Here is a 65609-nt window from a genome sequence, read left to right on the forward strand (position 1 = left end):
TGGCAGGTCGAGAACATGCTCCACGTTTGAAAGTTCTGCCCAGCGTACACCGGAATCTCAACCTTTAGTATGTCTTCTTGGACGGAATATTAATACCGAAGTTTTCCTTCAAATCCTTTCAGTGGAAGGTCCAAAACAGGCTAACAGGGACACTGTTCTGCCTGATGAACACTAACAGGAATCCAACCCCCTACTGGGAACCAATATTACTACTCTGAAGTATTTGTTTTAATCCCTCCAGTAGAAGCTCGGGCCCAGCGGACCATAGTTTTGACTAGGACACTAACTAGCATGAATCAGGTCCGGGATCCAATAGAACCACCTTGTGTTGGGTTCAACCCAATCAGTGCAGGGGTGTCAAAATGCGTAACCAGACAGGCAAACAATTCTGCATTTTACAGTACAGCACAGATACAAAACAGATAAACCGTGTCTAATTAGACTGTCACGGAGTTGTGTTTTTCGCCTTCATCCACTAGGTGGCACTGGAGTTAGTGGGAATAGAGGGCGACCACTAGGAGCATGGGCACTTTAAGACATTTACAAGTGTGGCTGACTCCTCCCCTCTACTTCCCCATCCCAGGCAGTCTTAGAATGTGAATGGAGCTGGGTGCTGTGTTTTCTCTCTCAGGGGTAATCCGTACACTCCGGATCTGGGTTGCCGGCAATGCTTCCATCAGTAACTGATGCTCTGCTTTGTGTGACTCGGCAAAGCCGGGCTGGTGTCTTCAGACTGTGGTCAGCTGGATTCCTCTTTCTCTCCAGCAAGCTTATTTAACTTTTTTCACGGCCTCCACCTTCTTTTTGAGCATTTCATGTGCAATATGGGACCTTATTGGGCAGCTGCCTGTGGATTCTCCATTCAGCTACCTCTGTAGGGCTTTTACTTGGCTGGATCCTTCGGCCCTTGGTGGAAGTCTTTGCGGCTCCAGCAGCTCCGTCTGGCCGCTTTGCTTTAAAGTTTTCTCAGCGTTGTCCTGCACGTGTTGGGAGCTTTGGGATATCCCCACTGCAACTCCAGTGCCACCTAGTGGATGAAGGAGAAAATGGTATTTTGTACTTACCGTTAAATCCTTTTCTCCGATTCCAAAGGTCGCATGCATCTTATGTGTTTCTGCACCACAAGATGCTTGCGATTAATGCGACTACAGTGATTTTTTTCATCCTACCCATTTTTATCGCATCAGTCGTACAATGTATGCAATGGACGCGGTTTACGCAATTTAATACATTTGGCGCTCAGTGTTGTAAATGTTAATAATTGTAATGAAACTTTGAATGTTTAACTTTGGTTGCAATGTGCAATAACAGATAGCAACATATGTCACATATGTTGTTATGCGCTATTGTTCATAGCAACCACGATGTTAAATGCAGCCCCACGCCAACCCCCCACTATAAACGTGAACCCGAAGCGTGGCGAGCGCAGCGGTACGCGTCCTCCGACCTTTTCATACCCCCACTATCCACGTTGGCGTGGCGTTGAGAATAGAAAGCGTGGCGAGGGGACGCGGATACCTGTGAAGCTCGCGAGGGGACGCGGATACCTGTGAAGGTATCCGCGGGGCTCGGAGGCTCGCTGCGCTCACCACACTTTCTATTCTCTACAACACGCCGACTTGGATAGTGGGGGTATGAAAAGGTCGGAGGACGCGTACCGCCGCCCCCCTCACGGGGCTCGCTGCGCTCGCCATGCTTCGGGTTCACGTTTATAGTGGGGGTTTGGTGTGGGGCTGCATCGAACATCGTAAGCAACCATTTGGGTGCTTAACAGCATCCGGGGGGTTGGTGTGGGTCTGCAGTTAACATCGTAAGCAGCCATTTGGGTGCTTAAAAAAGCACCCTTTAGGGTGATTACACAATTTATACGTATAGGGGGCATACATACACCATAGTATATCGCACCCATCGCATTCATTGTACATCTACAACTACATACAATCCATACAATTGACTCGATGATTGTGATGCATGCGATTTAAACGCATACATCGCAGTCATCGCATCGTAGCTAACTGTAGTACTGTTTTTCATACGATACCTGCGATTTAAAAACCAAAATTTCAGGCATCGCACAGATTGTATGCCATATAAAAATGTACACGATTACTGTGATGGGCGCCGTGCTAGGAAAGCTGTACCAAAAAAAAAAAAATACTTGCCCTTATGAATTCAAACAAACCTTATACCAATCATCTAATATTAATAATTTTCAGCATTAAAAATTAGCCAGTAAAAGTAACCAGTTCCTAAACCGCACATACGTTTGTCATTTGGCGGGATCCATTTGCATAATTAAAATTTGGCCCAGCAGTCAATCTAATTTGTTAGTGATGTTGAAAAGTATTTCTCCAACTCAGAAAAGTTCTCTATCAATATGAGCCAATACTTCTAGTGAATCCTTTCCAATGTAATCAGTAAAAAGGCTAATGTAGACTTGGCATACGCTAATATAGAGATTTTAAATTTCACTAGAGATGGCAATCCCAGGCATTTTTTGCAATCCTGGGATTGGCCTCCCTAGTAAAAAAAAATTTAAATAAAATGCCCCTGTCCCGTACATTTACTGACCTGGGCAGATGGTATGGGCATCGGGCTGCAACGCATGACCTCTGACCACTTCATGCTGAGCAGAGCCTCACAGCCAGAGACAGGTGCCCATACGCTGCCTGGCATTAGACTGTGCATGTGTAGTCTATTCCCAAAATTGGAAAGGCCAATCATGGCAGTTTTAGGGCCAAATCCCAGGATCCTGCCGATCCCTGGGATTAGCCACCCTGTAAACCGTTTGCATGCTGATGACAACATGCGTTTGACCTACTTTTTTTTTTCTTCTGTAGACCTAAATATATAAAATGTTTGAACTATGAAAGGATAAAAGGCAATTTGTTATTATAGGGTGATGGGAATCTTCTGAATTTGGCTTATGTTGGCCTTTGGTATACATCTGTACCATGGGTCAGATAGGTGGGAGGGAATGGAGATTTGGGCAGGTTACATAATTCTTTATAAAAATCCTTAATTTGTTTCTTATACCTTTTTTAAATAAATTGTAAATGGCACACCACACCGCTTATTCGTACTAATAAATGTATAATGGTATTGAATAAGTGTACTTGTTAGTATAGTATTGCTATCTACTTTATTGTACATATATAATGAGGGTGGATCAGTAAGTACCTGTGTTTAAGAATGAAGATGTACATTTTTCACACAATTTATTTTTCAACATAATCTCCTTTTACTCACCCTTCCCAACGTCCATGCTATTTCTTTAAACCCTCTAAAAAATATGATTTGTCAAATATCACGTAGGCTTCTGACTCGATGATGACCACCTCGTTTGAGCTGAATTTTTTCCTTGTGAACCATATTTTTCAGGATAGGGAACAGAAAAAAATCAGTAACATTCGTAGTGCAATTAATGCAATTTGGCCGTAACCATTCCAGATGAGGGAGCTGGTGCATTGTCGTGGTGGAAAAAAAACCTAACCTATGAATCAATCTGAAATGTGGTATGGCGTTGTTTGAAAGATGGTATTAATACCAACTTTCCTCAGCAACGCTTACCGGTCTTCAAACACCGGTACTTATATATACGCCACCACACACGTAGAGATGTTTGTTTGGGCTATCTGTGCTAATTCATGTGATTGGACTAGTTCTTACCTACATGTAGTCAAGATTTAGTCAGGAGAGACTGTGCATTGCCATTGTTCAGGGGCATACACACTGAGATCTGTGCTTAATTTCTAAGCAATGTAGACAGATTGCTTAGAAATACAGTAGGGCTAAAACCGCCCCTGTGCATATGCCCTATAACTTTGTAAAGTTCACTGTAATTACGTATCTTCCAGTAACAGTATTGATGTAAGGAAAGCATTTGTCTACTATGTATATGTGTACATATAGCGGTGTACTGTATTTGTGTTTGAGCCTTTGTTTATCCTGAAACAGGTTGTCTTTGAATAGACTGGTAGATATTGAGAATATGAATTTAATTAAGAATGGATATGTCAATCTACTACTTTTTTTTACACCAACAACTGCAGGATTTTGCTCAATAGGGTAGAAGCGCTTTTGAGCAGAAAGGGGTGCAAGTTTAGGCTGGGTGAATGGTGTAAATTGGTTTGCCATTGCTACTTTAAATTAGTGGTAATCTAAATAATCCCCCCTCTTTCTCCTTCATCCACGAGGTGTCACTGGAATTACACTAGGGAATAGAAGGCAACCACAGCGAGCATGGGCATTTTAAATATAAAATTAGTGTGGCCATCTCCTCCCCTTCTACTTTCCCTCTCAGGCAGTCTTAGATTGTGCCCGCAAGGGAGCAGGTCACACTTGTGCTCACTCCTGGGCATTTTTAATAATTGAGCAAAGCAGCAAGATTATTTTTCATTAAGTTCAGGCATATAGTTGCTGCTACTATCTGCCTGCTGCATGGGAAGCCTCCCGGAGGGAGACGGCTGCTGCTGCTGCGGTTTGCGCCCGGCTCCCTGGCTGCAGAGTCCACCGTCTTTGGAGAGGAAACTGGCGCCGCTCACCGAGGTGCGCACCGCAATCCTCCCCCAGCCTAACCACCGACGGCAGGCTGCAGCTCCTGTGGGTATATCCTGCCTCGCTGCTAACAGTTGAGGTCAGGGCACAAACAAGGCGGCAATAGCAGAGGATTTATTTGAAATCTGGCACCACGGGGAAGAAGCTGCCAGGCAGGGGGTGGAGTTACCGCGAGGTGCTCCCAGCAGCCCCGGCTATCCCCAGTTTTACAGGGTGCAGGTGGCAGCCATTTTCTTTGTACTTGGCGCCGCTGGAGGCTCTCTTGTTACGCTTGCACACTCTTCCAAGGCTGCATGTTACAACAGCCCTGCTCTCCTGTTGACCGTCCTGCTACAGCTCTACCCGGTCTGTGATTTACAGTGGGGGTTTAGAGCAAGGTTAAGACAGTTGGGCTGTGTTAAACATTAGGGCTATAGTGCTCCCTGTGTGTATGTATGTGTGTGTATGTATATATATGTATATATATATATATGTATATATATATATATATATATATATATATGTCGTGGGCTAGGCACTCCTGGAAATGGGTAGTAGCTTGCGGCCGGTGCCTTCACAAGATAGTTATAGGTAGTGGAAGGGTGCGGCACTCAGTCGGCTTGTAATACATACGAAATAATCACACAACACACTGGTTGCTCAACAACGTTTCAAATGTATTACATCCTGATGACAAATGTAATACATTTGAAACGTTGTTGAGCAACCAGTGTGTTGTGTGATTATTTCGTATGGATTACAAGCCGACTGAGTGCCGCACCCTTCCACTACATACATGAGACACAAGCCCCAGTGGACCCCCCCTTTCTGGGCTACACGGCTTACAGATGTCATGTCACGCTTATCTTCTGAACTCTCAGTCTCAGAAAGATAGGGAGACCTCTAGAAGCCAGCAGAGTGAATTAGCCTCTGCAGTACAGAGCCTCACTAGAGCCTTCGCTCCAGGGCAATCTGAGACTCTCCCCCCCCCCCCTTTTGCAAAGGAAGAGGGCCTCTCCAATACACGTTGACTTCCCTGATTCTGATGACATGCCAGAATTGGACCCTGCACAACCCTCTCAGGGGATTGAGGACTTTATTGGCATGGTCAAAGTCGCTTGTAATGGGACGGACGGAGTGAATACTCCTACCCGACCCTCCCTTTTTGGTAAAAAGCAAAAACTGTCATCCAACTTCCCCACTGCGGAAGAATTAGATGGCCATGTTTTCAAACCCCTCGCAGGTTTTTACAAAATTATCCCTTACTGCCTGAAGGCAGAAAGTGGGTAGAGATACCCCCTTCGGTGGATTCCTGTGTCCCAGCTGTCAAAAAGTTCCCAGTTCCTGGGGCCACCACCCTTAAGGACGTCTCTGACCGCAAGTTGGAGTTAACCCTGAAAAATATTTTTTCAGCTGCTGGGGTGTTACAAAGTCCGGCACAAGTCGGATGCTGGGTTAATAAGGCCATAGGTATGTGGGCCTCACAGATCTCATCACTGTCATACAACTGTCTGAACAGACCACGAATCCAAACGAGCTGTGGAGTCCTTGGCCTTCAATGGGTCCTGTTCGGCCCTGAGCTGAATAAATGGATATCCCAGACAGGAGTTAATTCTCGTTTCCTCCCTTCTGCAGCTCTGACTCCTTCTCGCAGGACCACCCAGGTTCTATCCTTTTGGTCCTTTTGTCCCTCAAACAGGTCGATCCAGAGGTTGTGGCAGAGGTGCCTCCACTACCACACTGGACCCAGAGACCACCAAGCCTACAGCATGACTGTCTTCCGTCCCATCTGGGGGACCCCAGGGTGGGAGCTCGACTGCGGAACTTCAGTCTCGTTTTGCTCCAGTCCTGTCAGGACGCTTGGGTAAGGGATCTTGTGGTCCTAGGCTACAAGATTTGTTTCAGTCTGTCTCCCCCAAACAGGTTTTTCAAGACAGGGCTGCCAGTACCTCCGGAGAAAGCGCAACAGTTATTGTCAGCCATTGCCAAATTAAGAGACACAGGAGTGGTGGTTCTGGTTTCTATAGAACAGCATAGCCAGGGCTACTACTCCAGTCTTTTTTTCTCGTGCCAAAGCCAGATGGCTCGGTACGTCTCATTCTCAATTTAAAGGATTTGAACCCATTCTTGCAGGTGGTTAAATTCAAGATGGAATCCCTGCAGTTAGTGATACAAAGTAATACAGGGGTTGGAACAGGGAGAGTTCCTGGTTTCTATTGATATCAAGGATGTGTACTTACACATCATCATCTGGCCCCTTTACCAAGCATTCCTTCGGTTTGCGGTGCAGGATAAAAACTGGCAGTTCCAGGCACTACCATTTGGCCTCTCGTCAGCACCTTGGATTTTCACCAAGGTGATGGTGGTGATGGAGGTTTTCCGCACTCAGGGTGTGACAATCATTCCCTATCTAGACGACCTTCTGCTGAAGAGTCTTTCCCTGAAAACCCTGCTATAGAACATTCTTCTCACACAGAAGACCCTCATATCTCATGGGTGGATTCTCAACTTCGAAAAGTCGCAGCTTCATCCAGCTTAGTGTCTTTTGTTTGATCCTGGACACAGTCCAGATTAACGTATTTTTTTCATCCGACAAGATCCAGTCCTTACAGACCTTGGTCAGGCTTGTCCTGCGTCGCAGACAAGTGTCCGTACACCTTTGCACCAGGCTCCTGGGGAAGATGGTATCCACTTTTGAGGCGATACAGTACAGACGGTTCCACTCTCGCCCGTTTCAGCTGTTGCTTCTACACCAGTGGTCTGGATCTCACCTACACTTACAGCAGATGATGTCCCTATCCCCTCGAGCTCGCCTGTCCTTGCTTTGGTGGCTCAACACCTGAAACCTCCAGCAAGGAAAGAGATTTGGGATTGGACCCTCCTCACCAGGGACGACAGCCTCCGGGGTTGGGGAGCAGTCACTTTGGAGCACCAGGAGAGTCTCCTCTCTATCAACGTTCTGGAGCTAAGAGCAGTCTTACGCTCTTCTCCAGACGAAACGCCTCCTGGAAGGCCATCCGCGTCCAGTCCAACAACTCCACGGCCGTGGCTTCTATCAACAAGCAGGGAGGCACCTGCAGTTGCTCAGCCATGAAGGAAGTCATCAGCATTCTGCTCTGGGTGCACGCTCTAGCCCTGTCAGCCATTTTCATACCTTGAGTAGAAAACTGGGAAGTTGATTTTCTCAGTCGGCAGGATGTACATCAGGGGGAGCGGTGCTTACACCCTCAGATATTTCAGAGGTTGATCCATCGGTGGGGCTGTCCTCAGGTGGACTTGATGGCGTCCCGACTCAACAGGCCGTCAAATTGAGACGAGCTAGGTCCTGATGTAGGAAGGGCCCTTGCTTGAGTAGGTCTGGTCGAAGAGGAATACGCCACGATGCTGTCGACAACCTCAGTATGTCTGAATTACCAACACCTCCTGAGCCAATCCATAGCAATCAAGATGATCCTCGACCCCTGGGTCCTCCTTGAGCAATCATGTGAAACGGAGGGAAGACACATGCGAGGCTGAAACAAACCGGAACTGTCATGGCATCCACTCCTTATGCTGTGTCGGATCTCTGGTTCGTGAACAGAACTTGGTTACCTGACAATTGTGTCTGGACGCCATCAAATCCACCTCTCGGAGACCTCCCCCAAACCCCCTAAAAGATCTCCGTATGCAATGCCCATTCTCCCTGCAGCAGTTCTGCTGAGGAAGTCTGCTTCCACATTCCGTATCCCTGGAATGAACACAGCCGACCGAGCTATAATATTTAATTCTGCCCACTGAAAGATCCGAGAGACTTCTTGCATCGCCATACTGCTGCAGGTGCCTCCCTGATGGTTGTGATATGCCACTGCCGTGGCATTGTCCGACTTGATATGAATGGGAGACCCCTTCAGGAACTCCACCTTTTGAAGCGTCTTCCAAACTGCCATAAGTTCAAGTTTATTGATCAGCAGATTTGATTCCAAGCTGGACCACAGACCCTGTAACCTGAGATGCAGGGCCACTGCTCCCAGCCCTGGAGTCTGGCGTCTGTCGTAACAACAATCCAATCCCACGACCGAAGGGAGCGACCCATTTGAAGAGATTCCAGATCCGTCCACCACATTGAGTTCCTTGTCTCTTGAGACAGGAGAAGTGTTTCCTGGACTTCTGATTTCCTGACCAACTGGAAAGAATGTTCCATTGAAAAGGCCTCAAGTGAAACCTTGCATACTGCAGGGTCTTGAAGGTTGCCACCATCTTGCCCAGTAGTTTCAAACGCTGCCATATCGAATAATTTGGCAACTGGAGAATTGCCAGCACCAACCAACGGATGTCCATGGCCTTTGATTCTGGAAGGAAAACAAGATGTAGATGTGTATCCAGAATCACACACAAAAACAAGTTTCTGGGTAGGTGTCAAATGAGACTTCAGAAGATTTAACATCCACCCATGGTCTAGAAGGAATTGTGTTGCAACTGTTAGATGTTCCTGCAACTTATCTGCTGAGTCTGCCTTGAACGAGATCGTCCAAGTATGGAATAAATACAAACCCTTTTAACCTGCGAGCCGCTGCCATGACAGCCATCACTTTTGTAAACCCTCTCGGTGCTGTGGCTAGCCCGAAGTGTACGGAATGAAACAGCAAATAAGTTTCGCCTATTGTGAAATGCAGCATAGACTGATGTTCCGCGCAAATAGGCACGTGTAGATCCTGAATGTCCATTGATGCTAGAAATTCTTCATGTTTCATGCTTAAGAGAACTGCACATAGAGATTCCATCCTGAAGTGATCCACCCACAGATGAAATGTTTAATAACTTCAAGTTTAGGATAGTCTGAACGAACCGTCTGGCTTGAGGACTAAGCAAAGAAAGAAATAAAATTCCTTCTTCCTTGCCTCCTGGGGCACCATGTGAACCCAAGGATCCGGAGTGGAGAGTCAGGAGGTGACCACCCACTCTGTTCCCGCCTTGTCATGCGTAGGACTTATCCTCACTCTAGGTAGATTGTTTCCCGAAAGGACGAACGGAAGGCTCCAAACCTAGAAGCTCCGTACGTAGTAGCTGTAGTGCGAAGGAAAGAACTTTTCCCCTCCCCCTCTCCCCCGTGGCTTGTTTGATAAGGGATTTAAGTTCTCCCTTAAAGGGCAGCGCTTCTAGAGACTCTATAGACTTGCTATCAGCCTCCCAAGCTTTAAGCCAGAGAGCTCTCCTAGCTGTCACAGAAATGACTGACCCCTTCGATGCCATTTTTATCGCCTTCTTCACCAGCCTTATAAACATATTCAGCCGCACACTTTAACTTTTCTGCTAAAGCAAAGGCTTCCATATCAGACTGACGCTGAGCACACAAGGTATCAGCCCAAATCATCATGGCCTTGGAGACCCAAACTGAAGCAATAATCGGGCACAAAGTAAATCCAACCCCTTCAAACACAGCTTTTAGACAGCTCTCAATCTTTTAATCCACGGTGCTTTGAACACAGCACCCCCTTGCACAGGTAAAGCAGTGGTCTTAGACAACCTAGCAACAGGTGCATCCACCAGACGAATCATTTCCCACAATTTCACCTGCTCCTCCGGCATGGGATACATGTTGGCAAATCTCGTAGGCATAAGGAGCCTTTTATCAGGCCTCTTCAACGCTTCCCCAAGTAGGGCTTTCATGCCCTCAGCCGAGGGGAAAGTAACCATGTTCCTCCGTTGTTTCTTAAACACACCCTGTTGCGGTACTTTATCAACATCTGAAAGATTTAATGTCTTTTTAACTGCCAGTATCAAGTCTTCAATACCAGGGACAGAGGACTCAAACTCTTCCTTCCTGTCCCAAAACATGTCCTCAGCACATTCACCCTCTTCCTCAGAGTCTAAATTTTAAGGAGAGGAGGTGTGGATAAAGGGTGCTTAGGAGTAACCACCTCAGGGGCCCTGGTAAACTGCTCCATAAGGGTATTTATTTTATGGACACTTTGTGCAGTGTCCTGCATAACCTGTAGTAATGCAGGATCCCTCTGAGAAGGATTAATACAGCCCACAGAAGGTTGGTTGGTTGAAGGGGGAGACTTAACTAGCTCATCTCTCTGTCTCTTCAAAGCCTGCACCAAGGCAGTCATAGACCTCCTCAAGGCAGCCGCCCACGCGGGTTTAGCCTGCTCAGACCTCTGGGCACAGACTCGTATGCAGGACACAAATTCCCCTAGTCCATCTGTTCAATAGTTAATTAACTGCAGGTTTTGCAGAGTTAAATTAACATGGCAGACGCTTCTTCCCCAAGAGCAGCAGCACTGCACCTTTCTGTCATGATATCATACACCGTGCAAGATGTCAGGCATCTGAACAGAATAATATACCAGCATTCTTCTGTCTGTGCTGCCGTAATGGACCCTCAGTGGTCACCAGGGAAGGTGCTGTACAGAAGAAATGGTTCACTCAGTTCTGTAGTAAAATCCTCCTTCAGCTACACACAGTGTGGAGAATAAAGGGCGCCAGAACAGAGTGCAGAAAGAAACCAAATCTGCTTCAGCGGGGAGGGAAGCTGTTTTTTTGTGCCTTCCCCCTTTCAGCCGCTCCTACCAAGTGATTCTTCTCTCTTCCAGTGTCTTCCCCTTCCCATCGCGGGGGCTGTCAGCCATGATCCCCCCCCCCGGCTAAGCAGGGGGCTGGCTCAGGACGCGCCCCAGGAGACCTCCTTTTGTGGAGATCAAAGCTCTGTGTAGAGGGAGCAGATAGCGTCTCTCTGCACACAGAGTGCTGACAGGACGCAATTCTGTCAGCCTCTGCTGCGCTGTCAGTGTAAAGAAACTGCCTCTGGAAGTTTCACACTGTATGGAAGGAGGTGGGTTGGGTTGATATCTGCACACAAAAAAAAATATATATATATATATATATATATATGACCCTATTTATACGGGTCTGATCCGCTTAGTTATAATTAATATTCTTGTAGCGGGGGTGCTATCCTGTAAACTAAGTAAATTCAGAACAAGAAGAAAAGAGACGGGAAAGCTAGTTCCTTGGATGCACACCAAACAATAGTTAATATAAGCCACCAATTGTTGAGGGTGGTTTATGGGAGTGGATTCTCAAAAAGTGGAGTATCCCCTATAATCTTTATTAATATCCGGATATGGGATACACCACCAATAAATGCGAAATACAAGAGGTTAAAATGTAAACGGACTTACAACATACATTTATATATATATATATATATATATATATATACATTTATATATAAATGTATGTTGTAAGTCCGTTTACATTTTAACCTCTTGTATTTCGCATTTATTGGTGGTGTATCCCATATCCGGATATTAATAAAGATTATAGGGGATACTCCACTTTTTGAGAATCCACTCCCATAAACCACCCTCAACAATTGGTGGCTTATATTAACTATTGTTTGGTGTGCATCCAAGGAACTAGCTTTCCCGTCTCTTTTCTTCAGTTTCACACTGTAACCTGCAACTAACTAATACCCCTTTTACACCGCCGAAAAATCCGGGTCAGCGGCGGGTCAGACCCGGATCCGCGGCGGTGTAAATGGGGGGTATCCGTTTCCATTTACACGGGTCCTCTACCCAGGTCCTGACCTGGGTAGAACACGGATAGGACCCGTGTAAATGTCGGTGTAAATGGTCCCGCTACGGGTGCAGGCACCCGCAGCGGGTCCACAGCGTGCAGCGCTGGGGAAGATGTTCCCAGCTGCTGCGGGAGGAGGGGGGTCCCTGCGGCTGCTGAGGAGAGGGGGGTACCTGTCAGCCTGCTGTGCTGGGGGTACGGGGGTGCTAGGGGTGCTGGGGGTACCTGTCCTGCCTGCGGTCGGATCTCAGCGGAGAAGATGATGTGCGCCGCTGCTGTATCACCCCCCCCCCCCCCCCCGCATCCGGCAGCCGGTCCCTGCGGCGTATGGAGTTTCAGTATCGGCGGTCCCTCCAGCGCATAGGAACTAGTACTAGTTCCCATGCGCCAGAGGGACCCCCGCCACTGACACTCCATACGCCGCACGCCGCAGGGACCGTCTGCCGGGGAGGGGGGGGGGGGGTGGTACAGCAACGGCGCACATCATCTTCTCCGCTGAGATCCGACCGCAGACAGGACAGGTACCTTCAGCACCCCTTGCACCCCCCAGCACCCCGGTACCCCCAGGTACACCAAGCACAGCAGGCAGGACAGGTACCCTCCGGCACCCCCAGCACCTTAAAAAAAAAAAAAAAAAAAAACACTTAACCTGGGTCAGCCCTGATATATATATATATATATATATATATATATTATATTTCTATATATTATATATTTCTATATATATATATATATATATATATATATATATATATATATATTTTTCTATAAATATATATATAAAATATTATTTAAGGCAGGGCTGACCCAGGTTCAGTGTAAATGGTGCAGACCCAGGTCCGACCCAGGTCAAAGTGCTGTGTAAATGGGGTATAAAGCAGGGTCAGACCCTGGATACTCCAGCATTCAAAGACCAGGGTCCGACCAGGGTTTTTGGTGTAAAAGGGGTATAAGTGAATTTTAATAAAATAAAAAAAAAACTTTAGCTACTCTAAAAATAACGTCTGCAGCCAGTCAGCATAGCACCCACTCTGGTGGGCACCTAAAATGAACTTGGGAATGCTGAGATGCAGAAGGGAGGAGCCTGCGTCTTAAAGAAGTTAGCATAGGTGCCTTGCTCCTGCGGACATTTCTTCATCCCACGGTTAGCTGCATCACCAGGATGGACTATAGAGAAATGTGCAACAGTGCCATTTCTGAATCCATGAGTAACTTAAGTCAGCCATAAAGCTAGAAGTCTATCTGCTAACGTTTCCGAAAGATTCATAAGAGAGAGAGAGACACCATTGTCCTGGTGTCTGCATCTCCTTGGAACTCTCCATGATCATAGCTGTCTGACTACTGCCTTTCTGCTCATCTGTCAGCTTTTCCATGTTGGTCCAGAATGGTGGACTGCTGAACCAGCTTTTTGCTGGGAGGACACCATGGTTATAGGCAGCTCTCCGAGATGGAACATTAATCAGAGGCCCTGCACCAAGTAGCAGCCTGGCACCTAGGGTCACAGAGGAGGTTCATAGCTAGACCCATTAAAGGACATACTGCAATGTGTGTATGTAAGTATGTGCATGACTGTCTTTTCTATCGAGCTACACCAGTGGTTCTCAAACTTGGTTCTCTGGACCCCACACCGTTCACGTTTCCAGGTCACCAGGCAGGTGCACTAATTACTGACTAACATATTTTAAAAGATCCAATGGTGGAGCTAATTCCTTCACTTGATTCTGTGAGGAGACATACGAAACACGCACTGTTTTGAGAACCTGAGATCTACACCCACTTTATATTTTAGCAATTAACAAAATGCAAACTATTAACACTTCTTTTTATGAAAACATATTTACTCTGCAGTGTTTATTCCACGCCTGCCTAAAATTTCTGCCCTGTACTAATATATAATCTACCATAATGATGCCTCTGCTTAGGTTTGTGGGTCAAATCTCCTATATATTTAGCCAGATCTGTCAATCACTGTGTGTATAATGCTGGGCAGAGTTACACTCTCCACCCCCCTCCCAGCGTTATACACACAGTCACATACCGCCCCCTTCCACACAGAAAAGTCCTGTCTGAGCAAACCGGTCACTTTATGCTCAATTTATCTCACCAACCCCCCCCTCACACACACTTTTTACTATTTTAACACAGTTCCAGGTAAATGAAGGGGCCTGCTCCCTCCAAGACTTGCCCGGACCAACCTGCTGCCCCGCAAAGCTTAGTATTCCTCCCGGTTTTGGAAGGTAACAGGTAATGGTAAAAAAATCTAGATTGCGCAAGTCCAGAAGTGCAGAGGGGCGAGGCCTACTCAGTACATGTGAAGTCAGTAGAAGGCGCCGGCCTCAGCGCGATCAGCATTGATCGTGGTCTGTTTGACACCAGGCTGCTGGGGTGCACTGTTATAAGCTGTTACTGCGCTGACCACAATGTGTGCCAGTGTCCCTGCTGTGTTTATGTCATCAGTGGCTACCTGCTCTTCAGTGTCTCTGGGAAGCAGTAGTGGGCTGAGCAGGGGGGCTGGGTGACATCTGCCCCCCCTGGCCAGGAAACTTAAAGCATATGTTGACTGCTATCTCCACCATCCTCTGATTGATTTGGCCGTGCAGTAGACGGAGGTGTCAGGAAGAGAGACTGTGCCTGCAATAGAACAATCCTCCGAGCCCCACTCAGCTCAAAAAAAGTAGGTTCATAGTGTGTGGCTCATGATTTTAAGATATTAAAAATGGTGTATGTGGGGGAGGGGGGTTAGTGATAGGAATGTAAATAAGAGATGATAGGTATATATGGTTTTAAGACAGGGTGGCACCTGCATGTCCTCTACCCCTCCCCTCCCCCCCTCCCTTCTCTGTCTCATCTCTCTCCATCCATCAATCATCTGTCTGGTTCTCTCCCCAGCCCTGTCTCACTCTCCCCCTCCTCTCTCCTGGTGGTATTAGACACATGCCTCCCCTCACCTGACCCCATGTTCCCACTGAGATAATGCACCTGTTAAAGGTGGTATGGGGCACTTCTGGTGGACTGCCTAGAACCACTGGGTGTGTTTTCAGCATGTGGGGGCACAAAAAGTAGGAATCCCGTTATCCCAGCACCAAAAGCTAGAGCACCGTCTACCTCTGAATCAGCCCTAGAGTGTTCCAGAGTTTTTACCTGTCACTGCAGGACCCACCCCTTAGTAACTATAGGTAGTTTTAGACACGCCCTTTTGAGTGGATCATGTCATGCCCTCTCAGCACTGTGGTACATTCTACTATCTGCTAAAATCATGCTGAAAATGGTTTTCAAAGTAGGCAAGTATGCGCCCTCCTCCCCCACTGCAGCTAGCCAGGCAGTGTGAGTAGAGAGGACAGGCTGCTGCTGCAGCACAGAAGCAATAGCAGCCTCTCCTCTCTTCCCCTGAGCAGTCAACAGAACCCCTTAATCTGCTTCTCCTACAGCCCCCAAACTCTTAAACCCAACACATCCCTTATCACACACACCATGACCCTCAACCATACAAATACACCCAATCGTTACCTCACTCCCTAACCCACCTACTGTAGCACACCAAATAAGCCCTTCCTCACACCCGCCTACTCAAGCCGCTTGGGACACCCCCACCCGTCAGTGATCCTGCTGATTGGGACACTGCCAGCCACAAGTATCCCACTCCTGCTACCCCCATGTCCACCCCACACACACCCACAGGCTGATACTTCAGGATCAATCAACGTTGTCCACAACCCATACACACGAAACCCCACCCCACTACACCAGCAACAGCACACGCAACAACATCTTTACACTATCACCAACAGCTACCAGGTAAATTATCGGCCCAGCACGCCATACCAGCAACCGCTAACCTCTCCATCCTGCAGTAAACACACACACCTTACCCAACCCACGCCACTACGGATTACAGCACCCACAAATACCCTTCCTGTACTCCTTCATCGGCTCCTCTAAAACCCCCCCCCTCCCAGTCTATACCCAACCACGGCTCCCCAACCTCCCCCACCCACATGGGGACCTGCACCTAACCAAACTACACCACCCACACAGCCCAACTGCAACTCCACCACACACAGTATCCCCCATCCATGTAACCCAACCCTCACCCACGCAATAGCTGCGTTCACAGGTTAAGGGGGCGCAGCCCCTTACGACGGTGTGAAGAGCGCCCGTAGGGTGCGATGAATCACCTAGTCGTTCAATATCCGTGGTTGCTGTCTATAATTTCTACCAATGTCCGACGGGTAATCATCGATGAGAAGCACTCTGAAGCTCATCAGAAAATAAGAGCTGGGCTTTTGGACATGCAATGTACCACGAGTCGACAGAAAATGAGACCTGTGCCTCCATCGCCTATATTTTCAATGCAATGGTGATTTAGCAGTGTATCAAAATGTTTTGATGAAAAAAACGCATTTCGATGGTTCACACGTGCAAGTTATATGTTTGCGCAAAAACAACCATCGGGGAACATTGACTTACTTATTGCTTCCACACAATACGATGGTACTTGCAATTGTAAAGTTGCCATTGAATGGTAAAAATGCTGCCATTGCAAGAGAAACCTGGATGGTGTTAAACCATCGATAATTCAGCGTGTTGCCGCAACACCAAATCTCAGTCTATCATAAAAGCCATCGCCCTTCAGTTTGCTAACCTTTGTAACTATCCCTACTCCAAATGAAAATATACTCAAAACACAGGTGATATGAGGTGATGTATGGATATATCTTGCAGGGTATATTTGTCGTTTTACTTGTACAGTACATAGAAGAAATATGTACAGAAGGGCATCCGCCATCAAATCTAGTAACTGACCCCTGCATCAATTGAATTTGATAGAAAGTACAATCAAAATGATCTGCACATGCACAATAATCTTCAATGTGACCACATATGCGCAAAACCACTGACGTGTGGCTCGGTGGTGGCGGGACTATCGAAACACCATCAAATGTTGCAATTCAACGGCGGCCACATCGGAATGCTGCCAATGAATGCTTAAAGTACTACCACCAAAACATTACTGGTTGTGGAATAGTGAGATGTAATGTCTATCCCTAGGACATAGCAGTGGGCACAACCTGTAAATGCCAACTTTGAATGAGGTGCATCCTCCCACCCACCATTTTGTCCCAGGGCTCAGTATGAGGAGCCAACTCGTCCAGTTAATTACGGGTAGCCGTGGCAGTATGTGCGGGTTTAGAAATCACTAATGTCTCTGACTCCCTAGGAGAGCCCTTGTAAGGGCAAAAAAACTTTGTGCCTATCTTTTTTTGTTTTTAGAGCCGCCGCTGCCGTAGAATGGCTGAAGCGAGCCGCGGGCGCTGCTGGGAATTGTAGTTCCGAGCCCCTGTCCGCGCACCCCGACCCGCCTCTCTCGCTATCCCCAGCAGGACTACAGCACCCGTGATGCAGCGAGGCGCCGCGCGTCCCAGCTCGCCGCGCGGGGGTTGATGGTAGCCGTAGTCCGCTCGGCACCTCCGTCGCTTTGCGACGACGGGGCCGCGACTACATATCCCAGACTGCGCCGCGCGGCGGAGCGGCCTGAGGGAGGGGGGCTGAATGGGGCGTAGTAGTAAGGTAGAGAGACTGAGCTACTGCCGAAGAAGAAGGCGATTAAGATGGCGGCTTGTGCCGCGCAGGGACTCTCTCCCCGCAGCCAGGTCCTGTAGAGGGAGGAAGCCGCGCACGGGTCACGCCCCCCGGCAGTGCACCGCGCATCCCCGCCTATCGTCTCCCGCCCGCACCCGCCGCCCAGCTTCGTGCACCGCCCGGGGTCCCCCTCCGCGCCGTGTCCCCGCGGCACAATGGGGGTGCAGGGCTTCCAGGAGTTCCTGGAGAAGCGGTGCCCAGGAGCCGTGGTGCCCGTCGACCTGTTGAAGTTGGCCAGGACTGTAGCCCGGCAGCAGCACCGGGCGGGCCTATCACCCGGGGGTTACCCACCAGCCCCCCCGCCTCCCCCACCGCAGCCCCCCTCCCCGGCGGCGCCCCCTCTCTGCCGGGTGTTGGTGGACGCGGACTCTGCCCTGCAGCGGCTCTATGGAGGCTACCAGACGGACTGGGTTTGCGGGGGCCAGTGGAACGCCATGCTGGGCTACCTGGCGGCCCTGTCCCAGGCCTGTCTCTACCAGGGTGGCCTGGAGCTGGTGGCCATGTTCAACGGCACGCTGGCCAAGGAGAGGTTGCCCGAGTGGGCCCGGAGGGCGCAGGGGGAGCGGCAGACGGCTCAGCTCATTGTCAGCCACGTTGGAAACAAGGGCACCCCGCCTCCCCGGGCCTGGTTCCTGCCACCCGCCTGCCTGGCGCACTGCATTCGCCTGGCCATGATCCGGTTCAGAGTGAAGGTAACCAGGAGTGTGTGCCCACCCCATGCCTGTGCAACCCACCTGTTCCGCCCACCCCATACCACCCACTTGTGTACTCATGCTGCTGCCCACCTGATGCCATGCCTGTGCAGTCCACCAGTGTGCCCACCGAATGCAATGCCTGTGCAACCCACCTGTGATCCCACCCCATGCTGTGCTTCTGCTGCCCACCTGTGTTGCCATGCATGTGCATCCCACCTGCCCTATACTTGTTCTTTAAAGGTTTGGGGCATAAAGGTGTGCAGGATCTGGGTCTGCTCCCCTCTCCTCATTCTAAATAGAGCCCTGTTCCCAACCCAAGGCACAGCAGGATCTATCATAGATGTTATAGGTCAAGCATATACCTAGAGATTACCATACTGTACCTTTAAACCCGGTACGCCTAAATTACACAGGTTCCTTACCTGCATTAAACCAGCCACAGAACCTGTGTAAATCGTGAGTGTCCCGCTTTAAAGGGATCGTATGACAGGTCAAGCTATAGGTCCGTGTTGCAGCAAAATGGGACCTTCGATTATGCAAAAGATTTCTGGGAGCAAATGACAATTGATCATTTGCTCCCAAACGACGAAAAAAACTTACAAAATGGTTGTTTTAATAAGTTTCCTTAATTAAACAGATTTAAACACCTTGTCTGACCAACAATGGTCTGTTTTCCAGTGTTTGGGAGGAAATGGCTGATATTCATTTGCTCCCATACATTACCAGATCTTTGTTCCTACCAGACAAATAAATCTATATTTGTGTATCCAGCTTTATGTAGTTGTTGACTACAAATTGGATAGTGCAGCTAAAAAGATAGGGACTTGATTGTCTATGGTGTGCTGTACTGGTAACTGCCATTATAATCTGTATCCAGTATACTTTGAGATAAGTGAGGCAATAAGCATAGGTCAAAGGTTCTCCGGACCCCAAACAGTTCATCATCCAGGTTTCCCTGAATGTGTCAGTGTGTAATTATTACACCTGTGCACCTACCGGGTGGCCTGTTTGGGTTGTTGAGGACTAAGGGGGGCATTCCATCTGTGGCACTATTTCCACAGGCAAAAATGGCAACACTTCTTTCTGACAGCATTTAAGGCCTTCAGATTCTGCCTTTTTTTTTTTTAAGTTGAATCTGAACTGTCGGAGATGGACGGTAATTGTCGAATTCGCAGCAGATTCTGACACTTTATCGTCCGTTTCCACAGTTGGAATACTGAATACCAACTGTTGAGTTACAGTTGTAACTGGCCGAAAACTGCAATGAATCCGACTGTCGGGACATTCGGGATTGAATACTTCCCTGATTTTGAGAACCTCTAGTATAGGTGACAGTCCATTGATATTTAATGAGCAAACCAATATGCTACAGTATTTAAATTTTGTATGTCAGTCTAGTGATATGCAGAATGCATGTTGCGCAATCAGTTTATAGGCTAAAACAGCTGTTTTCAAGGATTTGTTGAGACATTGCAATAAGCCAGTAAAAGGACAGGGTTCTCAATGTAAATGAAGAGCAAAAGACACACGTTTGGAAGTATGATAAGCCACAGTCTGTGCCATGGCATTTCTATAACCGTGATCCTAGCTAGCCAATGAGAGTCCTTATATAGGCTCATGTGATTTTACTGTTCTGCGGAAGATGTAGGATAAGCTTTCGTTTTAAAGACCCTTTAATATCTGAACCTGTATAGGGGCTCTCATTGCGGTAAGTTTACGAAGATGGAAGTTATAATGAAGTAGGGATGGCCTTCGACCATCTATTTGAAATCATCAGTGGTTTATGGTAGGGATGGCCATCGTTGCCATTGCCATCGATGGTTGTCATAGATGGCAATTCTGCAACAGGCCATCGGTAGTGCTAAACTATGCAATGGATGACCATCAATATTTTTACATATCGATGGTCATCCATTGTGTTTGATCGGCCTGTGGGCCAATCAAAACACGGGGGCGGGGCTTCGTGGGTGTCAGGGGGCGGAGTTATGCTCCGTGTCCCGGCACTTTAAAAAAAAAAAAGCAAAACATTGTTTTGCTGTTCCATCGATGGAGGGAAACCATCTGGTTCTCCCCCATCGATGGCAAAAGTATTCGACATCGGCCATGAACCATCGATGATTTCGAATCATCGATGGTCGATGGCCATCCCTCGTTTATGGCCGATGTTGAATATTTTTGCCATCGATGGGGGAGAACCAGATGGTTTCCCTCTATCGATGGCACAGCAAAACCGCTGTTTTGCGTTAGGTTTTTTTTTATCAAAATGCCAGGACACAGAATAGCTCTGCCCCTCAACACACATGAAGCCCCGTCCCCCACATTCTGATTGGCCCACGGGCCTGTCAGTCAAAGGAAATCGGATGACCATCGACAGGTAAAACTATTGATGGCCATCCATCACAGTTTATTACGATTGATGGCCAGTTGCAGTGTCATCGATGGCGACTGCACCTATGGCCATCCCTATATTGAAGATGGGATGTTGCCCATCACAAACAAAGAGATTGTTTATTATCTTTTAGAAACGAGACGGTGAACCTTTGGCACACCACAGCATGCCCTGCAACAGTTTTGGCAAAGGTTCCCCAACCCTGTTTTAGAAGGTGCTAATTAAATTAATAGAATTTGGTTGCTATGGTCAACTACCCATCCTCCATAGGACTCCTTAATAAATTTACCCCATTGTCTCTCGAGTTAGGATCACTCTTGGCTTTGAGAAGCTGCGTATAGATTTCTAAATGTGTAAACTGAGGGACAGATGTACTAAGCTTGGAAAATGATAGTGGAGCGAGATGAAGTAGCAGTCAATCAACTCCTAGCTGCCATGTTACAGGCTGTGTTTGAAAAATGGCAGAAACTGGTTGGTAGTTTCTCTACTTTATCACTTCTCAAGGTTTAGTACAGGGGTCAGGAAACTTTTTGACCTTTTACCCCAAAATATATTTAGATATGCCGACATGGTACTTATGTATTATCTGGGCTCCCATGTTAAATGCACCCCATTTTTTCATACCCCTACTATCCAACTACGCATGGAGTTGATTTTATATAGTGTGGCGAGCCACCGTGCCCGAAGCGTGGCGAGCGGACGCGGTCTCATAAGAAAAAGGGAGCCCAGATATTACATAAGTACCGCCGACATAACCCCTTGATTTGAAATCATATAATTGATTATCTAGATCTATCTATCATAATATATATATTCTCCTGCTAGTACAGTACACAGCCTGGCAGCTATTGATGATGATGATTACAATGTATGGCTGTGTGTGGTACAAAATGTATACCACACACAGCCATACATGGTAATCATCATCAATGGCTGCGAGGCTGTGTGTGGTATAACCATTGATAATGTGACGTCCAGGCATTTATTAGTGTCAATATGTCAGGATTATATAGTGAGTCTGCAATTGTTTTCCCTAGATTAGAGATGGGTATACCTTGACAGGAGCCTATAACCAGGCAAAGAAACAGTACAGACTGCGCACTGCTGAGATGGTGCAGCAACTAGTTGACTGAAGAAGCTGGCGGACTTAAGGCCCCCATACATTATGCGAGCACTTGGGCCGATAAATCGCGTGAAATCGGACCAAAATTGCATGTGTTTGACATTTGATCTGATCCGATGCGCGGTCCCGTGCGCATAGGACCGGATCAGGAGGTCAGACGGTCGGCATGAACGAGCACGTCCGACCACCTGGGAGGGGGGGGGGTGCCATGAGGATGAGGACCAGCCGGCTAGGGAGGAAGCAAGTGCGGCCGCAGCCGTAATCAGATCAGTGCTGGGGCGGGCGGCGGTGACCAGATCATCAGTGTCTGTCCAGTGCCGTAGCGGGCGGACAGCAGCGGCGGCGGCATTTACAACTTTAAAATAACATGTCAAATGACTGCCCGGCTAATGATTGGCTGAGATAGAGCACTCTCAGCCAATCAGCGGCCGCAGAGGGAGGCCACTGATTTGGCTGAGTGTGCTCTATCTCAGCCAATCAAAAGCCGGAGAGTCATTTGACACATTATTTTAAAGATGTAATAGCCGCCGCTGTCCGCCCGCCCGCTCGCTACGGCGCTGGACAGTGGACAGACACTGATGATCTGGTCACCGCCGCCCGCCCCAGCACTGATCTGATTAACGCTGTTGCCCCACTGCTTCCTTCCCAGCTGGCCACTTATTTGAGAGCTGCCGCCCACCCCCACTGCTCCTCACCGCCCGGGGAGCTGCCGGGCGGCTCGGAGGAGTATTGGGTCTGACTTGTCCTTTGGACAAGTTGGCCTAATGTATGGGGGCCATTAGAGGCGGGTCCCGGGGCATCAAGCAGGGAAGCATGTTATACACAAGGACCCAACGCACTGCATCAGGTCCCGGCTACAGTACTGTAACACACACAGCCGGGCATGCATATAGACTCTATATATAGATTCTATATGCAATGGAAAAAAATCCTGGGGGTAATGCACGGTCGCACTCCTGAGACACAGCCGGCATGCATATAGATTCATATGCATGCGTCTCCGCAGTGCTTGCCGTCCATTACCCCCAGGAATTTCATTATTACCCCATTTTGGGTAGTTTACCCCTGTTCCCTGACCACTGGTTTAATACATCTGCCTGATTAGTTTGTAATTTAATATTGTCTACTGGCTGATTGTAGTGTGCTGGAAATCCTGTCAGCTTGTGTTTTACAGATCTGAATAATATAAACTAATTATACAGTTTCCTTGTGTCCAAAGGACCATAGTCTATATATGTCCACCCTCACACACCCCTCAATTCTGCAGCAGGAGGAAGCAGGCACTGACAGACTAGTTTGCAGTAGGGATGGCCATCGATGGCAAAAGTGCAACTGACCAATGATAGTGCATAACTATTCAATGGATAACCATCAATGTTTTTCCATATCGATGGTCATCCATTTTATTTGATGGGCCAATCAAAATACGGAGGCGGGTGTCAGCGGCGGAGCTATGCTTTTCATTTAAGCTCGACATCGATGGTGGGAAACCATCTGATTCTCCCCCATCGATAGCAAAACTATTCAACATCGGCCATAAACAATCAATGATTTGTAATCATAGATGGCCGGTGGCCATCCCTAGTTTGCAGGGTATTTGGTCATTAGGTCGCCAGTGGCAAGGTCGACATGAGTTGGTTTTTTGCGCAAATGTGTGCCAAGGTTGAAAGGTGGTTTGCATGTGTCCATGTTTAGTTACCAGCATAGTGAATGAAAGGGGTCAATCTAGTTGGGTGTAAGTGTGTTTCCTACAACTTGTGTACAGCATACTCCACTTACTGCAAGAGCCAACTCGAAATGCTAATTTGGGGGAGTTGTCGCAAGGTTTCGGCCTTGGAGAAGTGCTGAAACCATCTTGGACCACCAAAAAGACAACTGAGAAAGCAGGACCATATAGAAGGCTATTAGTGGCCATAAGGAAAGTACTAAGTTATTGGGGATTTGGGTTTTCCTGCCACAAGGTCCCTGATAACCGCCAGCTTCGGGGATAATAGGATAGCTGACAGTGAGTCTATTAGCCATGGTACGTTATCATGGCTGATTGGATATCCCCCTTAACCCTTTGAGTGCCAAGTAAAAATATGACAAATAAAAAGGTTTACAATTTTACACCTAACAACCTGTTATTTTTACCTTTTTATATAGGATTTTTTTTTTTTTTTATATATATAGGAAACGTTTTTTTATTTCAGTTTATATAACAAATCTGCTAATCTCAGATGTTGGCACTCGAAGGGTTAAGCCATTTTAAGCGCATCATTAGACGGGCTCTACCAGAGCCCTCCCTATTTTATGTTTGCCTATGAAATATAAAAACTCCCCTGCCTTTTCTTCTAATGGAAGAAACCCAAGTTTCTGCTTGAAAATCACTGTGATTTTTGAATTGGATTTGTAAATTTCACTGGCTGCGAGAATGCCTTGCCGGACCCAACTCGCATCTAATTGGATTGACCCCCAGGAGTTGCGTAATTGGTATCCTTAATCTAATCCTTGCGTCATATGGAAGGCTTTCCATATTTGGTCTATTATTCCTTTTGCAAATCTGTGGCTATGCATTTGGAAGTCAGCAGCTTTGGATGGATGGAGAGCAGTGACTGGGCAAGGCGGAATTCAGTGTCCCGCCTGCCAAATGAGGAAACTGCTAGAAACGGCCGTGGATCGTCGAGATAGGTACATGATCTGGACAATCAATGGCCATTCTCAGCAAAACAGGCCCGACTGCTTTTAAAGTCGGGTCTGTTCAGCCGAGATGCCTGTTCAGTGCTGTTTGGGAAAGACAGCATTGAATTGGCACCAGACGCTATTTTCCCCCATTGAAAATAGCAATAGGGATTGAATACCCCCCTTAAATGGCAATTTGAGCCCATTTGTTAAGTGATCTGACCAGATCGCTTGGAAAATGACCCTACATCGCTCCGTGTAGGGGCCGTAGTGATAGCGATGCTCGTCTCTAACGCCGGGTGATTTAGATCCTGCATGCAGAATAAATCTAGTAAGATCGCCAGTCGGGCAATTGTTCTCACTGGAGAGCAGTTTGCTGTATAGCGCTGTGTGCTGAGCGATCCAGCATCACCCAGTGTTTAATCCCCTTAAGAGTCCTTCTACTTGTGCAAACATAACCAGTGGAAAATGCTTGCTGACCTGATGACTGTACACCTTGTGCTGGCGGTGGGAACTTGTAGCTTGGCAAATTACACTATTATTAGCTGGTGGTGTTGACAAGTGCTACAGTACACAGTTAGACATTGAACAGTCCTGTACAGTGACGTTTCCCAGTGGCCTGTGTTACTACCCCCACATCCAATCGGTGCTGACCACTTTGCACTTTGGCCATTTTGCTAAATTCAAAAGATTTAGTCAGCAGGTGTCATGGGAAGTTTGTAAAATGAGGTAAACAAAGCTTGTATCTCATTACGTTTAGACTAGCAATTTTGCACAAGGACCCTGATTTCCTAAAGGAGATTTATTTCTCCAGAGCTCGTTAATCAACAGAGCCAGATTGGTTGTTTGCCTGCTGTGGTTGACTGAAATTTGGAGTTGGCTGCTCGGAGGTCATGTTCAGACAAGACACAATGAGTGCTTTCTGTGATTAAAGTGGGAACTAAGCTGCAATTAAGTTCCATGTGTTAACTGTGTGATAAATGGACAAAATGGAGGGTGTATATGTCAGGAGTTCAGCCCCGTTCACACAAGGCAATTTCTGCTAGCCTATATTCTGACCGATGCAAGTTAGGGAAATTGCCCTTGTGCTAGCGATGTGTGTATGGGCGATCTGTGCCAACCAGTGTTGACGATCTGACTAGATCTGGACTGCCTGTAGTCATTATCTAGTCAGACTTGCGGGACTGCGCATTGCCGTTGCTCAGTGGCATACACACGGAGGGATCCGTGCTTAATTTCTAGGTAATCTAAATAGATCGCTTAGAAATCAGGCTAAAATTGCCCCTTACAACAGCTGTAGTTAATCTGGTGTTGACTCATGCCCCTTCTCCACAAAACCTTTAACCAGAGTTAGTGCTGTTAATGGAACCCAGGTTGAAGTTCAGTAGGAAACAGTCAATAAAAATAACCGGGCCTCAGACCCTGGTAGCCAGAGGTGCCTGTAACCTGTTTTTTGTGCAAGGTGAGGGGTGATGAGAGTTATAATTAAATTTTCGTGCAATTAGAAATTTCTTTCTACCCAGATGTATTATTAATAGAGAGATGCAGGTTCGGTTTTACTGTTCACAAATTGGGATCGTATTGGCTATCCGAAACTGTCGATAGCCAATATGATCCGGATTTGATAACTGAGTAAAACTGAACCCGCCCATCTCTAATTAATAGTCACATCCAGGGACAGGTACTCTCTGTTATGAGCCTATCCCAGCAATGTGTAAAGGGATCGCATCAGGGTTCGGTTTTTGCTGCGGGCCAGCTGTGCTTGAGATGTTATTAAAGGGGAAGGTGAGAAGGCTGCATTGCTGGTCCCACGGGAGGGGCCAGCACACCGTAATTAGCAGCTCATTGTGGGGTTGGAGCAGGGGGAGTAGGACCCTGAAGCCAGGTGGAGAAGAGATGTGGCAAGGATGAGGTGGAGCAACCGAAAAATGTTATCTCTGTCCTGACACTGCCTGTTTTAACTGTAGATGGCAGCCGCACTGCACCCAGCGACACAGTACTTTGGTGCCTCTCAAATATTTCGGATTGGAGCAAGCTGCTTCCTTCCTGTTCCATCGCCTATGCTGGTAGTTAACATAGTTGTAGCTGACACTGACCTGCGTTAAAGGTGCAGTGTGAACAGTGCGATCTGGGTCACACTAAATATACACAGCAAGCTGGTGTATTGGCACTTAGAGATGATGTCATCTCCAAGTGCCAGCGAAAGAGTCACGGGTACAGTCTGAAAGGGGTCCAACTTGCAAAGTGAACGAGGGCTGAAAAAGCATATACTCTGGATGGAACTTATCAGGAGTCAGCATTTTGGTGGAAAAGGGGTATTACATGTCCCTCTACCTGTTTGTAGATCTGACGGAAGGTGGAAGCAATCCATGGGTAACTGCTCTTCATCGAGTTGTCCCATTGGATATTTAAAGAGACGATTCCATGGCTGACCCAGAGTTCCATGCAGCAGGTAACGATACATCTTGTCGTCTGGAGGATTGTGTAGGGTGTATCGCGCCACGGCGTCAGTCTTCAAAGTGTGTACCTGGCTTTTATATTTAAAAAAACTACTGCTATGGTAGCAAACTGCTTAATTGTCATTATTGAGAGCTCCTATTTGGGGCACTTTAGATCATTTGTGGGAATTATGCTCCTGGGTTATAGTCCCGTGAGATATTCTGGTGACACTATTTCCCACGGTAATGCTGAAGATAAGGTGCATTAAGCTGGTTGCGACGCAGCTTACGGATCACCACGAGCCCTGTAGCCCTACCGTCAGGAGGGTATGAGTAGAATCCATGGCAAGGCTTGTGAAGTAATTGAATTAGCATCCATACAGCACATGCTGCAAAGTAACTGTCTTCTGCGACATTAGACACAGATCAGCGCCAGAGTTTCGGTGAGTAGTGTCGCCAGAATCTCCGGAGATTTCCTGGTCTCTTTTGGATTTGCAGAGGTCAGCTTGCACAACCTCGTGGGTCACGCAACCGGCCGATGGTGTCGCATGTGATCCGTTGCTGTGTCCTGGTGCTCAGCACAGGTCGCTAATGCAAGTAGGAGGCGTCTGCTTAGATCCGACACATCCTGCAGTGTTAACATGTTCGTGCTATCGCTGCAGTTTCCTTGTAAGCAGCGGCGGTGCACCATCCACCCACATCAGCATTACATCTTCCAACAGTCAAATGGTGGAGTGCTTCCTTCTCATTGCATTGGTGGAGTGCTTCCTTCTCATTGCATTGGTGGAGTGCTTCCTTCTCATTGCATTGGTGGAGTGCTTCCTTCTCATTGCATTGGTGGAGTGCTTCCTTCTCATTGCATTGGTGGAGTGCTTCCTTCTCATTGCATTGGTGGAGTGCTTCCTTCTCATTGCATTGGTGGAGTGCTTCCTTCTCATTGCATTGGTGGAGTGCTTCCTTCTCATTGCATTGGTGGAGCGCTTCCTTCTCATTGCATTGGTGGAGCGCTTCCTTCTCATTGCATTGGTGGAGCGCTTCCTTCTCATTGCATTGGTGGAGCGCTTCCTTCTCATTGCATTGGTGGAGCGCTTCCTTCTCATTGCATTGGTGGAGCGCTTCCTTCTCATTGCATTGGTGGAGCGCTTCCTTCTCTTTGCATTGGTGGAGCGCTTCCTTCTCTTTGCATTGGTGGAGCGCTTCCTTCTCTTTGCATTGGTGGAGCGCTTCCTTCTCCTTGCATTGGTGGAGCGCTTCCTTCTCCTTGCATTGGTGGAGCGCTTCCTTCTCCTTGCATTGGTGGAGCGCTTCCTTCTCATTGCATTGGTGGAGCGCTTCCTTCTCATTGCATTGGGGTTGTGCTGTTTTCTGTGTAAAGCTAGACATTTGAAAATGACACACCAAAATCCTTGTCATTCTCTCCTCAGTTCTGTGTGGTTAAAGTTGTGACCCGCTGAACATGTGTGTCATTTGGCTATTTAGTCGAATTGACCTGCATGATCAGTAGACATCAGTCATCATTAACGATGCAGGAGTTATGGAGCCCACACACGCACCGATCCCAGCGTGCGTTGTGGGCTTAACTAGCACACATAGCATTGCATCGTATGCCTTGTGCATACGATGTGCATGCGATGCTAGAAAAAGCTAGTACAAAAAGTATGTGCAGCACATACTTTTTGTACTGTACGATGAGGTGCCACGGGAGCGCACACCCCATCATACAGCATCGCACCGCCGGCAACGGTGCATGTGTGGGCTCCTTTAAAAATATTGAATGAACACACTAGACAAGGCATTATCCGGGCTTGAACACAGGTGATTTAATCAGTTTCTCAGTTATTTTGATTTAACCAAATTTGCTGAAGTTTGGATACTGTATAAGCACTTAATTTCGCGAGCAGTAATTTTCGCGATAATGACAAAATCGGCGATTTCGCGAGCTGAAAATTTCGCGATTATCCACTGTACCTGCTACTATACCTGATGTAAATAGAACCCCCGTAGTGGGGGAGGATATTTCGCGCGGCTTTAAGTTTTGCGATTACGGAAGGCTCGCGAAAATCGCGAAAATTAAAGCCACGCGAAAATAAGTGCTTTTACAGTATCGCTAAAACCTGCACCATAAAGCTGGGTACACACTTATAACCCATTCTCACTGGCACAAGAACCCGGGTATTTGCCAGGGCGAGCAGTAATTTCCCGTGTCGAGTCTCTGTGTGAAAGGGTCTTTGTGAAATTCCCGTGTGTTATGTCCTTGGAATTACACACAGGTTTTTCCCGGGTAATACACGGGTGTATGGCAGTGTGAACATGTTAGACCCAGGTTTTTCTCACAAAATACAATAAAGCAAGTTCATTGCATTGCTCAAAGCTGCTTTTTAAACAGCCAATCAAAGCTGCTCTTAGATGCCACACACTTGATGGCAGGCATACCAGGGGAAGCAGTGTGAACTGGGCAGACACACGGGAATTTCCCGGGTCCAAGGTGCAGTATGAATGGGGTCTGTAGAGCTGAGATTCTCTGTGCCCAGCCAAAAACTCGGGATTTTGCCGGGGCGGCAATGAGAATGCAGCATTATAGATATATCTGCAGATGGATTGGGCAGTGTAAATTGAGCTGTCAATCACCGTCTGCTCCTGGAGCAGCTGTAGGATCACTTGTGCTTAATTATCACAATACATATATTGGGCATCAGCTGTTTTGCAGAGCCGACACGATATATCTGTGAATGTGCATCGCTTGTACAAACTGGCCAATGGCTCATCAATATATTAGCCAGTATATACACACCTTAAGTGTGCCTTGGGGTCCGGGGTTGGGAATGCATGCACTAGACCAGTGGTTCTCAACCTCGGTCCTCAGGACCACACACAGTGCACATTTTCCTGGTCTCCACACAGCATCACAAGTGAAATAATTAGCTCCACCTGGGGATCTTTTAAAATGTGTCGGTGAGTAAAGTGTTCACCAGCCGGGTGACCTGGAAAACGTGAACTGTTGGGGGTACTTGAGAACCACTGCACTAGACGATATTGCAAACGAAATCGCTTAAAAGCCTCTGTCTGAGCAATGTTGTTCAATATATCATATATATTTTGGTTGATATGATCCAATGCAAATTTGCACGGGAGTGTGAAGTTTTTCTTATGCCCGTGTGCCACGGCAAATAGAGTGTTTGCTGGGTGCTTGCACACAACAGTGTAGGTGGGGACCGTGGGATGCGCCCAGAGTTCTCGTGGTAATGAAGTGGGTGCCAGTGGGAGGCCGGCTGTCTTCGTACAGGACATATGCAGAGCTAAGATACCTGAGTGTCTTAGTTTTGCCTGTACGCTCCACATCATTCAAAGGTCAGCGACAATTGACTGATGCGGTCCTCGCCCCCCCAGGCTGCCATTGGACATTTTTGTAAAACATCTGCCATTCGGACAGCAATGCGGGTGGCTTACAAAGACATACCACGCTTGAATTTTGCAGCACTGCATGTTAACCAGAATAACCTCCATAGTGTGTATTGTAACTGCAACTCTTTGGTTAGTGGAACTGGAATCTTTAGTATGGATAACAAAAATAAAACTCAAACCCGGGGATTAGTAGAATGTATTTGTAAATAAAATATTATTTAAAATCCCCCCCATTACTGATTAAATATTTACAGTTTTTCTCTGAATATGTGACCACTTAATAAGGTTGGGTACACGTTACACGATATATAGTTCCAACACCGTATCATCTATCGTAGACTGTATCATCTACTGTGTACCCACGATCACACTCTCCTGAAAATTGTGGAGTCTTTCCATTGCTGCATGCCCAATTGGACACTGGCAAAGATGGCATTTATGCTGGCAAGAACATTATATCGCCTGATCTATTGTTCAGTTTGTCTGACCGACCGATTTATCATTATATTGGTCTTGCAGTCAGCTAGGTTACACACATCATTCTGCTGTGTACCCAGCCAAATGCGTCACATGACTTAATAGAATGATTAGATTGGCAGCACCGTCCAATCAGGGTTTATCTCCTACCATAGAACAGAGCTTCTCGCAATCTACATAGGCTAAAAATATTCTATTGTCTGGCAAGATGGCTGAAGAACAAAATCCATGCACTTAACAGATGCTCAGATTATATTAGAAGGCCTGGCAATCTGATCATTGTACATTGTATCTGGGACACCATTGCCCCATGGTGGCCCTAATACAGATAGGGTCACCATGACACTAACGTGGAGTTTGTATGTTGTCCCGGTGCTTACGTGGTCTCCCACCAATCTAAGTGTACATGTGTTAGGGAGTATACATAGCAAGCTTCGCTGAGGCAGTGACTGATGTGAATGCTATATATTGGCCAATGCTGCGGAATATGTAATTGATTAGCCAAATAATAGCTCCACACATAAGAGAATAATTGTAATTTAATTTTTTACGCCTGATCAAATCCATGTATAGGCATTTTGAATTTAACTTCGTACAACTAACCGGCTAAATTGTTCCATGAACATAATTTTCTTCAGTTGACCCCTTGACTTTTGGTATTTACAAGTTGCACTTGGATTATTGGGTAGCAGTTGATTTACCGACGGACACAATATAGACCAGGGCTGGGCAACACCGGCCCTCCAGATGTTGATGAACTACACATCCCAGCATGCCTTGCATCAGTTTCAGCATGGCCACATAGCAAAACTAATGCAAAGCATCCTGGGATGTGTAGTTCACTAACATCTGGAGGGTCGGTGTTGCCCAGCCCTGATATAGATGGTCAAAATAATGACAGTCATTATACCGACATGAGTTTTAAAGGGTTTTTTGCCCAAAAACAGACTTTACGTGCTTCCCAAAATTGGTGACAGTGGAGGAAGGACACAGAGGCACATGCCCGAAATTATAGGGTGTGGTCTATCCCATTTTTGCTGCTATTGGGGGGCATGGCCAACACTGTGAGAGCTACTGGCCATGCCCCATCCTCTTTCACAAGTGAATAGACACTGTGCATACAGTGAGTATTCCCCACTTCTCTGCTAAGCAGAGCAGGGGAGACACTTTTGAAACGTTGGAGTTCCCTAGAAATTAGATCAGGTCAGTCTTCTGTTTCTTGTACTGCAGGTGCTCTTGAACCCTTGAGCTTGGTTAAAAAGCAGATAAGTAAGATGAGTACTTATTTATTATACAGGCACCACTGTACAAATCCTCCACTGTGATTCTGGTTGTATGATTAGTTCTCAGCTCTTAGGTACCTCTATTCCCCCATTCACCACCAAGCTACCCCAGAGATCCCGTTGGTTACAGATAATGTGAATGATGGAGTGAAATCAAGATAGTGTTCCGGTGGCCTGTGCTGCTTCTTGGTAATGATCCAGGTAGTACCAGCAGATGAGCAACGGAGTGGACGTCTTTCCATAGCGCCCCGCTATAGAAAGTCATCCACCCCTGGGAAAATCGCTAAAAAAAGCCAAAAATCGCTCAGGGTGCATGCATTGAGCGATTTTCAGCCTATCGATTTTCCCCATCACCGCTGTCCATAAAAACTGGGCAAAATTGCCCAGTGTGTATGTACCTTTTTAAGGTGCTTGCATGCAAGTCCGCATCCACAGCTACCAGATTTTCTGCTCATTTCTGTGCCAAATGCACCAATGTAGATGCCCTATGGACGTTAACAAATCTAGAACATGAGTGCTCACGTTAAAAGAACCATTGTTGCCTTACGTGTACTTGTGTTTATTTTATAGAGGGATTGTTTTTTAGTAACATGAAAAAAAAATTAAAATCAATTTACAGTATTTATAAATATTTTAATTAAGTTATTGCACATATTTTGACAGGAATTCATTTTGTCCTGATGGGTATGATTTACTACAGCATCAAATAGTGAACCTTTAAGCGGAATATGCATAAACACCAAGCCCTCAATACAACTGTTCTGCCCTGTCGGCACTGGCATTTCTGCTCACAGGAATGTGTGAAAAATGCATTTGGGTTCCCAACTGGCACTATTGTATTTGCTGGCAAATATTTAGAGTTTAACCAAATTGACTGGTGCTTTTGGCTGGCACCACAATTGATTTGATCTGGCAGCCACCCATTGTTTTGGATACCCAAATACAGAACTTATTTCGTCAATCTACGGATGTCAGGGAAGGCAAACGACATGGATGCAAAAATAAGACTGAGCCCATGGCAACCAATCCGCTGCTCTGTATAATTTAATATTATGCAAAATATAGATGTTACATCAGTGCTGATTGGTTGCCATGGGCCATATCTCCTCTGGCTCACTTCTTCTCTGCTTCATATATCTACCCCTAGATTCTAAGTCATTTACATTAGCAAAGATGAGAAAGAGGCCTCATGGTTAACACAAAGGCACCCAGACTGTACAATTATACTGTACAAACTCCCATACAGCTACTTAGTTATGTAATTGCTTGTCTCCTTAAATGTTCATCCTTGTAACTGTCTATTAAAACTAATCCTCTAGGACATCTCTCACATTCACATAAACCATGACCCATTCCTCGTTTCAGGTGTTCCAGAGTTTGGAGGATCATCACTTGGAAGTAGTCTCGTTCTTTCGGGAGAATGGGTTCCACGGCCTCATTGCTCATGACTCGGAGTACGCTTTGTGTAACATTCCATCTTACTACAGCTCTCACGCTCTGAAGCTCAGCTGGAATGGGAAGAACCTGACCACCAACCAGTTTCTTATGCAAGAGGTAGCCAAGCAACTGGGCCTCAAGATGAGCAACTTCCCCATCTTCGCTGCCCTTTTGGGTAAGGCGACAGCCAATGGCCACAACTGTACAAGTCTGTAACCTGAAGCTTTACCCAGGTCATAAATATTCTCAGTTGACATGTTTGAAAGCAGTCATTCAGTTTTAACTTTTATATAGGGGGAAAGGGTAGATTATAAAATTGTTGGAGATGAGGTAGTGCGGAAGGTGGGAAGATGATCAACCTTTAAGGTGGCAACACATGTAAGATCTTTTAAATTATGTGGCCATTTCCAACTGATCGGAACGACCAATTGTTTAAAAATGTACAACGTGTGGGCTTGATGATGACCCGATGCAGGTGCCCACGTGTTGTTCATTGAGCCTGCGGATTCCTTCACCAGGTGGAAAGATGATTGACCCGTCCTGCAGGATCATGACCACATTGTTCCATGTGTAGGCATAATGAACGATGTGGCCATGTCCTGGTACTGTCATCTCCACCACGGTGCCGCACCTCCGCAGTCACCCCTCACCATCGGGCTCTGTCAGAGCCTGCTGGAACCACAAGCACCCCTGATCATGGCCACACTAAACGGTTGATTAAACGCTCGGTTACTCAGTCATTCTGTGTGTGGCCATGATCAGGGTGTTCTGGATTTCAAAGGAAATTGGATCAGATATCCTTGTGTGGACACCTTTAGACATGGTGAGTTTAAGAAAGTGCTGGGACATGCAATAAGAGATAGCGGAGAGAGGATAGCAAGTGATAGGTCATGGTGAGAAAATGTAGATTTGAGTATAAGTATCATAGCTATATTACATGTCAAAAGAACGAATGATCTCACCTAAAGAGGATGTGTAGAGTGAGAAAAGGAGAGAACCAAGAACAGAACCTTGGAGGACACCTACTGTCAGCGGAAGTGTGTGGTTTTTTTTTGTGTGGTGGGGGGGGGATGTTGAGAGGAGACAGAAAAGAAACAGTCATAAAGGTAGGAGTACAGCCAGAAGTGGGCAGTATCGCCCAGCCCAAGGGAGTGAAGGATTTGTAGAAGGAGAGGTCAAGGAGAGTAAGCAGAGAGAAGGTCATTGCAGACTTTAGTGAGGGCAGTTTCAGTAGAGTGGAGAGGATGAAAATCAGACTGGAATGGTTTAACCCAGGGGTTCCCAAACTTTTTTGAATCACGGCACCCCGAAGCATCAGAATTCTTTCGCGGCACCCCTAGGCTAAAGTTTTCTCGTTGAGAAAGTTAGAAACAAATATTAAAGTTAAATAAATTGTGTTTATATCTCATCCTTAGGATCAGTTATGTGGTAATGGACAGTATTCACTTCTGTTTGTCCCCAATTTGACTATTATATTGGACATAAATAACTTGAATTGGTCCTGGACCACCATCCCAGGGCACCCCTGCAAGTCCTCCAAGGCACCCCAGGGTGCCACGGCACACAGTTTGGGAACCACTGGTTTAACCAATGAGCGGGAGGAAGAGGAAGTAAAGCGGTTGTAAACAATACCCTGAAGGAGTTTGGAAACTTGGATGTTATTTATAATGGGCCTAATTTATGTTTGTACACAATGGGCAACTATCACGCAAACAAATTTATTGTCAGGCTGCACACCTGCTTCGATTGCAATGTGCAAGGTTCCACTGCGATCCCATGCGCAATTAATTTTTAATTGGGAAAGTGATCATTTAAAGGTGGGAGTTCTTGGAAAGAGTCGACATGTTCTATCCATTAGCGGATGTGTATTTGTGGTCATGATGGTCTATCGGCACATCATAAGCTTTTAAGGTACTGCTCTCGGACCAGGGATTCCGATGCCTCATGCAAAGAGTAGTGTGTAAGCATCTAGAGCAGGCTTGTCCAACCTGCGGCCCTCCAGATGTGCTAAAACTACACATACCAGCATGCCTTGCCACAATTTGGCTTTTAGGGAATGCTAGAATGATGGCAATGCATGCTGGGATGTGTAGTTTTAGCACATCTGGAGGGGCCGCAGGTTGGACAAGCCTGATCTAGATCACTTCACCAATATCAGGGCTTATTACCAGCGTGTGGGGGTGACCTCAAAGTGCTGACTCCTGTTCAGTGCCAGGAGCTGGGTGCTGCACTGTAAATTTGGTTGCAGCACCCGTTCCTCTAACTGTAGAAAGCAGCATTGTAGAGTAGTTGGTGCACAGATGCACCCAACATCTCCGGACACTCTGCAGTGTCAAAAACTGGGGTTCGGCCACAAGGCCATGCCCCCTTTTTGCTGGTGCGCTATTTCTCCACACCATAATAATATATTAAAGTCTCTGTACCAATCATGTATGACCTGTACTCTTATTGGTTTAGGCAATCACATTCTTCCTGATGAGGATTTAGCCGCATTTCATTGGAGTTTGCTGGGACCAGACCATCCTCTTGCATCACTGAAGGTACACACCACTTCTCCATTTATGTTGTCTCTGTATTAATCCCATGTTTGTATTAATGGTGTCACAACTTGAATGTCAGCTCAATGAAGAAAAAAAAAGAATGCATCTATACATTATATGATGTCCATTAACCTTTGTGTAGAAAATATACAATGTTCCCCTCACCACCACCAAACTGCATCCCCTAACCCTTCTGTCATCATGTTACTAAGCCTTTATTCTGGACTTTTTTCCAGGTCCGTGCTCACCAGCTTGTCCTACCACCCTGTGATGTGGTCATAAAGGCCGTCTCCGAGTATGTGGCAACTATAAAAGATTCCTCTAATTTGGATGCAGTGGGGAAGGAAATATTCCGATACTCGCAGGTGAGCAGAGTCTATGAACAAATTGTATATGTCAGACACACGAGGCATGGCTTGCTTTTACGTGTGGCCGTACGTGGCACATATGAAATATTGTAATAATCTTTTCTTAATGTGTGATTTTAGGTTCTACCTGTCACCCTAAGTAACTGAAAACCGCCCGTGTGTATTTATAGCCATGGTTCAGATATGGCAACTTTTTGAATAGTATTTTGTGTGTGCGTGTGTCTTTTCTCTCCTGGCAATGGGTTGTGTAATGTCGGCTGTGTTTTATGGTTAATGAATTGTCCTCCTTTTTGACAATTCTTGCTATCGCTGCCTCTGTTATTCCTCACTACCAGATCACAGCTGTGCATTGCCCGAAGTGGTATTCACAGTGGTGGCTGTCCATAAATACTGGACAGAAAGGTATATATGAAAGGCGGCTCCTGATTAAGCTAATTCATTCAGGAGCTGTGTTTACGGCCTGCTACTGGCTTCTGAATACATGGGGCAGGTTTTAAAAAGCTGCAGTTATTCATGGGTGGGTATAGCCCCGTACACACGGGGCGATTTCAGCGGCTTTCCCCCTGAAGTGTCGTCGCTGATGAAAACGGGACACTGCAATTTGGTCGCTGAGCAATTTATTGCTCTGTGTGTATGGAGGTCAAACGTTTTTGATTGGCGCAGATTCTGATGACATTCTGTACCATTTATACCACAGTGATTGTGACACTGACCCCATAATAGATCAGCTGGACTGTGACATTGTTGCCCCAATAAAAAATATTTGTCATTTATCTTTCAGCCAATGGTGGATACTTGGACCATGGGTATACTGTAGGTACTGGCATAAAATGTTGTCCTGGTAGTCCCCAAATACATCAGTCTGTTATGAAAAGTGTAAATCATGTTTATTTTTCAGGACACGTCAGGGGCCACATGCTTTACAGTGGGTAGTGGAGTGGGAGAGAGAGCTTCCAGCGCCCTAGAGGTGCAGACAGGCTCCTCCCCTCCTCTACCCCGCCTCCCTTGCATGATTCGTCACTCCATACCAGTCGCCGCCATTATTCCGCTGTCCAGTTATGGACCTTCGTAAGTGTGGGCTGCTTACTGAGTTAGCCTCCGCTTATACCGCCTGGCCAGACTAAACTGATGTTCCTATTGCTGATCCGATGCAGCTTATTTTATATACACACCACCAGCTGCACTTTTTGTTTTGGGGATGGAATTGCAAAGCCCTTTTTATGCAGCTATGAGAATCCATCTGTCCCTGAATCAGACCCAGAGTCAGCAGTGCGGGACATTCGCTCTGCTTACGTTTGGCAGGAATTGCAGCTGTCTCACTAGAAGCTGGTGGAAGAGTAAATGTTTGGGATTTTTTAAAGGACCGATATAGTTCAATGGACTTTGCATTTGTAAATAGTGCTGTTGTGATCACGTCCATTGTTTCCTGCATTACCCATTCCTGTCCGTTCTGTAGTGTCCACGGTAGGAACTGAGGATGCTGATCACTGCGGACCTGCGTGTGACAGAGGGTGTGGCCTCCTGGGAAGAGGCATGGCCTCATAGCACCGACCCTCTCTTTCCATCACTCATACAACAGAAAAGGAGACAGACCGTTTTGGATTGAATAAAACCATGAGCCATAAACACTCAACGTAATTTGGGCCCGGTGTCACCTCATATTCTCAATATACCCAACAATAAAACTGGAATCAAACACCATTACCAGGATGGTAGCTAATAATGTACAGAATTATTTCCACATATCTAATGCACGACAATGAATTATCTGCTTAGCGAAATGTGGTAAGGAGGAGCACTCGTACCCCTGCCCTTCACTGCAGAGTATCACAAGGAGCCTGGAGTCAGGCTTGGAGCTGGAGGCCGCAGTTATATCACTGCCCACCTCACTTCCAACCAGCCTGGGCTCATCTCTCTAAAACCTCTCCGCCTCCAGCTCTGGCTAGGGGCCATTGTGATGACTATGATTCCACTTCTGTTACTCTCCCTACTACAGACAACTTTGTGTCGTTTGGGGGGGGAATCGGTTATCAAATGTGCTTCAGCCTCAAGGTCCTGCCCAGCCCAGTTCAACATTCCCCGTTGGCCAAACCAAGCGCCGCTGATGTCAGAGCAGTAATTTGGTGGTAAGGCATTGAACTAGGTTGGTATTAGCACCTCCGGCTGTTTATAAAATACATATTTAGTGTTGGATTAAAAAGTGTCACTGTGCCAAATTTGTTATTTAGCCTAAGGTTACACTGGTCAGTAAATAACATTTACCTGATCTATTATTTATTGTGGATCATTCACATTTTGTTTTCTATGATGGATAACGCCACATCTTGGATTGTTATATTTTCCTTGTTTTAAATGAAAAACCAATTTATTTTTACCTAAACCATTCTAAAAGGGATCATTTGTTCTCCAGTCCAGGACAGAAGATAAAATCGAGCGATTCAAGAAAGCTGTGGAGTATTATTCAGTCGCAACCAAACCGCGTCCACCTCCACTCAACGCCTCTCCATTTCTCAGTAAGTATTCTAGGGACAATGGGCCTTATTCTGGTGCAATCGTGGTCATGGTTTTCTTCTGCGCATGCACATTTCAGCGCATATGCTGGGTGCGGGTTCTAGTTCGCCGTCCGGTTTGCACCTAGCAGTACGTGCATGGGGCTGCGGCGACGGGCTGCGCCCATGGGAACGCCCAACATTTCATGGGTGTTCCCATAAACATTCTGGGCTTTCCCATGGAAACTAGACAGTGACGGCAGTGCCGCGGGTGGGAAGCTGACATCATCAGACAGGGAGCACGCAAAGCAAAGGCACCAGAGAGTGTCTTAAGGCCCATACAGACACTACGATGTGTCACATCTTAACTACCATCGTTCATTTTCACCCTTGAAGTGAAAATGAAAGACCTCAGCATTGCAGTGATCGCTGGTGCACGACAGATGAGAAACGACCACAAACGATGCAGGTCCTTTTTCTATTGAAAAAACAAACATTGTTAACGACCATAGCCAAATTGACCTGCATGCATGGACGATGGCTATGGTCTTTAACGACCCACGGGTACGCGCATCGTTTGTAGTCGTCCATCATTCACAGCATAAACACTAGACGATGTTGAAAGATTCACCTCCTGAACGACCCTGAACAAAGTCGTTCTGAGTTGTTCAGGAGGTGATTTATAATGGGGTCGTTCATCATCATTAAGGAATCATCGTAGTGTCTGTATGGGCCTTTAGTTTTGCGTGCTCCTTTCAAATCATTCGATGGTTGGCGATCATGAAATGATTTGTCCCTCGCACCCAAGGCTGGGAATGGATATTAATGCAAAACAACCATTCGCAGCCACGCGGGGAACTCGGCGAGTGGAAGGTGGGGCTGGCAGCTGTGCGAGCGGCATATGGAGCATTGCGTGTGGACCAGAATAAGGTCCAATGTCTGGTTCACCTTGATCTTATTGACTTACACTGATGCTAAACATTTCTCATAGTTGCAGGGTATGGACCCAATCAATTTGGAGTTCCCCCTCTACCGCACAACCAGATGGGAGGAGTGCATGTTGGCAAGCCCATGGTAAGTCATGTCTACATTCAGGCTATAGTAACTAAAGTTTTGACAAGCTGTGTTATTTTTTCCCCTTCATACCCCTAGTGTGTAATAAAATAGCAATAGCTGTACATATATGTGGTTAAAATAACATAGACCAGGGCTGGTCGAACCGGTCCTCGAGATACTAAGGGCAAAATTTACTAAGAGTACGACTACATCTCAATCATATTCATATTTTGGATACGAGTGGCATCGGTAGTGTATTTGTATTTGGTAGTGGCAAATTTACAATCCTGTCGTATTTTTACAATTCATATTTTTCTATGGGGTATTTGGTCGTATGGATTTGTGTTTTCGTTTGCATAGTCGTATTCATATTTTGGTTTTCTGACTTTTTTTTTTGCTGTTTTTATGCCTTGTATGTGTGTGGTTTATACTTGAGTATTTTGAAGAATACACACGTAAATTTTGCTTAACAGAAAGTAACTTTGTGATTGGCCAAAAGTACAAACTCGGGAGTGTTCTCCAAGCCATATTAAAAAAAAAAAACCCACAGGCTCCCTATCTCCTTGTGGGTTATATAGGCATGGTGTGGAGAATGCAGGAGAGGTTGGAGTTTGCTGAGTTACAGTATCTAGTGATTGTTGAGTGGTTTATTTGTTTGAAAGTTGTCTTTTGGTTTGTGTTGTAATCTAATTTTGTATTAAGTCTTTATTTGTGAGTAGTGTATATTCTAGCACTCGCTATCTTTGAAAACCCATGCAGTTCCTCTTCCCTGCATGGGGTGTCGCTGTCTGCTGTGGTCTTTCTAGCACAGGTCTGCTTTGTATATCAGTGCTCATATACAGACCACACTGTGCTAGAAGCACTATATATATATATATATATATATATATATATATATATATATATATATATATATATGTGTATGTGTGTGTGTGTGTGTGTGTGTATGTATATATATATATATATATATGTATGTGTGAGGTAAGGAGAGGAGGGTGTTCTTTGTTTTGTCTCTTTATTTTTCAGTGTGTTGTTTGTTCTTGTGTGTGCAATGTCTGCATCTGATAGTGAGAGTAGTCAGGTGGGGGAGGATTAAACGAGGGATACGCAGCCTCCGAGGAACCTGCACAAGCTGCTGCTGATATTCTGTTTCATGACACTGGTTTCGTCTTTGATGCATGTGTCAGGACATCAGGTAGTCCACAGCCCACAATGAACACTTCTCAATGTATAAATGAGTACCCATCAATGTAACAAGCAGAGAAGTGTGTTTTTGTGCTTAATAGGCTTTTATAAGGCACACATGGTAATAACTGTGGGCTAATATCTGAGTAATTTCACATGTGAAAATGTGAAATACGCCTGGAAATAATGGAGTATTTTTCAGACCTATTTTTTTACGATTTGTACTTGTTTACACCTAGTTTACGTATGTATTTTATAACATGGGAGTAAACGTAAAATACTTAAAAGTTGTATTCTTTCCATGGCGTATTTATTTGTATTGTGTTGTAACTACAGGAATACGAATGTAAAAATGCTAAATACTAACCTACTTCTACATTAGTAAATTTCCAAAATAGGAATAATACAAAATACGCCAATTCCTACCGTATTTTGCTTAGTAAATTTCCCCCTAACTGTCACATTTTCAAACCTACTGCATCATTCCTACGATAGAACCACAGGTGGCCTGAGATACATGAACTGGCGGTAGACCTTGAGGACAGGTGTGGCCACCCTGGCGTCGAATGATAACCAGTATTTTGGGATGCTTTATTTTGAATAGTAGTTGTTTCAAGACAGACTGATGATTTATACTGGGCCTCTCCTTCTGACTGATGCCTAGCAGAGATTGCTGACCTCTAAATTGCATCCAAGATGCAAAGAAATGATGGAGCCTGGAAAGGAAAAGTTGATAATTTTCTACTTTTCCCGGTTCTATCCTGTTCTGTTTGGAACGGCTCTGTGTTATGTGACCTTTCCGTAGGTGATCTCTTAGTAAATAACCTCTCTTCCCTAGGTAAAGCGAGCACAAAGCTATTAAGTCAGTGACCCACAGGCAGGTTCTCAAAATTAAGGGGGGATTCAACACTGCTCGGTAAATAACGGTCGTTTGCTGTTTACCGTCCAAAAACCGCCCTCGCATGCATCTGCTAGCAGGAAAAATCATTCGATGGTCATCGACCATCGAATGCTTTCTCCTGCCTTTGTAAATAAGTCAATAGAAACTTACATTTATTTCTTCTGCAAATCACCGAAGACGGGGCGGGTGCTGACGTCCTGTGACGTCAGCCTCCCGCCCCCCGGCAGGCATTGGCCCGTCTGCGCTCCAATGGTTTCCATGATGGTGCACATAAAACGCTGGGCATTCCCATGGTCCTGCGCTGTCTCTGCCCCCGGCCGCAATGAACATCCCAGAATCTGATTGGTTGCTATGAGCAACATCACTGTTTTTCATTGAATTTTTTCAGTGAAAATTTGTAGGGCAACTCTTATTTTTCTGTGCGTTTTTGTTGCCTCTTCAAACATTTTAATGCCACAGATTATCGAGAGCCGAGGCTGCACATCAGTGGTATTACATTAAATATGCATGTGAATTAAGACGGTATCTCTGTGCCCGCTAATAATCCGAGCTCTGGAAAATGAAAGGAGGAGCAGAGAAATAGGGAGGAGCCAGCAGTTTGCCGCTTCCTCTGTGATCTGTCACATCCCGCAGTCTCCACGATGACTAGGCGTGGCTTGTGGTCTATCCACCAGCTTCATACTTAATGCTTACTAGTTCAAACTGTCTCTCAACTGTCTGTTTGCGTCCAGGTGATACTTCAAAATTCAAACGATCTTGTTTCTTCCTGTAGTTTGGACATCAGATGCCTGCAAAGCTGCATTATCAGCACCACCCATTTCCTCCTGGTCCCAACTCTGGTTTTGTATTCCCTACTCACCACATGGGCGATTTGTCTCACTTCCACGATGACAGCCTTTTAAAAGGGGGTCCATTCTCTGGCTGGTCCATGCCGTATGACACGACAGCTTCCAAGTTCCACAATCATTTGACTTTGAAGCCTTCTCCTTCATCTGGCCATGAATCGTCACCATCCTCTTCCTCTGATGAAGATCAGAATGGTGCCACATCTAAGTAAGCATATCACCCAATTACAGCATCTCCATGTTACCTCTACTAACCATTAATGTCATGTCCAATAGATTTTCAAAACAAGGACAGATGTTGGCAAGTTTTGTATAATGTGCTCATCAAAACAAGTATTGCGTTGTTTGGGATAGAGGAACAATTTAGTATCAACTGAAGCTCCCACCGGTGACATTCGGTGTGTATACTGTTGTTCTATATGTAGAATCCTATGGCCGGTGTACTGGGAGAACCATTACATATCTTGACCGAATTTAAGTTGTAGTGGAAATATAAGGTGCTGGTGCTAACAGCTCGCTTCCTTCCCGACACTGTGCCCTGGGGAACCCGGTCACTACAGCCATAGATATGCCCCTAGGATCCCCTGTGTAATCCCAGCATAGACCAGCACTGTTGAGACGCAGTGATAGAGCCGGGAGATTACTCCCCGTGCCAGATCCTGCATAGGAGAATGTAACTGCAATGTCCCTTTTCCTAAGGGAGGGGTCAGTTCATAATGCAATAGGTTCTGCACAGCCTCCCATTTTACTGCTCCATAGTTGCAGGAACCATCTGTGCATGGCACCTTCTGCTTGGCAGACTTTCCAAGTATCAGACACTCGGAGCCAGCCAGATGATAGACTGAGTGGTCTGCACTGCCTGTGGATAAAACGCCGCCGCCTCCTCCTCGCACGCCGTGATTCCCCGCAAGGCTGCGAATGGATGATTTGCATAATCATCCATTTGCAGCCTTGGATGTGTCGGCGACCATCGGATGATTTCTCCAGCGCTCACAGATCTGAGCCACCTCTGTGGTGGCTCAGATCTGCAAGCACTCTGTGCTGGAAGCGGGCTGACAGCCGCTGACGTCAGCTGGGCTGTGCTCTCCCGCCACTGCCCTATTGGTCCTCAAGTTCACCCAACAGGTTGTTCACCAGGTCTCCACGCAGAATTTCAAGTGAAATAATTAGCTCCACTTTTAAACTGTGTCCATGAATAATGATTGGACCTGTGCACCTGCGGGGTGATCTGAAAAACATGAACTATTGGGGTTACTTGAGGACCGAGTTTGGGAACCACTGTTATAGAGGGTTGAGGTCCCTGATTTTTTCAGCAGCACTTCTATAAAGTGCCAATTTGGTTGAAGTGATGACAAAGTAAAATGACATGTTTGCTGTCCCTATAACACACAATATTGTAAACTTGTTCTGAAATGTACAAATTAATAGAGGTCAAAATCATTTTAGTATCAGTGCAACAATAAATATCACTGTGACAGTTACCTCTATCCCACATAACTCTTGATTGTTTTCAGTCGATCCTCTGTACTATTAAACCCTCAGTCCTGATTTTACTTTTGATGTTTGTGAGGTTGTAGTCGTGCTGGGAGGACACTGTGTACACAGGCCCAGGTCTGATGAAGGGTCCCCTTCCCCCATTGCAAGCAGTCAGGCAGTGGAAGAGAGAGGACAGGCTGCAGCACAGACTCTCTCCCCAGCTCAGTACATGCTGCTCAGTTCTGGGGCTGAGCTGAGGACAGAGAGATCAGCGGCAGCCTGTCTTCTCTCCCTGCGGTGTCGCGCGATGCCGCCTACCCAAACAATAGGTTGTCTTTTCAAAAGGGTTGTGGCTACCCCCTTCATATACTGGGGCCTGGCTGACAAGTTGGCGCTCCTGGTTGTCTGTACAGGACACTATGGGTATCCTGATGGTATTTGGGAAGATGGCTTTATAATTGCCATCAGCCCAGCAATGGATCAGTGGTATAAGAATATATCAATAAAAGGCACTCTAGTGAATTATCATTTTATGTAATGTTCTTTAGTATATTCAAGCAACAGGTTCACAAAGTTATAAAAATGTTTGCCTGTTGCTCCTACAATATCAGCATTTTTGTGCCAGCTGGTAAGAGGTTCAGATGCTGGAACGAGATGCCCAAGGCTGCCTGGGATTACTCTCTTCTGCCCACTACTCCTGAAGTTGCCCATTCGGTGTAACACTGCCATACAGACAGGATACGGGTGCTGTAGCTGATTTTATTCCTCCTTTCCGCAGTCATGTTACGGAGCCCCGACCGCATAAGACCAACTGGGAGGAATCCTCCGGTGAAAAGATTTCCCAGAACTGGGGCCATCAGGGACCTGGCGGAGACACTGGCCAAAATATGGGGCACAATGAGTCGCAGATTCCATCTTTGCTGTCCATGGCAACTAGAAACCACATGGATATCACCACACCACCTCTGCCACCAGTGGCGCCTGAGGTTTTACGAGTGGCAGAACATAGACACCGTCGCGGTCTTATGTATCCATACATCTACCATGTCCTCACTAAGGTAGGTTACTGTAACATGGATGCAAGTAACAGAGTGCGATACTAAGCTGCGGGCAGTAAGGAATTGTACAGTCGTACCTTGCTCTAAATGTGTGTTGCCTTGACAGGGCGAGATTAAACTGCCTGTGTGCATAGAGGATGAGTGCAACACCGATCTCCCTCCTGCTGCCATCCTTTTCCGCCCGGCACGCCAGTACGTATACGGAGTCCTGTTCAGCTTGGCTGAGACACAGAGGCGGCTGGAGCGGCTAGCCATGCGTCGGCGCCTACCTGTGGACGGTGAGGGAATTGTTCTCATATGGTTCTAGGCATTGTTTTATTACACTGTTTTTTTACTGATTTGACAATGTATTTGTCCTCATTTGATGCTGTATCTTTGTGGTTACACAGCTTTCAGCAGTTCACATCATTTAAAAGTAGGATAGGATATTACATTTACAGTACAAGAAGACAGAAAAACAATAGAACAAATGTGAGGCTCATGTTGGTTGTGTTTATCAGCGAGTTTACTTTTCTATCGCTCAGTTTAAATCCTTTGTTCTGCTAAGCTGCCTTGTCTGAAACCTAATCTTCCTAAGGATATTTTCGTCTACTAACAGTTCTTACCCTGCTTAGTTGCCTTCCTTAAGTACGGTATTTTATTTTGGTGACCGTCCCAAATTAAAACTTTGCACTGATAGATCATACTTCCTTGTAAGTGTTGCTGATTGTACAGGTGTGTACACACGGTGCGATTTTGGCTTACTAAAGTCAAGAATCATATAGACTAGGGGTTGCCAAACCTGTCCTCAAGATCTACCAACAGTATTTCAGGCAGCCTGTGGATCTATTGTAGGAATGAATACATTCCTGAATGAAGTTTGAAAATGTGACCGTTAGTAATGACTGGTAGTACTCGAGGAGCGGCTTGGCCACACCTCTTATAGAAAGTTATCCAATATCATACAGTATTAACCCTGATTTCGATACCAAAAATTGACTGTGTGGCAAGCCAATTTTGACTGCCGCACACATAACGTATTTGGCCATAGGCAAAATCAAACATAGTCAAAATCAGAGTGCATTTAGTCAAAATCGGCCATTGCCAAAACGTGCCATGTGTACACACCTTCAATGTGTTATTCTATAGGATCAAACTCTTCTATACTTCCTGTGATGCATATCACTCGCTAGTGATATTGAGAAGCACCATATAGTTACAGCCGTACACACTTATGGCACTTGGGGGCTAATCGAGTTGGATGGATCTCTGTGCATGAATACAAACAACATATACACAGATGGGAATTGACACATTTTTTTGCATATCTCTGTCTTATTCATGCACAATTCATTTTTCTTGAGGGGGAGGGGTGGAGTTTGCGGTCATGTACCCAAAGCTCTGTGCGATTCCTCAATCCTACTTGGGGCTGATGCAAGTGCATATGTTAATTGTGAAAGTTGCAGCGGTTGGTTTAAGATCGGTGAGCAACACCGGACGAGCCCCCACATTAGCACTACAGATTGTTGCATTAACATACGGTGGTAGATCTGGCTGTTGTACAGTGTAGAGGACCAGCTTATTACTTGGCCTTGGTTAAACATCTTGAACATAAATTCTGTGTCTTTGCCTGTGCAGTTCCACCAATGATAATCAAGGAATGGTCCGCCTACAAAGGGAAGTCTCCTCAGACTCCAGAGCTGGTGTCCGCCTTGACCTTCAGAGAATGGACGTGTCCCAACTTGAAGAAACTGTGGCTTGGCAAAGCTGTAGAAGACAAGAACCGCAGAATGAGAGCCTTCTTGGCATGTATGAAGTCGGACACTCCGAGCATGCTCAACCCAGCCAACGTCCCAACTCATCTCCTCCTGATGTGCTGTGTACTGCGGTGAGGAGAAGTACTGCACTGCTTCGCAGAATTCAGGGGGTTATTGGATGACTCAGGAAAAGATGGAGTCACAGTCTCTTGTCGTTTGCAGGTACATGATGCAGTGGCCTGGAGGAAGGATATTACTTAGACATGAACTGGATGCGTTCTTAGCACAAGCAGTTTCTGCACAGCTATATGAGCCAGACCAGCTGCAGGAGCTTAAGGTAAGAGCCAGATTGTGTTCAGGGCTATACGTTCACTGCATCATGTTCTGTGATATCTGTGGCCTCTAAAGATTGCCCTGAAATTAATACACTGATGCCATCAAGCAGATTGAAAAGCTGGATGCCCGCGGGGTGCAACTTGCGTCTCTCTTCATGAACGGGGTGGATACTGCACTATTTGCCAATGATGCCTGTGGACAGCCGGTTCCCTGGGAGCATTGCTGCCCATGGATTTACTTTGATGGGAAGCTATTTCAGAGCAAGCTGATCCGAGCAGGCCGGGAGAAAGTCCCTTTAATTGAACTCTGTGACGGTCAGGTAAGAGATGCGCCTTGTGATTTTTCGGCCTTGCGGAGAATTAATTCTCCCTCTAGGAATATGTGGGGATAAGTGAGGCAGCCATGCCAGGATTTGTGATACATTGCTTTGTCCATGTGCAAAAGGGACATCAGATTTAAATTGGGATATTGGTCTCATATAAATGTTACAAATATCAATCCATTGTAATTAGACCAGGTGCTTCCTGTCCCCACCAGTGTTTCTGAATGACCGAATGCCTCAATTCTTCACTTGTCAGTGTAATTAAAGTGCCAAGGTTTAGCAGTGAAGGGAATTCTCTTCCTGGGCTGCCTTGCTTATATAAGCTATGCTGACAATGTAATCTATGCTGTCATTCTTATATGTTGTTGCTTGCGGGCCCCAGGGTGAATGACAGTGAATAGGCTTTTGTTACAGCTATGGTTTAAGCCTGCTGCTCCCCACCACCGGAACTTTCCTCCTTCCCTGTCACACTCTCTACTTCTCTCCAAAGCTTCACACAATCTCTCAACTCATGCTGCTTTTTCAAAGCCTCCCATCTCTCCTTCTAACTCTCCGCTCCTTCCTCGCTGTCCCCTCTGTTACAGTTGTGAGTCCAGATCCAAGTGGTCAAAAGGACCTTGCCTCTCCTCTTACCCTGACCCTACCTTCTCACAACCTAACCGGCTGCCCCTGCAGCCAAAAGCTCCCCCACCCTTGCAGCATAACGCAACCCCATAACTGCCTTCCGCTGCAGCATAACGTAACAGTCCTCGCAGGAGATGGGTCGCAGATGACAGCAGGAGGTCCTTTAGCCAACTTGTGTTCCGTCTGTCTGCCCGTCTGCTGTAGACTGTAAGCTCTCATGAGCGGGGCCCTTTTCTCTCTTCTTCTTCTTCTTCTTCTCCTCCCCTGCATGACTGGCACCAGATCTTTAGTCTCAACCAGAATGGCTACCTCTGTGCATACTGTGGCTGCGTATGGAGCAATGGTTATATAGCTGGTTTCCCATGTTCTGCAGTGTATTGTACATACTGTAAGTCCTTTGCATTGTTACCTTCTTGTGTTGCATACACGGTTTATGCTTCCGTGCGCTGTAAGGCATTGTAGAACCTTTGTGGCACTGTGGTAAATAACGTATAATGGGGGTGATTCAACACTGATAGGAATGGGCCGAATTCGACCCCGTTCCGATGGGTGAGTGTGCGTGTGCACAATTACAAATTTGCGGATGTACAGGCCGAGGGAACGAAAGGCTTCGGCGAGTTACACACTTGTTTGTTGCGGGGAGGGACCGGGACGGAAACGGGGCCCACCTATGGAAACGGCCAGAGTTTTATGGGTGTCCCCAGGTGAGCCGATGCCTGCCGGGGCGGGTGGCTGACGTCGCAGGAATCGAATGATTTATTCTGCTACCGAGGGGGTTCGGGGTGGGTTGAATGGGCGGCGTTTTAGCGCTCGTTAAGCAGCGATTTAGCCAAGCAGAATAAGGCCCAATAAGTCTTATTTTCCTTCTTCAAAATTGTTTTTATTGCAAAGGATGAATATTACAGTATGGAATAACATGAACAGCATCATATATTGCAAACATTTTTCAGTTTTTCTTATGATATTGAATGCATCTATGAATTTGAAAATCAAACAATAGAGATTATGGTATAAATGTCCAATAAGTCTTATTCTCCACCCCCGGGGAAATCGATTGGAGAGGGCGAAAATCGTTCAGTGTGTATGAGCAATTCTCAGCCCAGCGATCTTCCCCATTATCGCTGTCCATACAATCGTCCAGTGCGTAGGCCCCTTTGGACTGCGGCTCTTGGGTTCCACTTTACCAGAAAAGTATACTTTGAATAAGTAACTTATGACCTTATTATTAATAAATTGTGAGTTTGAATTGTGCACCTGCAACCTTGTCTTTGTATGCAGTACTACTGAAAGGTCTCCGCGGGGTCGCACCTCTCATTACCGGTGTGCACCTGTATGGCCTTAGAAGGTCGTGAGATTTAACCCTTTGCAGTCCAATTTTTATTTTATTTTTTGCAATTCAAACAGTCGGGTTTAAAGGTTTAAATTACTTGTCATTTTTTTTTATTATTCAAAAATGGTCTACATTGTACGTTGAACGATGTTAATGTTCTTATTTTAAAGTGGCTCACCATTGGATCTGCTACTAGCGCTAGGGCTGTTGAGTCTGACTAGACGTTGGACCTAAAAGGGTTAAGAATCACAGAATATCAGAACTAAAGATTAGGTTTTCATTTTAAGTTGTCACTTCAAAGCTTACGGTTACAAAGATTGAAATAAGTATTTAAATTTCACACAAGTTACTAGAGTTTTAATAAAGAATGAAATGGGGAAAAAACAAGATGTGAACAATGTGGCAGTGAGGGGCCTTCAAGAAGCTGCTTTAAAATAAAATTGGTACATACAAGGCCTTGCTGCTCTAGCCGGATGGCATACTCCCAGGCACTTACATACATTCATTCTCCTGCAGATCATATTTGAGGCATGAGTGTGTCGCCATCGTCACGTGTTCTCCCCTTTTTTCTATTTTTTAATACATGCTGATTATGATCTATATTATTACAGGGAGAACAGGCGGCCAAAGTGGAGAAGATGAGACAGAGCATTTTGGAGGGGATTAATCTTAATCGCCAACCTCCTCCACCACTTCTGCCTCCGCCTCCTTTCATGCCCCCTATGATGCCACCATTTTACCCCGTTCCACTCTATCCCAGGGCTATGGGTTCTATGCCCCCTCCTCCTCCTGGAAGAAACCGAGGCTTTTCAGGTGTGTGTTGTATCTGCTGACAGAACTGGGGTGGTCCCCTCTTGCTTGCATTCATTGTTTCTGTTTCCTCTGATGCAGGCGTTCATCCCATACCCCCACAAGGGGGCAAGCTGGAAATTGCCGGAATGGTAGTGGGCCAGTGGGCCGGCAGCAAACCTTCCCGCGGCCGGGGAGCTTTTGGCATGCAAGTGGTCTCGGTTGGGGGTCCAGGAAAGGGGTAAGCAGTCAGAAATATCATTACTGTATATAGATAATGTACTAATGGCTGTTCCCGGGAACACGGTTTGTGGGGCCTCATTCATCCTTGGGGACCGATTCAAGATCGATGGTTGTGATCGAAATTCGGCCTCAGCCCTGACGGTTGGCGTTGGCGCATGCTCATTTGTTCGGCATTGGTGTTTATGGGCATGCTAGACAGTGAATGAACGCTGCCTAACGAGCCAAACTGAATCAGGCCCATGATGTGTGTGTGTGTGTGTGTGTGTTTATAGTCGGCATGAATACTGGGATGCGTTATATTACATTTCCTTGTGACTAGTGCCATTTGGGGCTTGCAGTTAACTTGCGGTATGAAGAAATGACAAACAGAAGTGAATACATTGCTGCTTTCTTCTTTTTTCTCAGACGTGGAAGAGATCCTGCTGTTAATAAAGTGACAAAACCAAACAAAAAAGTGAACAAACAGGTGAGCAATCATTCACACCTTTATCGCCTAGGGTCATTAGAAGCCGGCCTGTTTCCTGGGCCTATAGGATGGGCCAAGACCAGTCTTATGTATGTGTGTGTGTATATAAACCCATCAGCCATAACATTAAGCCCACATGCCTAATACTGTGTAGGACCCGCTTGTGCTGCCAAAACAGCTCATACTCTGAGACCTGGACTCCACAAGGCCTCTGATGGCACCAAGACATTACCATCAGATCATTTATGTCCCGAAAAGTTGGGAATTATAGCCTCCATGCTGTAGCTTGGACTTGTTTGTCCTGCACATCCCACCGATGCTCGATTGGCTTGAGATCTGGGAAATTTGATGGCCAATAATTTTTATCGTGTTCCTCAATCCATCCCTAAACATTGTGCCGTCTAGAGGGGATTGCCGGGTTTCACTCCGATATAGCACATCGATGTATCTTAGAAGACCATCTTAGGGGTTGGTTCGGTTAGGGACAATCTCCCACTGTACATATTGCCCGTTACGCTCTATGTCGCCAATTTGACTTCGCTCCTTATTAGGGTATGAGGCAAAGAAGGGCGTTAATACAGACTTGATGTGCTTCGGTTAGACTTACAGTGCCCCTAACCCATCCGCCCTCAATGTTCTGCCAGATAGGCAAAGGGACAATGTTATATAACAATTCTGAGTTTGTGTTCTTCTTATCCGCTCCAGGGTTCCACAGACAGCCGCAGCCCATCCCACGTGAACGGGACCAGTGGAAATGCAGCGCCAGAGGAAGAATCCAGCCCTCAAAGCGTAACATGTGCCGTATCCCGTGAGTGCACTGACCCTTGCAGCAACGGCAACACCTCTCACTTGGCAGGAATGAGCAGTGAAGAAGGGGACAATTGCCATGACAACAAGCTGGGTCCAACAGCACTCCAAAAGGAGGAGTAAACAGTGCAGGCATTGGAGGAGGAGTGTCCAAGGGAGGTACAGGGCCCACAAATGTATCCCTCCACACCTATATTTACCGAATATCTTCATGGTGCTTTGGTTGTTGAGTGATTCCTATGTCACCAGTCACTCCCCCCCCCCCCCCCCCCCCCCCCCACGACACACGCTGTCTTCTGTACCTTTTAGAATTGCACAGTATGAAGACAATGGTTGTCGTACGGTGTTATATGTGTTACAAGGCTGCTAACAGTCTCTGGTGACTTCCATATTTCCCTGGAGACCGAATGGGATGGGCAAGGATAGATAAAGCCTCAGCTTCTCACCGTTATGATTGACACGCAGTGAAGTAGGGCTGCGCTCTGCTCCCTAGCAAAGTCTAATTAGTCAATACCCGTGTCAGACTGCTGACGCCACCCCGCACTCTCACGTTTCTGTGCCTCCCTCACTCTCTCCTCCAACGGCCCTCCCATTGTGGAGTCCTCCTGCACCAGACTACCACAACCTGTACATAATGTGGGACTTTTTGTCAGAATTTTATTAATATTATTTTTTATATGTACATATATCTATATATATATAAAAATATATATAAATATATATATAAATTTGGCCTTTGTACAAAAAAAGGAATTTCAGGAAAGAGACTGTCATGGGCAGATTTTTCCTGCCTTCGGATAAGGTCAAGCCTGTGTTGTACTGGGTCATATTGTTTGGTCCAAGTAAGAAGCTGAGAATCTGCCTCCCAACTCTTTGGTAAAATCCCAGCAACTTTGACAAAGTCATGCCACCGACACGGTGCCGCCTGTGACGGCTCCTCCCAGACGAGGCCGGCACAGTCCCAACCCGCAGTGTCTCAATACATGACTACATTTACCGTTGTGCTAGTAAGCTCCTGTAAAAGAAATCGGCAGGGCAGCATCTTCTATTCCTGACAGGTGGCCACTAACATGTACCCTACGAAGGACGTTACCCATTTGTAATGTGTGCTTCTGCTCCAAGGCATTTTGCTTTTTAATAAAGAAAGGAGGCAGGGAGAAAAGGGGCTGGTGGTCTAGAACTTAGTGTTCAGTTGTGGCCCCCACTGGTAACAAATGGACTACCCATTACAGAAGAGGAGCTCGCCACACACTGCTTGACGCCATGGAGGTCAAACCTCAGTTTTGATGAAGGTATAATGTGAAAGATTGTATGTGCATAATGTTATCTGCTGGTACAAGCCACAGGTACAGGCTGAGTACGCATCTAGAACTTGTCTAACAAGGCTCACTGTGTATATTGTGAATATGCATACGTTTGTGCACAGACTGTACAGAGAGAGGCAGAGAGAGAGAGAGATCTATTTATGTAACCTAGAAATATATATTTAGGTAAAAGCCACATTTGCATCCTGAGCAGAACCAGTATTCCTCGAGAACGCTGCCGCTGCTGGGGGGAGGTCTGTGGTGATTCTGAACTGTACTCCGGACGTGTAACGTGCTACAAGAGGAGAGGGCACATTTAGCTCTCATGTCCAGCGCTCCATTTGGAAACCTCGCTCGACGCCCACCTCTCCGAATCTAACGATAATGAGAAAACTTTTTTTTTTTGTTGTTTTTGTTTTAGTTATTGCCGAAAATATACCCAAACACCCATCGGCCTTTTATCTGTTTGAGGCACTTGCAGTGCAGTGTGTGACTCTGCATCTGTCTCTAGAACTGTAGGGAAACTTTTATTTTGTCGTTCTATCTAACCTTAGGAAATAAACCCAGTTACTAAGTACAATGTAAATCCAAAACCTCGTCTACGTTTGGGATTCTAGGTATTGCTAGTAGGCAGAGTCCGCCTTTGTTTAAACTTCAATCAATTTTGAAATTGTATAAAAGGACCCTAAAATGTACAATGTATTAACTTTAACACCGTTTAATGTGTTAGAACAGACCCCTTTGTGTGTGGGGTTTAGAGGTTAGATTTGTCCCAATTTACCTTATAACTATCCTCGCTGTGGTTCTCTCAAATATATTAATGGTTTTTTAGGTACAGATAAAGCCGAGCTCATCGTTGCTGCGCCACGGTCACTTGTTTATTTGTTGCATCAAAGTCACACCCCTGGTGCAGAATAAATAGATGCACTCGCGTGGCGGCGTGATTGGCGCAGCGTCGATGAGCGTGGCTACATCTGTATCTGTTTTTGGATTTCTTAAACCAAGACTCTTTGCATACTCCGTATACAAATGTGTCCTCATATCTTTGCTACAGTAACACAAACAGCGCCTCTTGGCACGCCATGTGGCGTTACAATCTCCTAACATCGAGTGTCTTCTTTTTTGCCAAAAAATGCATCTTAAGCCCCATACACACTAGACGATATATCGTTAATTATAGGAACGATAGCAATAATAAGGCTATGTTGCTCATATCGTCCAGTATGTACGCCCGACATAGTTTACAGTACGTGCTCTGTAAAAGATATCTACTATCGTCTGTACATGCAGGTCGGTGTTGACTATATCGTTACTGCTGCAAGCTCAAGCGGGGGCTGGATGACATCACTGAGCGATCTCGTTAACAATATCGTTCAGTGTGTATGCACTATATCGTTTGTGCGGAAGCTCTGCTGATAACAGTATTGCTCTCGGAGCATACCCTCTAGTGCAGTGGTTCTCAAACTTGGTCCTCAGGACCCCCCAACAGTGCACGTTTTCCATGTCTCCACACAGAATCACAGGTGAAATAATTAGCTCCACCTTTGAATTTTTTAAAAAAATGTATCAGTGAGTAATGAGTGCACCTGTGCACCTGCCGGGTGACCTAGAAAACGTGAACTGTATGGGCGTCTTGTGGACTGAGGTTGAAAACTACAGCTCTAGTGTGTATGGGGCATTAGCCATTCATCTAGGATGAACAAGGGGACTGTACTGATTAATGTGATATGAGTAGGTCTCTGATCTGTCCACAAAGTACAATGTAGCAGTTCTGTTCTGCAATATACAAGCTTCCTATATCACATTAATCAGCAGAGTCTTATTGTGCGTCCTAGTCACATGGTGTTACTATGCATTTTCAGCAAGAGAAGAATCCCAATGTTCGCAGAGCTGCCTGGAACCTGGCTGCCTCCCTCACACAGGGCATCTCGCACTGCGTGGGGTTCTGAGGCTAGACGGATGAGGATGCACCTGGAGTTGCTTTGTGTTGCCAATGAGCAAAGGGTAGGCAACCTGCGTCTCTGAATCTAGGGGACTGACTCACCCGTAATCTCGGCCCATGCGTCCTGACTGGTGAATTCCTAATGAAATTATAGGCTGCGTGTTCAAGAATACTGGTTAACCTCACAAAGAGGAGACAGGCAGCATCCATTCTATATAGGCGACCGGTGTACTTTAATGAATGGGATTGCCTGGTCTGATATTTTATGGAAAAAAAAAAAAGCCAAATTCTTCAACTTAAAGGAGGCACGTAGTGACCTCGGCCTACTTTGCCCCTCTGACTGGGCAGCTTGGATCATATAATTAAAGTGCACTCTTTGGTTCCCCATATGTATTCCACAAGTGTATACGGTCCCTTATCTTGGAGACCATACTGATTGCACTACCTGTAAGTCTGGTTTAGATCTCCATATTGCGGTCATTGGAACATCTTTTCCCTCATACGAGTTTAGAAGCCTCTTCTGTTCTCTCTTGAACTCGTTCTATGTAGCTGCTCATTGAATGAACCCTTTGCGGTATGAATGATTTATGTGAGGTCCTATTGCGTAGTATTGATGATCGGTCCCCATTCCATTTGTTGCTATGGTGATAACATTTCCGAGTTACTGATAAGAATCAGATCGCTTGTGTCTGTTTAATTCTTGATGCTTCTGCAGAGGTAACTTATTCTCTGAGCAGCTACATATACAGTTTAAATCATTACCTTATAGACTCTATACGCATTTGCTTACGGGATTTGAGCGACTTTATTTGCAAGGACTCTTCTACGTAAACCCCATTTGGGAGCTTTCCACATCTGCCTAAAACCACACGGTGAAACAAATGGTTAGAATATGTATTTTGCTACAGATTACCGCTTGTAGCAATCAAGACGAATGTTAATCTACATTTTAGATAGCGTTGTGTTCCCTCCCTCCTGTGTTGACTAGACGGAATCTCGCGGTGAGACGATTTTGCCAGCGCAGAGCTGGTTTAATGTTATCGCAGTGTTGTGGCATCAGACAACAGCCACTTACATTGTGCCTATTGTTTTGTTTTTTAATCCAAACTTTCTACAAAAGAAGCGAGGTGATGTTACATCAGTGTCTCTAACCTCCAATATAATTCTCGCAGCTTAACAGGTTTGGCAATCGCAGTTCCCACTTGGCACCGGATTGGTAAAGGTGGGAGCCAGACCAGCCTTTTCTCCTCTGATGACGGCATCACTGGGTGCCCGCTGCTTGGAACTTTTTCTTTGATCATCTTTATCGAACATGTCCTGGGAACGTTTAACCCAGGAATTGTGACATAGACTCCCCTCTGATCACACTTTAGTCCACCAGATGGACCTGAATTCTTCCTCCTGGAGAATTCATTGCTAAATCGGCCTCGGAACAGGGCCCATTTTCTTACCACAGCCATTCTGGCTAACAGAGGGCAAATATTTTTGTTCATAAGGGGGGAACCTGATATTTCACAGGGGGAAAACAGACAGTTCCCACCCAAGGTGTCAGCTTGTGATATCTTCAATATGGTTTTATTTTGTAAGCAGTTGCAACTGAATACGTTTTTGTGTTTTTTTTTTTTTTTTGATCTTTTTACTGCATTTCACAACTGAATCTAATTTTAATCACACCTGAGCATTCACTTAATTATCCACTATTAATTGCAATACTGACGTAGTCTCTCCTTGAGTTGTATTACAGCGTACACCTTTTGTATATGCATTTTTTGGGGGGTGTACAATACACGATCTGCCGCAAAGTGATTAAAAAGTTGACATTTTCTTTTACCAACGCATGTATAAATGTTTTCACTAACCATAATCTCTGATGTTGATTTAAAGTAATTGCTAATCTCCGTTAGTCCATGTAATTGTTAAAAGCACTTTTCCTGCTACCTTTCTCATTTTAAATATTCTATTTGATATGGTCTTTTGTCTGCAATTAAGGAATGCAGATCAGATTGGCGTGTGTCTAAACCCGAATCATAAGTTTTTTTGTGTTTAAATTTATTTTTTTGCACAAAAAAAACTTGTTTCATGTCCGAAAGACACTTTCAGCGGAAAATGCTGGTTTAACCCGATTTAGCACACATAGCATGGAACCGTCTGTTTGCAATGTTAAACTACCCGGCTAGGTTTTTCTTTTGGTGTTAACGGGGAATTTAGGTGGGTGGATATATATATATTTAATGTAGCACTGTTTTCTTATACATAGTTTAAATTGACTATGGTAGGTTCCCAAGAACCCCTGTAATCTATACGACGTCAGACCGGTGTGGCTCGTGGCCTGAGGCGGTTGGGATGGTAGGATGTTTTGTGAACAGTACCTGTATATATCGCCTTCACATGGCGTAACAAGGTACATCTGTGACACTTACCTGATGTTACACAGCTGTTCAGAGACCAGCAACCTTCCATGACAACTCCGCTAAGGTTAACGATTAAGCCTTTTCCCTTCCTGTACTGTGACCAGTACACATTTAACCTCGATCTTCACAATAGTTTGTTTTCGAGCCGTTTCATCTGCTCGTCCAGAGACTTCTATTGGATCGGGCGTGGGGAAAAGACTGACATAACGCTGTCTACTACCGCTCATGTTTGCGATTTAACACCCAACTCCTGATCATTTCACTTTGACGGCATCTCGCGCCGGTAATATCCATACTTTTTAAACCTTTGTCATATATATTGTTTTTTTTTGTGATGATTTGTTGAGGATGGAACCCATCCTTATAGATAATTCTAACACAAACTGCTGAATCAATGTGTCTTTCAAGAGTTTTTTTGTGTCTTTTTAGATGTTCTAAAAATACATATAAACTAACAGAACATTTTCTTAAGATTTAAATGTAAGAAACGACAATGGATAAAAAAAAAAACTAAAATGTAAAATACAAAAAAAAAAAACTCCCTTGCACCTGAATCCTTTTTTTGGGTGTGAACCTGACCCATCTGTATCTGCTGCACATGTATTTGTGATATTACGCTTCTTTTATTCCTGGTTTAGTGGTAACTAATTGCTAATTGATTTTTAAAGAAGAAACACAACCTTTGAAAGAAAATCTTGCTAACTTTCAAAGTGTCGGTATATTTTGTAAGCCCGCTCCCTGTTGGACCCCCATTAATATAAACTTCCGCTTTCTCTTTCAGGTTCCTTTTTAAGTTTTTATTTTTAGCTAGGTTAATCTTACACTGCGATAAATCTTTGTTAGTAATTCATGTTTAATGGATACTGTCTGTGTTAATTACAATGACAAAAAAAAAAAACATGGCTTCTGGATTATATTTTTTTCCCCTGTTAATAAATGCCCCTTATGCTAGTCACCTGTTTAGTGGATGGGTAATGTGTAACTATCTCCCACTTCCCAAAATCTTCCCGTCCTGTAATCCCTATACCCCCCCCCCCTCCCCCTCCAGCATCTCCATAGTTTATCAATGTAAGTTAGAGCGGCTAATCTCTGGGAATGTCTGTCGTTGCTGAGAAGGTAAAATTACGATGCAGAATGTTTAGGAATGCTTAATGGAGGAGCTTGGTTTCCAGTTAGAAAGACTTACAATGCTTAATAAAGTCTATTCTTTTAGTAAAATGTGTCTCTTGCTTTTCTGTCCTTTTTGTTTTAGACCAGTCAGTGTTTTGATTCGACAATAATGCAACAAAAAAAGGGCCAGATTTTAGTTGTGTGTGTGGTCAACAAGGTAAACTGAATACAGAGGCAGCTGTTGTTGAACGAAGATTCACTTGAGGCTGGAAAGCGGGTATTCGTGTGTGGGGGCAATACACTGACGTTTTGCTTAAGGTGTCGGGAAACACTGCACCGGCCCTGTGTGTAAAGACAAAATATTCATCCAGTTTATAGCGGGTGCCGGATGACGATACAGACAGTTGGGGCTCCGACAGTCGTTAGTCGACATCGGAATCCCAACTGTTAAATACCTGACAGTCGGGATCCCAACTCATAGGGGGTCCAGGAGGGAGAATAGAACTTGTGGCCAGCACTGCGCGGCGAGCCACGAAGTCCACAAGGGGCTCCGTAGATCACGCCCCCCTGTCAGAGTCCCGGCAGTCGGAATACCGATGTTCGACTAATGATTGTTGGAATCCCGACTGTGTCCCGACTGTAATAGCAATGGCTTGTTATGATCAACCATTGCAAGTCTCATTTATTTTGGTGTGACTTGTGTAGAAGTCATATTAGTAGTGTAAAGGAAAAGATAAATCAGGTACAGGTTGAGTATCCAAACAAATGGTGGAGCGCTAACACAAAATTACATATGACCAATTGAGTATCACAAATATTTTATTTACTAATAGCTAAAAGGTTGATACGTTTTTAAAATGGCAATTGCAATTTATAAATAAAAAGAGTGTACAGCCTATTAAGGGACATATAGATATAACAATTGTACAGTGGGGGGTATCTCACTTGTTCCTAGAAATGCTCTCCAGAAATAGAGTAGGGCAATAGAGTAGGGCAATCTCCCACAAATTAATGGAAAACTAGGATGGCGGGTGTCCATAAACCTGCTGGAGTTCCCTTGGGACTTGATCCTGATTTTTGTTGGACCATGGAATTCAGTCCTTGGTGTAATGTCTCCAGATGTATTAGCAGGTGATGGTTTCCCTTGGATTTTCCAGTAAATGTCCAACGGTGGGGAAAGATGGAAATGTGGAGGGCTGGTTCAAGTAAGAGTCCTTTTGTAATCCCAAAGTAGATAGGCTGTAACCACTAGACCTTGAGGTTGAGTATCCCTTAACCAATATGTTCGGAACCAAAATAATTTTGGATAACGTATTATTCTGTATTTCATAATATTTTTATATTTCAATGATGTATCTTGAGGTATCTTGCATTTATGTTGTACAAACACATCAAATGCACAAAGATATCTTTTATTTGTGCATGAAACAAGGTTTCAAAACGGTTCCTAGCACGGCGCCCACGATATTCAGTCGTATGGCATCTTATGCATTGTATTGCATCGCATGCCATATACCCGCATGCGAAGCAATGCGATTTTAAATTGTATAAGCACCCTAATGGGTGCTTACAATGTTAAATGCACCCCCACTATCAACGCCAACCCGAAGCGTGGCGAGCCCACGAGGGATGGCAGTACGTGTCCTCAGACCTTTTCATATACCTACTATCCACGTTTGGGTGGAGTTAATTTTATATAGTGCCCGAAGCTTGGCGAGCGTTACTTTACATGTATTCCGCATCCCCTCGCAGGGCTCGGTGGCTCGCTACACTCGCCACACTATCTAAAATCAACTCCACGCCGATGTGGATGGTAGGGGTATGAAAAGGTCGGAGGACGCGTACCGCCGCCCCTCAAGGGCTCGCTGTGCTCGCCACGCTTCGGGTTGGCGTTGATAGTGGGGGTGCTTTTAATTACCATTACGGTGCTTATACGATTAATAATCTTATAGGGGGCCCATTTAACATTGAAAACACCCATTAGGGTGCTTATACAATTTTAAATCGTATACCATTGTATATGGCAGGGCTGGGCAACACCGGCCCTCCAGATGTTAGTGCACTACACATCCCAGGATGCTTTGCATTAGTTTTGCTATGTGGCCATGCTGAAACTGATGCAAAGCATCCTGGGATGTGTAGTTCACTAACATCTGGAGGGCCGGTGTTGCCCAGCCCTGGTATATGGCATACAATGCAATGGTATACGATTTTAAATTGTATAACATCGGCTGCCATCGCGTAACATTGCATATCATCGTATGGCTTATGGTATGCGATGCGATGGGCGCCGTGCTAGGAAACAAGTACCTTCAAAACTTAAAACAAAGTTTGTATGCAGTCTCAGGTACTGAATTTGAATGGCAAGCAATCATTTTCCTGCACATATTTAGGACCAGTTACATATCATGTCCCCAGTAGGGCCAGTTACATATCATGTCCCCAGTAGGGCCAGTTACATATCATGTCCCCAGTAGGGCCAGTTACATATCATGTCCCCAGTAGGGCCAGTTACATATCATGTCCCCAGTAGGGCCAGTTACATATCATGTCCCCAGTAGGGCCAGTTACATATCATGTCCCCAGTAGTGCTGTTATAGATGTCCCCAGTAGTGCCAGTTAGATATCATGTCCCCAGTACTGCTGTCACAAGAAATTTATTTTTATGTATGGTTTTTAAATAATTTGGATAAGGGATACACAACCTGTTATACATGGCTCATCTTGTTGAATTATATCCTTTGCAAAGTATCACCTTTTACCTGGACTGTAAAATACATTGTGGATGTGGTAATCTATCTACATTTCTTGGGATAAGTTCAGGAATTTATTGTAGATGTATTTTAACTTTAAGAATAGTACTGCAGACTATTGCAGCTATTTGCACTGATTTATATTAGGTAAATTATTAAGATTACAGCAGACTATTGCTGTTATTGTGGTTTTATATCTGTGCTATGTCAGGAACGTAGAAATATTGGGATAGTGTTACTGACCTTACATTGCACCTTTTTCTGGTGAGGGAGGTGTTCTGGATGAGGTAGTTAGTCAGGATGAACACATGTCTCTTAACCCTTTGAGGTCCGCACCACAAAAAAAGCAAAGTAAAAAAAAATGATTTGCATTGTTTCATTCACTGAGGAGAATATTAACCACAACCAACAACAATCAATAGTTTTTTAAAATGAGACCCCACCGTTTTTGAGATATAGGCCTCTACCAAACGGTTGAGAAATCTGTTTATGATGAACTTTTTTTTTTTTTTGGTGCGGACCTCAAAGGGTTAAGCCTGATATATTCAGTAAAATTTGGACGCTAGGGGGTCTATTTATACATGAACAGCTTTAAAGCAATAGCATCGTTATAAGGACACCAGAAGCCAAACAGCGGATCAACGTTCCTACAGAAGAATTGCATTACGACCACTAAACTCAGGAACATTATGTGGCCTCGACGCACCTTTGCCATGAGAACACTTGGTCCAGGCCCACCACCCCTATGACTGCCCCAGGCCTACTCCTCATGGTAAGTATGGAACTGTTGGTGGAGTGCACCAGGGACAGCCTACATAGCAGCACTTCCCGTGTACCTGAATGTTCTGTGCTTTATAACAACCACCTGTGCTGCTCTCATGAGACCCAGGACATTTATGACTATGAAAATAAGAATTCCTAAATTTTCCACCTTTTGTCAGTACCCTGCAAAGGTGTTTTAATCACGTCCTCCGACCTTTTCATACCCCCACTATCCACGTCGGCGTGGAGTTGATTTTATAAAGTGTGGCGAGCGTATACCTGTGAAGTAATGCACGTGCACTCGCCACACTTTATAAAATCAACTCCACGCCGATGTGGATAGTGGGGGTATGAAAAGGTCGGAGGACGCGCACCGCCGCCCCTCGCGGGCTCGCTACGCTTCGGATTGCCGTTGATAGTGGGGGGCCGTTAAATATGTAAAATGCCCCCACATTGTTATTACCCATCAGGGTGGGTATACAATTAAAAATCCGGTCTGGGGGTGCCATTTAACATGGGACTCAATAGCAAATCGCATCGCATGCCATTGTAATGGCATGCGATGTGACCTGATTTTAAAATTGTATACTCAGCCCGGAAAAAAGGCTGAAATCGGGTCCATCGCACACCTTAATTAGTGGTATGCGATGGGCGCTGTGATAATACACAAGTACCTACCATTTGATTGTCCTCTGGTAAGTGTTTTGTAATCCAAAGGGTGATTAAGGACTGCAATATTCCCCAGATGATTTCAAGACTCCCATTGGCATCACACTCTGATAATCTGTTTATTAGGGATTGGGCTAGGTATCCCACAAATTTTCAATCTCAGATTTAGTTTCTTGTGGTGCACTAGTATTCAGGAGAAGTTGGGTAGGTCACAGGTAAATCGATAAGTACCAGCTGATGAATGACTATAGCTCAACGCGTTTCCCCGGATAAATGAACCTCCGGCTTCCTCAGGAGACAGTTACGTATGGGGACATGATACAGGCTATCAGAGCTGCTATCAGCCCCTTACTGAAAGAACAAACAGCAGACATTAATCATCAAATTGCTCAGCTGCAGAATCAGCTCTCTGAGACTGAGCACAGGGTGGGTGAGAATTTTGCAGGAGTATCCGATCTTAAAAGGAGTCTCACAGGCAGGCTAGAGAACTATACTAACTTACCAACAAAATTCAGGACCTTGAAAACCGGTCCAAGCGCAATAACTTACACATCATTGGGTTACCTGAAACTGTAAAAGGCAGGAACTCATATGATTTTATTAGAATCACGTTACCTGATTTACTACAGATTCGTGATAGTTGCAATGACCTAGTTATTGAGCGAGTTTTGAGACTTGGTCTTCAGCAGCCAGAGAGGGATACAGAGCTGTAATATTGAAGACTCTGAATTACCTACACAAGGAACTGATCTGGGTGGCTTCCCTCAAACAATGCAACCTGTCTTGGGATGGGCATAAACTTCTGCTTTTCCAGGACTACTTAGCCAAGCTGGCAAAAGCAAGAAAGAAATTCTCCCCTGTCTGCACTCGCCGAATCCAAGATGGGCGCAAATTTGCTTTAATCTACACGGCCAGGCTCAGGATCTTGGAGGGCTCCATCTTCAAAGATTTTATGAACCCCCCAAGATGCAGATTCATATCTACGTGAAACTGTTGCTAACCCATATCGACAGACTCACACGTCTGACTACGACTGATTTATTTCTATTCCTACTACTATTCAATTCTATTCAAATCCCTACTTCCTTACTATTTTGTTAGGTTTTGTTTTTTCTTCTTATATTTTCCATGTTTAATGATACATGGACTGGGGTTTTTCCTTGTCTATTAACCTGTGCTTTTGTTTCACGGTTCTTTACTATGTATGTATGTTTGTGATAGATGTCCATTCCCTATCATTTATTTAGTAGGAGCTACTGCTTCTGGCCTATATTTTACATTTATGATAAAATAATGCCTAATTGCTGGACGTTTATGTTTACAAATGTGTTTTTATATCTATTATACAGAGAGCTTGGGCCTAGGAGTTTGGCTCTGTTAGGCGACTTTATGTTACATTTACTACTCTTTTTTTATTATCTTACAGAAGTACCATTATACTATTTTTCTATTTGTGTCGCCCTCTCTCCTGTTTTCCCTTGTATTCCTGTCTCACCCCCCCTTCTTGTCTCTCCCCTTACCTGGTGGTGCAGTTCTTCTTACCCTGTTGGTAACATCCACAACTGCTCTCTCAGAATTGGACCACGTGTGTGCTATCTACGTTTTCACACCGCTTTTGCTAAGATGTCAATTAAAAGTGGGTGCTGGAATGTGGGTGTCATAAACTCCTCCGAGAAACGCAAGCGGATTTTGATGCATCTATCAAAATTATACTTAGATATTGTCTTCTTACAAGAGATACTGTACATTTAACAGCCCCATAAACAAACTAAATGCCCTGAAATAGAAATTGACACCTATGGCCCCTTTACACTTCTTAGGCGAGATGCCTGGCAATCTTAAGTCAAATATCACCTGTCAATAGACGTAACCAACATCACTTCATACTCAGAGGGAAGCTATTGTGCCAAGTGTCCTTTGCCAACCAGACATATATGTGTGTTTAAATGTATATGCACCTAAGCTGTTTTTTCTTAAGATTGTCTCCCTTCTAGCAGTGGCGTAACTATAACATTATTGCCAATTACACATTACACCACACACTGACAATGCCCCTTACCTATGGTCGGATAATTCCCAATCTGTGAGATAGGGTGATGGGAAGAAGCAGAGGGTGACAGGCAGAGTAATAGTAAGAGACAGTCAGCGGAGGGGAGAGGCAGAGGGTGGCTGGGAAAGGAGACAATGAGATTGGTGGTCAGTGAGGTGGTGGGTGACAATGGGCTGGTAGGGAAGGAGGGGCAGTAAGATAGGGGTGGAAGGGGGGACACCAAGCCGAATTAGAGGAAGGGGACCATTGTGACTGGACGGGGTAGGTGCAGTGAGGTGGTTTGGGGGGGGGGGGGAGACGAGACATTGGGCTGGCATGAAGAGGTCAGTAAATGGTGGTATTGGTGGGAGACCCTAGAATGGAACAAGGATAGACAGCACTAATCTGGGTTTGCTG

The 65609-nt window shown here is 45.6% G+C and overlaps 1 protein-coding gene across 2 annotated transcripts; it reads left to right on the forward strand.

Moving 5' to 3' along the window:
• Window positions 1-17600: 17600 nt before the first annotated feature.
• On the forward strand, window positions 17601-59087 carry FAM120C (family with sequence similarity 120 member C). Of its 2 annotated transcripts, none has more exons than XM_083158715.1 (16): window positions 17601-18428; window positions 33570-33816; window positions 36099-36181; window positions 36418-36546; window positions 38960-39062; window positions 40030-40112; window positions 42953-43233; window positions 45280-45559; window positions 45666-45837; window positions 47177-47426; window positions 47518-47632; window positions 47741-47950; window positions 50519-50720; window positions 50823-50937; window positions 51345-51405; window positions 52111-59087. In XM_083158715.1, exons 1-16 carry the CDS (start codon window positions 17892-17894, stop codon window positions 52333-52335), a joined length of 3093 nt encoding a protein of 1030 aa, XP_083014841.1. In that variant the 5' UTR covers window positions 17601-17891; the 3' UTR covers window positions 52336-59087. The 2 variants fall into 2 exon arrangements, with proteins under 2 accessions (XP_083014841.1, XP_083014840.1); XM_083158714.1 differs by having other exon boundaries at window positions 17605-18428; window positions 50799-50937.
• Window positions 59088-65609: the final 6522 nt, after the last annotated feature.

Source organism: Crinia signifera, chromosome 9 (genome assembly GCF_055691185.1).
Source record: "Crinia signifera chromosome 9, ASM5569118v1, whole genome shotgun sequence".
NCBI classification, from domain to species: domain Eukaryota; kingdom Metazoa; phylum Chordata; class Amphibia; order Anura; family Myobatrachidae; genus Crinia; species Crinia signifera.

Excerpts from the sequence above, each read along its gene's own strand:
- FAM120C (XM_083158714.1), top strand. The coding sequence starts at position 17,892 with ATGGGGGTGCAGGGCTTCCAGGAGTTCCTGGAGAAGCGGTGCCCAGGA. Across the intron at positions 33,817-36,098 it reads CATCTTCGCTGCCCTTTTGG|GCAATCACATTCTTCCTGAT; the intron begins GTAAGGCGACAG and ends TTATTGGTTTAG. Across the intron at positions 45,838-47,176 it reads TCGGCGCCTACCTGTGGACG|TTCCACCAATGATAATCAAG; the intron begins GTGAGGGAATTG and ends TTGCCTGTGCAG.